The 72089-nt window shown below is 33.3% G+C and overlaps 3 protein-coding genes and 1 long non-coding RNA gene across 12 annotated transcripts; all 4 read right to left on the minus strand.

Moving 5' to 3' along the window:
* Positions 1–1213: 1213 nt before the first annotated feature.
* Positions 1214–22598, minus strand: unk (RING finger protein unk). 7 transcript variants are annotated; one of them, XM_087412316.1, is made up of 12 exons: positions 22216–22598; positions 21309–21518; positions 13033–13455; positions 11444–11667; positions 10971–11098; positions 10606–10782; positions 7270–7462; positions 6914–7182; positions 6619–6831; positions 6231–6386; positions 5991–6161; positions 1214–5856 (listed from the first exon to the last, which is right to left on the minus strand). In XM_087412316.1, exons 1-12 carry the CDS (start codon positions 22272–22274, stop codon positions 5701–5703), a joined length of 2379 nt encoding a protein of 792 aa, XP_087268442.1. In that variant the 5' UTR covers positions 22275–22598; the 3' UTR covers positions 1214–5700. The 7 variants fall into 7 exon arrangements, with proteins under 7 accessions (XP_087268442.1, XP_011069188.1, XP_011069187.1 ...); XM_011070886.2 differs by having other exon boundaries at positions 10971–11101; XM_011070885.2 differs by having other exon boundaries at positions 10971–11113.
* Positions 22599–26143: 3545 nt separating this feature from the next.
* LOC105155019 (uncharacterized) lies at positions 26144–34705 on the minus strand. 3 transcript variants are annotated; one of them, XR_847268.2, is made up of 4 exons: positions 34177–34705; positions 29006–29199; positions 27991–28143; positions 26144–27627 (listed from the first exon to the last, which is right to left on the minus strand). It is a non-coding gene; the product is annotated as an uncharacterized LOC105155019 (long non-coding RNA). The 3 variants fall into 3 exon arrangements; XR_015547111.1 differs by having other exon boundaries at positions 26144–27926; XR_015547112.1 differs by having other exon boundaries at positions 26144–28143; positions 28257–29199.
* A 15205-nt stretch (positions 34706–49910) lies between these two features.
* On the minus strand, positions 49911–60794 carry LOC147907669 (uncharacterized). Its single transcript, XM_087412408.1, has one exon. It carries the CDS (start codon positions 60591–60593, stop codon positions 58620–58622), a length of 1974 nt encoding a protein of 657 aa, XP_087268534.1. The 5' UTR covers positions 60594–60794; the 3' UTR covers positions 49911–58619.
* Positions 60795–65549: 4755 nt separating this feature from the next.
* On the minus strand, positions 65550–66787 carry LOC147907670 (uncharacterized). The gene has a single exon (XM_087412584.1). The coding sequence runs from the start codon at positions 66785–66787 to the stop codon at positions 66323–66325; it is 465 nt and encodes a 154-aa protein (XP_087268710.1). The 3' UTR covers positions 65550–66322.
* Positions 66788–72089: the final 5302 nt, after the last annotated feature.

Below are 72089 nucleotides of genomic sequence, written 5' to 3' on the forward strand. Positions count from 1 at the left end.
GAAACTATTGCGGGCTATGTGGGCGGCCAATTTACGTTTACTTTTCTATCGAGACGAGCGTCTACAAAACTTGAGATTCGAGCTTTTCTAATTTTTATAAGAAAACACTGGCATTCAAATAGGATGCAAATGACTGTTATGTGACTTTCTAGTTAATTTTCATTCCGCTCAAATGTTCCTACGATCACTAAGATACCTTGTTCTAATTATAGTATATAATTCATATACTTTGTTTGTCTGGCAAATCTGAAAATAGTGCGAATAGTTACATACGAGTGATATTAATCACTTTATGGATTCTAAAATTATAAGATGAAAAACGTTCGTTAAACATCTATTAATTAATTAGAAATTGCAATGAATTAAAATTAACCGATGATATTGGCCTTAGTATTATTAACGCATCGTAAAAACAACGTGAAGATTTTCCATCATCATTGTATACATTTGTGGCAGAAGTTATGATTCTATAGAGAACATATTGATAAGTGATGTACAAACGATTTGATCTAATTATAAGCGCGATCACAATTGTACAGCCATTTGTTACCTCGTGTCTTTAACAAATAAGTCTGAATTCATGTCATGTAAGCTCGTATCGGTCATTACTGCACTCTAATAAAAATCAAATATAATTGTAATTAATTATAATAATTGTAATTTATACATACACTGTTAGAAATACTTTCTTTACATATAAATAAAGCTTGGTTATGAACGTAGCTATGAACAAAATTAAAAGTATGAATAATTTAACTGAAAATTAAGTTATAGTAGTTACTTAAATGTAATGAACATGTACATTAAATTTAATGTAATGTCATGAAATTAAATTTAAATTTTGTAATTTAAAAGTACATTAAATTTCATGAAATTTTTAACATTAAATATTAATAAACACTGTTCAGGAACATTTCTAACAGTGTAGGATAATTGAAAATATTATAATATCATGATAATCATAACGTAATTGACCATTCCATAATTGACTAATCAATAACTCAAATAGATACGAAAAAAATTGACCTATAAATCTAGACAATGTTGAGATATCTCAAAGAATCTGTAACATATACATGTATATAATTCAAGGATTATAAACTGTATAATAATCATAATAATGCGAGTCACGGTAGATTGTATTTTTACTGATAATCGATTCTTGCGGGACGATAGGGAATGTCCGAAAGTTTTCGCGGACATTGAGCAAACGTTTTTCCTTTTTTTTTTTTGCAAACAAGAACACACATCTCGCTACGAATAAACGAAGAGATTTTCGTGATTATCTAATGTCAAGGATCAGCCATGCCATTATCAAAATAACAAATGCAGTAATTGTTATATCAAAATTACGAGTGATTAAGGACGACACAGGTCTATAGCAAGTACCTTTAGTTACAAATCGTGATATAAATGTTCAGCAAATTTCCTTTAGATATTACAATTTTTTACGCAATTCATTATTATACAATATTCTAATGATTATGTGTGTTTTTTTTCTCGTCCGAACCGTGATGATAATTTCTCTCCCCGATGCTCTCGAATTCTCGCCTGCCTGTCGCACGTCGTCTCACGCGTAATTTACGCAGAATGCAACGGGCACATCATAATATTTTCAACTAGTGCACAAACAAACGCAATTACAATGTGATTCGACCTCCGTTTGCAACGCAGAGGAGAAATCATTTACACAGGACGGAGCATATAACGTTTTGTAATTGGTATTATTATTGTAACTTGTCAAAAATATAGTGTTTAATTTAATTTTACCCTATTGTTGGTTTTCTTTGTGCAGTCGAAGTAAACACAGTTAAACGCGTTCCAAGTTGGAAAGCTGCATTCGCAAGCATTTCAGGATTTTGAGATTTCAATTTTAAAACGATTTGTTTGAGATTTAACGGACACTGCCTGAAATATCAAAGGTACTTCACACAGACTTGGAATTTTGCTGCTCGATATATATCTTCATTATCGATACGGTATGTTTCTTTATTTCTATAATAATATATGAAAACCAATTGTTATTATTAAATTGATCCAATTAAACGTTTGATTTTTAGGTATGACTGACAATAATCGAACGTATAACGATGATACACGCATATCATCAAAATGCTCCAAAATGTGCGAGATTATTGATGAAACCAACAACGGGGACAGTAGTATATAAATATTCAACTGTATGTTTTCTTTGTTACGATAATATTAGCTAATCATCCACTTTGTTACTCTCCTATTATTCTATTTTGTAGCTAAATTTGTTGCTTTCACAATAATTTATATGTTCTTAATATATTTTATATTTTTAATTATGTCATTTAATTGTTATAGAAGTAAAATAGTACAATATATTGTAATTGTTTGTAATATTCATATAATCCTATTATTCAGGAATATGATTTCCTAAACGTTCCATAAAACGCGATCGTAACTTTCTTCCAGTTATTCAAAAAATGAAAAAGATTTTTTCGCATCTCTCTCTGTATACAAAGAACTGTTATAATCCGAATATGATCCCATTATTTGTAACATTTTGTTAAATATAAATACTGTGGAAGGAAGAATACGATCGCGAAATATTATTGAAAAAGAAATCGCATTCTTTATAAGTATTCGTTTCGACGATTTCAACAATTCGGTTCAAAACTACAATAAACGCGATTATTTATCATGTCAATTATTGTAGATTCATAGATCTCAATGTATCAATTGAAAATTTATCTTCTCAATCATGTGGTGTATGAAAATAGCTATATGAAGCTAGCTATATGAAAATAGACATATTAAAAGTAGTTTATTAATTGTTTGACATCTTATTTTTGTTTAAATAGATAATAAAACTAACGTTTATATACACGTAACAATGCCAAAATATGCCAAATGATACGTGAGGAAAGATATAAGGAAATAAATATATCTCGATATTATAACATTCGCGTACTTATAAAGAATGCGTTTGAATAAACGCAAGAAAAAAATGCATTATTATATCCTTCTCTCTTAGATATTAAATAATTCTTTGAATATGTGGTGTTATGGTATATGCGGCCTTAAGAAAATTAAAATATGCCGTCTACTTATTAGAGGTGAGATTTCTCATAAGACCACGCAACATTATAACAACCGGAAGAGTTAAAAAGAGAAGAAATAAAAGGAGAAAACCTGGATATTGTAGAGAGATCTTAAAAACGACAATGAAAAGAATAAGTTTTCTATCTTTCTAAAATTACTTCTTATATCTTCAATCTAATTAAGAATGTAAAACACATTAAAGAAAAGTTCACCTCAGTAATTTTTACATTTTTATCTCTACGTTATTCTCTCTATTGTAGCATAATTTTTTAAATACTACAATCTTTAGACCATATATACCATAATAGAGAAAATTGTAATTTTTCTTTTTAAATAACATCTATAATATTTTAATATTAATAATCTGCAATAAAAAACTGACGTAATAAAAACATTCATTTATTTTTTGGCCTCACTTTTTGACACTAAACTATGAAAGTAATTGAAAGGGTAAAAAAAAAAACGAAAGCAAAAAAAAAAACAATAACAACTAACGCTGTTGCTAATGTCATAATTCCACAATTAAGTAAATGTCTGCTACAATAATACCCCTTTGTGTTAGATAGTAAAAAAATTCTCGATTATATCTCTCGGAAGATTAATCGTGTGTAAACTAGTAAATGTCTTACAAGTCGTGTAAAAGTATCGTTTAAATGTTTTGTGTGGGATATTAAATTTGAGTTTAATAATAATTTCATAATTCTCGAAATTACATATATGTATATTAAATAAAAGTAGATAGTCTTTAAAATTGATTATTGTAACATTTCATATCTATACGAGGAAAAAATTTGATAATGCTGTCCTATCTATCCTATAATCGTTTATATCTTAGGCAATATGTATGTGTATATATATATATATATATTTCTCATCATGAGTGTATAGTCATTTTTTTATCATAGAGTTTAACAACTACATCATTAAAATGAATATACGCATAGAGCCGGGTACATAAGACGTGCCTGACACACGTCCTAATTAGCATACTTTTAGCATGCCATTGAACTGTAACACGTATGTCACGTTTGACTTGTGTATGCATTATATCTTTATATATATATATTTATTTATTTATATGAGTTATTTTTTGATTAAATTGAAAAATCCTAAGTATCTCTAACATCCTTACATCTATAATTGTAAAAGCCTACAACACGAAATGAGGGTAATTGGTTCAGTAATCTAATTGAATAATTGATTGAAGATTAACTTCTTCGTTACTATCACACACTATTTAATTTAAATGTTTTCTAATAACTCCATCGCAAATACTAGTACACAATTAAGCATATTTAAGATTTAAAAGTAAATTGTGTTACAGAAAGTACGAAACGTGTACAAGCCACGTAACGGAACGAAAGAAAGCAAGCGTATTTTACGTAAAATTGTTAAAATATTCATCATTGTAAACTTCGATCAATATGTCCGAAGTGTAAATGTTTTTCAACAAACTGCATCGATGTATCTAATGAATGAAATGAAAGGCAGAACAAATAGAAAAAGATGAGAAAACAAAATAAGCGGTAGTAACATCGATAGATAAAAAAAAAGAGAAACAAACGATATATATATATATATAATACCTTTTATATAATAAAATTGTTTTAGCGCTATCTAATTATCGGTTGTTTTGTAAACTCCCATATTCTTTATAACTATATGAGAAATCTTTGTTATTATATATATAAAAACCTAGAAATTATATAATATATATATATATATATGTGTACATATGTATGTATATATAATACATATACATATACACACACCTCTTATATAATATGTATATCTTCAATATTAGGTTTTCAACGAAAAATATAAAATTTGTTAATACTTATATTATTACATTCAGTACGAATCAATTGGAAAATCCTATTAAATATATAGATTTAAATATAATAGAAATATCATTTTTTTCTGTGACATACGTTTCACAGCTCAACCATCGAGAAAAAATCCTCCCATTATTTTTTAATGCAAGTGGGAGACTTTTTTTGTTGCGTTTATTAATATTATTAATTTTTCTTTAAACAATTATTATATAGTTTTCGAGGTCCCGAAACTTTGTCCACAACTGCGATTATATTGTTCTCGCGCGCTAAATGTTCTGTAACCCGCATATATTTGCGTTATAAACGCTAAATGTGTATAATTAACACCCTGCTAGATATTTATCTCTTGAATTATGTATAAAATAAAACATCTTTATTTTTTCTTTTTTAGGATCGCTAACGCTGCTTTTCAGAGAGCGTTACATTTAAAAAATTGTGATATTCACTGAATATATATATATATATGTATATATATATATATGTATGTATATCGAGAGAGAAAAATGTCAATGTAATTTAAGATTACACCAATAAAGATTCTAATATTCGTACTCACTTTGGCGATAAATCAATCGTATTTTTGCGGGTACATGCTTACCGCGATAAAAAAAACGTATTTTCAGTTTTGTCACTGTACCAGAGTAAAAATACACAAGTCCTCGCAAAATCGTAATACTACTCACATGATATTCTTTCAGAATTTGCGGCTGCTATCGCCTCTTCATTCTTTTTTCTTTAAGGGACGAGAAGCAGAAATTGTAACAACAACAGGATTCTAAGGAAAGATTTAGATTTAACTTGTTGAGACAACTGGAGTCTGACAGTACGGACACTCGCGCTGATTTGGGGCGCATGTCGAGCAGACCACATAATGATTGCAGGATAGAGTAACTGTACGATTTTGTTCTTCGCAAACCATGCACTTTGTTGCCGTTTCTCTGTACAGCACCTAACAATATAATAATGACAATAAGGTATATATATTCTATTATTTTTATAGCCGTATCAATTCGCTTGAAAGACATTGACTTGTCTTTGACAAGTGCACTTGTTCTGGTTGATGGTGACAACAAGAGCTTTTACCTTTTCCACCTCTTCGAGATCCGAGCGCAATTGCGATTGAATTGATTTCAAGGTCGCTATCGATAATGATCTGAGCTCGCTTATTTTCCTCAGTGAATGGAGATACGGACCGCCATTGGACGCCTTGTTTTCGACTCTGAGTGCTTTCAGTGCCTGCAAAAAATCCCTTCTCTGGAGCACGGCAAATTGGGACTTTAATATCGAGAGAAAAAATTACGCTAAGTTAGGCGAGATATTCACCTCATCTCTTTGTTGTTCGGCAATGGTTGCCTTCCTCTTCGCCTCCTCGCTTTCCATTTGCCACGCCGCGCAAGCCGCGCGTGCTTGATTAATACGCTCGTCCCATGTTGCCAATTGAGCGCGGCTCGAGGACAATTCGTCTCTGAGCCTTTGTACCTACAATACGTACATATATATATGTATATACATACATGTATACATACATATATACATATATATACATATACTACGTACATTATATATATATATATATATATAATCGATACATCACTCTCTCTCTCTCTCTCTCTCTCTCTCTCTCTCTCTCTCTCTCTCTCTCTCTCTCTCTCTCTCTTTCATTTTCAATAGTATACCCGAGAGAAATTCTTTAAGATCGTGCAATTCTAACCTCGGACAACGATCCTGTGTTACTTGGACTAATGGAAAATGTATTGACCAATGGAGATGCCGGTAGAGTGGGTTGCGTACGCGACGGTGACATTCCTTGGCTCGCAAAATCGAATAAACTACTATTGAATCCACTAAGCTTAGAAGCCGAGCTGCTAAGTTGCGAAATGTGATTGCTAAATGGATCTGATATTTGATTCATAAATGGCAATGTCTGAAAGTAATCCGAATAAAACATCAAGTTAGTAAAACAACTCGATTTTTCTCATCGACAAACAGAAATAAAATCAGCTTACGGATTCCATGGAATCTTGATGAGAGAATCTCGATCCGGTGAGAAAACCAGCCTGTAATTGTTGAAGTGGGCTCGACGTCGATGGCGAAAAATTGGTGAGAACTGAACGTTCAGTCATGCCCGGTATATTGACTGGGGCTGAGCTACCGAGTAGACCGGAGCTAGCTAGGCCTGCCGATATTGAATTGCCAATCGGTGAATTTGTATCCCTATGAATTGAGTCGACTAAATTTAATGGATCGTCTAAATGTAACTCGTCTAATGCATTTCCTGAGAAAAAAAAATCAAATTGTGTTAGTTATTGTATAACATGTAAACATAAATAATAAATAAACATGAATAATATCATATACTTACCTACTACAGATTCCACAGTATCGTTTGAGTAGAACGAATTTGAAAGTGGTGAAACAGTGGTTGCTAATGAGTGACTGCCTAATGTTCCGTTCAAATTGTACGCAATATAGAGACTATGTTTTTGTTGGGCCTTTTCAGCTTTAGTTAATAACGGATCGCTGTCGATGGCGACCATTTGCTTTCGAATTTCATTCTATCGAAATCAACATCAAGAACATAAATATCAATTATATCATATAATCCATATATACGATATAAAATTACATATGTACATATATAATTTTAAATTATACGGTCTTTCAAAATTTGCGACTCAAAATATTGTAGCAAGAAAGTTCTCAAAAGTTATTTATAAATTTATATTTTAAGTAGCAGTTTTTAAGATACGAGATAGTACAGATGAGGATTTAAATATAGTTAATTTGTAGATTACGTTTAGACGGCTACTTATTTACGAGTCGTGCGTGTAGTATTAGATTTCATTTACAATAATCTAATATTGATGCATCAGATTGGCTGTCGCAACAAGCTTGCGATCTGTAATATAGACTGTGCGATTATTAGATAAAGCCTTAGTGCGTGGGCACACTATCCTAATACTCACTGATAATTGTGTATAAAGATAATCTATATAATCTATCACATTTAAATTCTATCTCAAAAACTACTGTTTAAAATAAAAATTTACAAATGATTTTTTTACTTAATTTTTCGAGAACTGTCTTATTACAGTATTCCGAGTTGTGAATTTTGGAACATTTTGCTAATAATACAGAAAATAAATTTAGAATCCAAAATAAAAACAAGGTGATATAAATACAATTATTTTATACATCTACAGGGTGTCTCAAACTTTTTGACACACCGCTTGTGAGCAGATAGACAGGCCTAAATTAAATCGAAAAGCTCTCTATCATTTTGCAGTATTCGCCATAATTAACGAGATTTAATTTCTAAAGATTAAAGCTCCCGAGCAATCAAAGAAATATAATTGTATTTCATAAAGAATTGCGAAAGATATTTTAAAGTCTGTCTTATGCGACAATTTCATTCGCTTAAGGCTCCTGAATGATCATATTGAATTGTGATGTCAAAAACGAGGAATAACACATTAATTTTTGCAAATAAAGACAATTTGGATAAAACAAAATAATGAGATCAATTTAAAGTATTTATAAAAATGGATGGAAACTATGCTCATCCTTCTCTGTGACAGTCAGTAAATCGTAAAAAGTGATAAAGGGCACGTGTAAGTAAAAATAGGCTAGCCATGCGTATTGAAGCACTTTATGTGCCTTTTATCATTACGATTATTTACTAACTGTCAGGGGAGATAAGGATAGCTTTCATCTATTTTTGCAATTATTTTAATTAAAATTATCTCATCATTTCGTTTTTATACAAATTGTCTTCATTTACAAATGGCACGTAATAAAATTAATGTGTTCTCGTTTCTGCCTACGATTGTGACATTATGGCTGTGATGACTTCTTAGGAGTCTTAGGAAATAAAATCGATATATAAAACTAGTTTAAGATATCTTTCAGAATTCTTTATAAAATATCTTAAAGATGAAAATCGGAAATAAAGGCTCATAACGGTCGAAGTTGGATCTTTAATGCTTAAATAATTCAATGTGAATTTGAAAATACTATATATACACAAGGTGTCCCGAAAGTTTTTGCCAATCGCTTTTGTGTAGATAGAGTGGACTAAACTGAGTCGAAAAGTCCTTTATCATTTTGCAATTTTCGCAATAGTTAACAAGATATTAATTACTGAAAATTACCAAATATTGATTTTGAATAATTTTTTACTCAAATACTATCAACTTAATAGAAAAGCTGCAAGACATAAAAATTATTTATTTTCTTCTAATAAGGAAGAGAATTTTTAATCAGAGAATTTTTTTCTCGAGAGAACTTTTCGACTCAGTTTAGTCCGCTCTACACAAAAGCGATTGACAAAAACACCCTCTGTGTGTGTGTGTGTGTGTGTGTGTATTTGTGTACACGCACATTTACCATATTTGAACTGTGCGCTGAATTATTTTTTTCGCGACTTAAAAACACAATTAAACTATTGAAATATCACAATTAAATTTTGATGCTGAATAGGTATCTGTTAAAGAGATCTTAAGGTTCCTGAGTACTCAGCCAAGAACTTTGCGTTGACAGTGGCGACACAGAATCAGACGGCCTGATGAAATTGATACTCTCGGCGCGTCGAAAGCGAGCATATGTACATGGGCTCGTACTTGTGTGCGTTACAGCGCCTCGCCGTGATAAATAGCTAAACTTATAGGCATGAAAAATAACGTGTTGACGTCGAAATTTTTTCTTGCATGCCATTTTGTTATTAAGTATAATATATATAAAACTGTGACTTGTCTCATACTTATCAAAATCGTAAAAATCAATGGAGACTCAAGTTATCCTGGAATTTTATACGTAAAAGTATATTTTTCACTACTTTCAACAGCTGTCAAATCGTGTGTTTCCTGCTGAAAAAGCCTTTACTTTACGTGCCTTTATGATTATTTATTGACTGTAAGGGAAGATAAGGAGAGTCTTCTTCAATTTTCACAACTTTTTTAAAGTGTTCTCATCATTTTGTTTCATTCAATTGCTCTTTATTTACAAATGGCACGCAAGAAAAATCAACGTGTTATTTCACACTTATGATATCACGATTCCAACATGGCCGCTGCGACTATTCAGGAGCCTTAATACGTTGAAAATCTGTAAATAAATTTATTTATTGCAAAAAATATTACCTCGGGATCTCGAACCCGGATCTCTAGCATTCTGTACGAGCGTCCTAAGCCTTTAGACTACTAAGACCTTAATAATATTCTTCATAATAATTAGTATATATATGAAAACAATGATCTTTCTTTCAGGCAATGTAATATAAATAATAAGAATCTTATTAGACCGTACATGTGATAACACAACCGATAGAAAATAAGAATCTTAAAGATATTCCTTAAAGAACTTTTAAAGATATCGTAAAGTTGTTTCAATTTTAGACGTTTTGTTCATTGGGTAACTGAAAAAAATGCAAAAAATGCAAAAATTATAAAAAATTACAAAATGGTAGAGAACTTTTCGACTCAGTTTAGTCCATCCTAGCTGCCGACAAACGGTGTCCAAAAAGTTCGAGAGACCCCGTATATGTACACTTTATTATAATTTATTAATTGCACCTAAATTTTATTTACGCTCATGCGAAACCTTAACGGTCCTTTGTCTCTTATTCTAAATTCATTCTCAAAAGTATCATCATATCGTTCTGCGACCTACATGTCCAAAATGTCCAAAAAACAAAACTTACAACTTGTATAAGGGAATTAGGGTTGTAAAGTATGCTCGTAAGTTTCTGCTGCGCGGCATTTATGCCGGAATTGGTATTATTGGAATTGTGTAGTTGAGCGCCTGGCGCCTTACTGTGCGAGCTGTTGCTACCCAGACTGCTGGTGCTGGCGGATTCCGAGACTTCGCCGCTTCCATTCTGCAAGTTAGTCAAGCAATGATATATTTCAACGCATGAAAATTTGTGATAAAAAAAATTAAATAATATAAATTAAATTCTTTCAATTTGACAAGCAAATTCACTATTTTACTCCAATTTTTTTTTATCTAGTCCTATGTGAGTCCTTGAAAGCAAACTACGATGATGTGTAGAGAATCGAGACTCACGCTACTGTCACTAAGTGGCTTGTCCTTGTCATGCGAGCGCTTGTCAGGAGGAAGAGCATTGCTGAGTATGTCGGCCAGATTCGCTCCACAATCTATAGGTACCGCCATATCCCTCGCCAGGCTCATTTCTTCTGTTGGCAACACTGCTTCCATCAACACACCATACCAACGTCCCAATATATCAATTTTGAGAAACAATTTTGACGGCTAAGATTTAGCATTTATCAAGTCGACTCTCTACGTGTATTCCAAACGTAATTCAAAAGGAAAGGACTCGCGAGCGAACGACCGTGGTATTAGTACCACGATATTATTACCCGCCGCGTCGAGGAGAGAACGGATCATTTTGCGACCGTGTCGCAGACAGTCGCGGAACAGCCAGGTAGACGCGTATGTAAACTCTACATATCTATCGCCATATATGCACAATATTATTGAACTCACAAAATATATAATAAGACTGTTTTACGTACGATTGATGAGTGTACACTCACGGTCAACATGCGCGAAGGCGCAGAAGACGCCGCGCGGACAGTAACCAGCCTGCTGCACGTCGTTACACTTGGTGGATTTGTAGATCTCAGGATGGAACTGCTGTTCCGTGCGAGTATGACAGTACGTACACGCGTCTCCCTGTTCGCAGTTGCCCGGCTCGCCCCATTCCTCGCCGTGTTTCACATTCGGGCATGGCGTTGAGCTGCAATCATCGTTAACATTTATGGGATATGTTACAGGATAATGGGATTATTTACAGGAAATCTTGTGTAAAAAAAAGTAAACTTTTTGAAAATTTCTGAAATTTTTTTTCCAGATATTACTCAAAATTCCAGGCAAGATTAAACAAATTTTTAATGCAACTTTGAAATAAATTGGAATGCGAGTAACGTAAATCATATATTATAAATTAGTAGAGATTCCAGACTATTGACGAATTCGATTGGACACAAGTAATGTGCAGCGATAAATGTTAAAGTTGTCGTACACAAATTAAAGATGTAGTCAATATAAGTATAAAAACTGATTAAGCTTCGGAGTAGTCGCCGCGGCCATATTGGATAATGACGTTATAAGTAAGAAATGACGCGTTAAAATTTCTTGCATATATCATTTGTAAACAAAGAAAATTTAAAACAAAGTAATAAGATCACTTTAAAACATCATTGAAAAATCATAGTCAAAGCTTAAACTATGACATTCTCAATATATTTTATTGTTTTGTGAGTACTATAAAATATATACTCTACAATACGAAATATATATTTGCATTCAGTAGTGCATTCGATCGAATTCGTTATATGTATTTATATATTGTATCATTTTACACAATTGGAGCCATGAAACTTTATAATAGGATAGAGAAGACTCATTATAATATACGCTGAGAGAAAATGTACTAAATTTTAGTAAATAATTCGAATAGTACCAGTTAAATATTTATTAAAAGTAAACATATATTTATTTTCTGTAAATAAATGTTATATTAGTACTATTCAAATAATTACTTATTAAAATTTACATTTTTCTCTCAGTGAGTATCAGTGAGCTACTCTTTTCTGCAGAATATTATTTTCTACTGCTTCACCCTAATTTTTTAAATAAAAACTCGCGAGACACGAGAATGTATGCGAGTGTGTATACCAATATACCAATATACCATGCTCGTTATTGTTACCGATTGTCGACATTTATCATCATGAAAAAATGATTAAAGAAAATAATAAGCGTGTTCAAGCTGACAAAGCAGCTAGCCTGCTCGCCGAACAATGTTTTGAACATGATTGGTTCTTACTTATCAGAAGATTCAATCGATTTAATCACTCGGCTGCAAGTAAGCACTTTCGTCCAACTTGAACATAGCCAATGTTTTCAGAAAGATAGAATTTAAATTTAAAAGTAAATTTAAAATTCTAAAAACTTGAGTAACAATAAAGTTCTATGAAAATTCTACATTTTATATCGAAGGATAAAAAAAATTTTCTAAAAATTCCAGGTAAACATCATAATTTAGGCGTTATTCGACTTGGCGTCGTCCGTGTCAACTGGTTTCGATATCGATACTTACCGATACTTATATTTCCGTGGGCTGCGTCGTTTGTCCTTGCTGTTGTGATACTGCGGACAGGCGTAGCCTTGCCGGCATAGCCGCGGTGGTCTCTTGCACGGCTCGGTCTTGTAGTTGCTTAGCACGTAGTTCGTGTCCTGCCACTTTGGATCCTCGTTCATCAAGTTACGCTCTTTGTCGAGTATGTTAGGCCCATTCGATGAGGAGTTTGGGTCTGAGTCCGGATTCTCCAGCGCCTGAATCTCCTTGATGTCATACACGGGCGGGCGCAGGTCATGATTTCCGTGCGCAAAAGCGCAATGCGGGCCATTCTTCACGCAAAATCCACGCGTGTCGGTATCGTGGACGCACATGCATGTCTTGTAGTAGCGTAGATGATAACGTCTCTCTGTGTCGCCCGCGGTACGATGCAGAAACGGACATCTGTTTAGCAAGACAACATTTTTACGTCTTCGATTAAGGGGATCCTAAAGTCGTCTGTATTACCGACTAAACCATATAATTTTTAACCGTATAACAATTACTTTTTTTCTCTCTTACTCTGATTTGAAAATCCTTTTCCAGGATTAAAGCATACGCATTAATAAGTGTCTGTGAGGTGGAATCTATGCTGAGAACGACTAAAAATTTCGAAATTGAAATCTTCTTTACTTTTTACAATTAGTTCAATATGGCACTCCAGAGCCGTCTCAACATTTGCTTCATAAAAAGCTGTGCAATCTATACTTTCGAAATAGTAGTCTACAGACTATTAGTTTGCATGAAGAAACAGCATGGAGTTCTTATAATTGGACTTGAACGTCTAATTAAAACATAATTGTTATACGAAAATTTATGTGATGTGTGGCGTGAGTGAGATATTAATGTAGTGATGTCAATATCATGTAAATCGTCTGTGTGTAAGTATCTATATATCTAATCATCTTTAGGATCCTCTTAAACTTTAAAAAAACATTACACTTTTTTTTGCGCTCTTCTCTTTTTTTCTTCCAATCATTAATAGTCACACTCACAATCCTCAGTGATATTAAATTTAATGTGTGCTCTAGACTTTCGGTATATTCCATTTTTTTTTCTCTTATTCTCATCGCGGACTTACAAATATCATTTCAAAATGTAACTATACATGTATATGTCAAAAGAAAATAACACAAACAATTTCCTAAAGTTAAAAAAATTATTTTTAAAAAATCAGAAAATATAGTTAAAAATAATTAAAAAGTACAACATATCCGAATAAGGTTTAGATACATGTGATCCTTTGTTATGTCATCGTACCAAGTACAAGAAGGAAAATCGATAAGAGTAGGCTTCCTTTGTTCGTCAACTCGTAACGTTGGGAATTTTGGGGAAGAAATTCACACAATTTGAGAATTGCTCAATGGACAATTGCTCAATGAAAAATCAATGAAAAATCATCTTACGTGGAATACCGAGCAATAAAAGTTCACAGTTATAAAAATAATTCTCGGCCAATTTAAAGGATATCGATGAACCATCATTTAAATCTCATGCGACGATATTTCCGTAAAATATGCGTAAAATCGAAGATATAGAAAAACGTAATACGATTTTTCCGTAATATTCTTGCAAAATTGTTACTACACTGAAAAAAAATTTGTTCAATTAACTAAACACATTTAGTTGTTTGCAGATTTGGTTAATTCAACAAATTTTATTTAATCGAATTCAACTGCAGTCTGCTTAACAAATTGTTCAATGTTAACTAACTTGTGTATGACGCTTACACAAAGAAACGTAAGAGACTAGAGAAATTAATTGTTGTGTAAGTATACATATGTGAAATTTATTCGATTTCAACAAATGAAAATCGAGCTATTTCGTTCCTTGTAATTTAAAAAATCGATCGTGACTTGTAATTGGCAATGTTGATTGTGAATGTCCACCTGTTTATGCAGTTTGAATGCGTATTTCGGAGCGCGCGCGCATGTAAGCATTTACTATCATGGAAACAAAGTTGCAAAACAAAGCGTGGATACAAAGCGTTAAACATGTATGTTAATTTAAAAGTTAAATAAAGTGCGGAATTAACTACGCAATGTTACAGTGTCATCATTGTTTCCGGGCAAAAGGCACGCCGGTATGTATAATCGATAGTGCAAACTACCGATAGACGTGTTCTCCATTTTGAAATCGAAGAAATCCCAAAGGAATTCTGATGACAAAGAAAGAAGTTATTCTAAGAATTCGCGCCATGACCGAGAACACCAGATTGCATTCTCGCCGAGAAAGATTTATTGTCATGGGATTATCGAGTATTATTATTATTATTATTATTATTATTATTATTATTATTATCAGGAAGGAATTTGTGTGTCGGAAACATTGTTTTGGCCAAAAATGTTCACGTCTTTTACCGAGGCAGAACCGCGCATTATCTGTATGTAAGTTACGTTATGTGTCAACGACCAATAAAAACGAGGAGATGACGAAGCACGTGTCTTTGTTTCTTCTTTTCTTCCTCTTCTTTTTTTCTTTTTATTTTGTGTTTTGTGCACTTCTTTACACCTGAGTTTTCTATTGATACTCACAGACTTTTGCTTGTTGTATTGATTATAATTGTAATGTTTACTATGAGAGGATCTCATCTCAAATCGTTCAATAAACAGCTATTCTTGTTCTTGTATTGTTGCTGTATTTATTCGTTTATGTGCTTTTATGTTTATGTCCTACATTTGCATAAATATTTTTAACGCTTGAGAGCGGATGCTACTCCAGAATCTCTAAATAAGAGTCCTAAACATTGAGACTAGTTTTGTAATGAAATGGTGTTTGTAAGTCTGAGAGAGGTACTAGTAAGTATTGATATATTACTAAAGTAAATTTTAATGTATTGTTATTATAAAATTTTAGAAAACATGAAAGAGAATAAAAAAAATCTACATTTAAAATTGTTTCGTGATTTATTGTATCTCTTCTGTTTAATTTAACTTGACTTTTGCAGTGATTCTAATTGATTCCGCCATGTTACTACGAAGCTTGATTAAGCGCGAATTCGGTGAATGATCAGATTCTTATCTAGGGACTTCATGTTACTCTAGAATGCGTGATAAATGAAATTATTGATCTATCCGTTTTCTCTCTAGTCTCCGATTTATAAACAAACTGCTCGCGCCGTAGATTGTAAGAGAATAAGTCTGTTACTTGAATCTCACAAAATTTTTGCATTCGAAATGAGGTGAATATACATGAGGCCCAGATCACGCATACATTCTTTTTAAAATAAAAGGAAGTAATTTTTCTGAAAAATCCTAAAAGTTTTGATAAAGTACACTCTTATCGAATGGTGATATTTTCAATTTCCAATCCCTCGACCGGAAACGGAACTATTCTATAAAATCTTCTAAATGTAACATGTAGGTATTTTTTATATAGGTATATTACAGATTCGAATTACATGCAAATAGATAAGAAACACTTTTCATATCGAATTCAATTGGACGCATTCAATATGCACTGCACACATTAAAGCCATCGTACGCTGAAAAAAATTGTTTGAGTAAATTTTAATTTAATCGACTTTATTTCTTTCATTGGAAAATGTATACATATTTAAGTAAAATATAATACACATCAGTAAAATCTATTTAAAATAGGAAATGTAAAATATATTGTGATCTTTCCATTTGAAAATATAAAATACAAAATGCTGTTTAGACATCCATTTGAAATAGAAAATTGCCATTTTTTTGAAGAGTTTTTTTTTAAATAAAAACAATTTTTTAAATATTCATATTCTTATATTATCTATTTTTAAATTTTATCTCGTATTCGAATTCTTATTTTTAATATTTTTTATCATGATAAATTTTTACAAAAAATTTACATAGTTTTTGAAAAAGGCTGACACCACAATGCAGACGTAATTGACACAGACATGGGCTCTTATGATCCTAACAGCTACCACGCGATGAGTGATGTCAAATGAGCGTATAAATTGTTCAGAAAAGTTGTATGCTTATTAGATATCGCGCGTCATGTGCGACGTTAATCGTGCTAATCTGCTAGAATTATTAGTGCCAACTTATAAACGTATTTCAAATAGAAAATAGGCAATAAAAATCATTTAAATAGAAATGTAAAAGTTTTCGAAAAAATTTTAAATACAAAATATAAAATAAGGCATTTTCCATTTTGTATTTTCATTTAAAATGCATCTTTTTCAAATAATGTCCATGCACAAATTGACGTAAAGATATGTATTTGATAATATAAAAACCGATTAAAACTGTGAAATCCTCAAAACATTTTATAATGTTGTTAAGTGAAATATGATTTTATAATTCGAAATATTCTCATTACACTTTTATATTCACTTAAATTAAATCAGTGTACAATGGCTTTAAGTAATGCACAGAAAAAGACTTTACCATAATATTTTCATATATGTGTAAACAAAAATATTACAATCTTGCTTCAAAAATTTTAGTTTTGATATAATTGTATTGTAAGATTTTTTTATTGAGAACAAGTCTTAAAGGGGAGGAGGGGAGGGGGAGAGAGAAAGAAGTAGAAAATTGAAAAAATTGAAATTTTTTTTTCAATCAATAGTATGTAACAAATCAATAATATGTAACATATAGAACAAAATGTCGAAGTTGCAGAAGTGAATTCGAAAATTAAGGCAACTACAGTTAGTGCTTTTAATGACGGCGGCCTTTTTTCTGTGCCGAGCGGTACCCGCAGGTATAAACACGCGTCGATAGCACGAAAGAGGCCAGAACTGCTCGACAAGAGCAACAGGCGACTTTATTACTACATTTGAGGAAGAAGGATTGATGTATGGACTTGGCATTGCAGATTAAAACAGCTGTAAGTTTCAAAAAATGTTATTTTTCTGTATCGAAAACTTTAAACGCGTTTTTCTCGAAACGGCAATTTTCGAGCGACATGGAATGTAACTCAAACAATTTTTAAACAACGAATTTCTTCTCATGTACACATATTCTTTAACAGCAAACCTGTTTTTACATAAATATTTTTGAAATAAACAATTACTTTTTTTAGTACCATTTGTCTTAAAATGCACCTTTTTTTTGTCACTATTTTTTCATTTTTACCCTTTTTTAATTTCAAAAGGTTCATGCTAAGCGTATATTCATTAACTAATACATTTTGAATTTTTGATTTCAGATAAAAATAGCAGTTCCTATACTCCATGGCACAGAGCATCTTTTTTTTTTCTAATGGAATTGGACATACATTTTTATAATATTAATATTTAAATATATATTTTATAAAAATAAAAATTTTTATTTTAAATTTTCAATTAAATACTAAAGTATACTAAAAGTTTCAAAAAGATTTATTCAATACATTTTTCACAATAATTTCCCGAAAATTGATGAATTTTTAGCTATTTACTTGATCTTGCCCCTTTAAATTGAATACAAAGTAATACTTGCATAAATACAAATTCAATGAAATCAAGACTAAAATTTTGAAAGCAAGATTATAATATATTTGTTTAAATGTGAGCGTATTATGGTTGATTTAAGAATAGTCTTTTTTTTGTGTGCCTCCTACTGAATTCGCTGTAAAATTTTCTTCTGAAAATGCCTATATTGATCTCGAAATGATATTGAAGATAAATAATAAAGTTTATTTCTTCATAATTTATTTTGAAAATAAATGAGTGCATATACGCTGGGTAGTCTGAAACATCCTGTCTATTCGTTGAAGAGAAAGAGAGCGAAAGTACGAGAACAAAAAGTAACACGACTTAAAGGGATATTAAATGAGTTGTCTATTTTAACGATTATTTTTCAAATAAGTATTTTTTAAATTTTATTTATATATATGTATTATATATGCACAGATTAAAAATATCCTTTTCCACAATTGAAGTATAAATGATTATGTAGTCCAAAGTGACTTTATGCAAAAGAATGGAAAAAAGTTGAAAATTACAGTCTGGTTATCCGGCTTCTCGCGTCGATTCGTAACAACATTTGTTTTATATTTTGTACGTACAAAACAATCTTGATTTGGACTATATAAAGGAATTAAACAAACAATGTTGAGTTCTTAAAATTGGGCTTAGATACTTAAAGGATTAATTAGGAAATTTGTGTGTATGTGTAAATTTATATGATGTATGTCAATGATACGTAAATCATATATGTATAAATCCTGCTGAATCGATAAAACAGGCTTTACCTTAAGCCCCTAAGTCCTAAGCCCTAAGCCCATCTCACACACATTACACATTGGAGATTGAGAACTGCGAATTGAAGATTAGAATTCAGTTAATCGAACAGCGAAACGGACTGAAGTTAAGATCTCAACCAATCTCCAATATTTAATGTAACACAGGCTTTGTAGAATTTTAAATTCTGCGCAAATTCATTGCCAGGATGGGGGATTTTCCCTTAAATTTAGATGTTTTTTTTTTGGGAAATTTTTTAGAAGTACAGAAAGAGAGTTAAGAAGAATTTTTTGGAAAGAAAATACAAAGAAATATTGAAATTATGACTAAAATGTCAAGAAAACCGCAATATACGAGAATAACTTTTAACAAATCCAATACGCAACATTGAATCGTATGCTATAACACGTAAACATTTGACATACGTGTAATGTTTTAAAATAATTTCATCCTTTTTAATCAAATGTTAGACAAAGATAAACAACGCTCGCCAGCTTGTGAACGTCAAATAGAACGCACTTCTAGCCGAATCGTAAGCAGAAATTATATTGCAAAATATACAAGGCCTGTTCTTTTTAGCTGAATTTCTTGCACCGCTCATCTTTCTTCCTTTTCTCTTTGTACTGAAGAAGAAAAGAAAAAAATGACAAGTTGACAGGTAAAAAGAACAGATTTAAACTTTCATTCATGTAGGGGAGACCGGGGCTGGTTGTACGGGGTTGATTGTCAAAATACTTGTAACTTAAACAGGATGTGACAGAAAAATCTCTTCTTTTGACTGTAGATTGTTGATATAATATTAATTTGTCGTGTAAAATGATTTGCACCACAAGCATTGTACATATTATTTATAATGATTTAAAAAAATGAAGTTGGCGAGTAAATTTTTCTTATCACCTATTTGTATTGTTGTCTGACAAGTCTTTGGCACTATTAATCGCGATATCCCTGTAGAAAATAACATGTCTTGGAAGATCTGTGCTACAATTAATCATTATCCATTTACTTGAAGTTTGTGAATACAATCTCTTTCATTAAAAATGAGGTATGTGGAATGAGATTGTCAGAAATGAGATAAAGTTAAAACAATTAATTTTAATATCTTCAGAGAATACATTTTTAGAGAATATACTTACAAATATATTATATTTCACATAGATATGTTTTTTTCATTTTTCATATAGAAACTACGGTACAAAAACAAATTACGCATCATTTTAATTGAATTAATATCATAATTACTCTTTATTATTTCTCAAAATATAGAATTGATAATTAAAATAAAAATTGTATTTTTGATATTACTGGTTACTGCCAATCCTTGAACGTGACAATCAATCCAGAACACGGGGTTAATTTCGCAGCTTCATTCAATATTAAATACCTAACTTATTTTATGACGAATTCACGAATAATATTTTTTTAAATACCTAAAGGATAGGCACATGTAATAACGTGCATAATATTTCAAAATCAGGCATCGACCTTTTTTTAAAAATCAAAAACTGTAACAATCGGTTCCCCCTATATACGTAGTCCGCGCGACTGCTGCGACTGAAAGAACGTAGTACACAATTCTGTGGTACGATATGCGCTGTATCTTTTTCCACATTTCGCTCCTGATCCCCGCTGAAGACCCGAACAATTGTTTCTCTTCGAAGGGGATGAAAGAGTCGTCGGAACGTAAACACGTACGCCGTGACAGCAACGCTACGTATACATGTCGTCGCATTACGTTATATTATATATGTGTATATATATGTGTATATATATATGTGTATATGTGTGTGTATATATATGTGTGTGTGTGTGTGTATATAGACGCACCACGTACGTATCGCGCGCAATACTTTGCGATGCGAAAGAAATACTGGCGTTTAACGATACCACCACACAACAGTGACCTTTCATGAAAGTAGAATCGTCGCGTCGTGAATGCACTCTACTGCCATTACGTGTTCTTATCCAAGAATCCACGTACGACGCACGTCGTATCCATTCTTACGCACAGCTAAGCCGAGCAGCACAAACCGAGAATGTGTACTACGTCGCGCGTCGCGATTCGCGATGCGCAATAGAAGAGACAGAGGCAAAGAAAGAAACTTACTCATCTCCGTCGGGACAGATGCCAGTCGTCTCGTCATACTTGGTGCAATAATTATCGGCGCTGTAGTTGAAGGTGCGGTCCCTCTTTCTCACCGGCCTGCGTCTCCGCTGGTTCATAAAGTGCCAGTTGAAGCACGTGAACGGTCGGTGCTGCGTACATTTGCGCTGTATGAAGAGGGGACACTGGTCGACGCGGAACTCCTTCAAGTATCTGGAATGCGAATCCACCGTGCTAGACATTATTTTTCACCCGTACTTGGAGGTTGCCACGCTCCTCTGCCACCACGCTGCCTTCGCCGCCGCCGCCGCCGCCACCGCCGCCGCCACCACCGCCGCGTCTCTATCTCTCTCTCTTTCTTTCTCTCATCGCTCATACATGTATTTTTGCGAATCGTAGGACGCGCGCGTCGCGTAGTCGCGTAGTCGTGTATAGGCCGCGTTCGTTGCTCGCGGCTCTCTCTCTCTCTCTCTCGCTAGCTAGCTAGCTAGCTCGCTCGCTCGCTCGCTCGCTCGCTCACTCACTCACTCTCTCACTCTCACGTTCGCACAGCCCTCTCTCTCACTCTCTTTCTCTATCCCACTCTGTTCCCTCTCTAACCGCACCGTTACCTTCTACTTTTAATCCCTCCCTCCCACCCACCCTCTCTCACAATATGTTTGATTAATTTTCTTCGCACTGCACTTTCGGGATGATCCGCGCACTTCCCGGCATATGAAACGGCCAACTCGTCAGCTCCCTCGCTTACCGCCCTTCTCTCACTCTTCCCCTCGCTATTACTTCTTTCTCACAGGCAGAGTATCGGCGGGCGCGACATGCAGCATCGCGTTCCATCGCTGATCGCGCCGAGTTATCGCACTTGGTCTCACAAAGGTTGCCCGGCGGGGCGGTCCGGCCGGCCGCTACTTACGTGTAATGATTCGCCTTTTCCGCCTGAGCTGTCAACAAAGGTTTCGAGTCGGACTTCATCTTGGATACAACAACGCGAGCCACCGACCAACCGCGCTCGCGCACGAACACACGCACCAACAACACGTACGGCGTACGCCACCGACCAACACGGCGCACCGTCTCGATCACCGTCACCGTCACCGTCGCCGTCGCCGCCACCGTCGTCGTCCTCGTTCTCGTTCTCGTCCTCGTCCTCGTCCTCGTCACCGCCACAATCACCGTTACCGTTCACCGTCGCCACTGCTGCTGCCGCTGTTGCCGCCGCTACCACCACCGTCGTCCTCGTCGTCCTCCTCGTCGTCGTCCTCGCCGTTCGCGGCTCGCTCTTGTCCACCTCGTTCCGTCCTCCCTCCCTCCCTCCCTCCTCCCCTCGCGCCACCCGGCCCAACGCGCGCGAATCCTATTGGACGAGGAATGCGGGCCGCGCAACGAGCACGACGCAATACACGTTGTACGCGGCCTCCGCGAACCAATCGGCGCTTCTCTCTCCCCGGTCACGTGACGCGGCGGCTTTCAAGGTCATTGATGTTTTGATTCGTGCGTAAACAAGCGTCCACGTCGAGTGATCGTCCGCGACGACACGCGGCTTCTAAATTCTTATTTCCTCGCAATAGAGAATCTTCGATTCCTCGCGTTTACACGCCGTTCAACGTTCTTGGAAATTCGCCTTCCGTTCTCGTCGAGAGGAAGATTCCGAAAAATGTCCTGTTTCGGAGAAAAGAGTCAAGTTTTTCATAGCGTTGGTGACCGACTTCCTTCGTTGCGCTACGTCGCTTGACATTTATTAGGGAGTTTTTGTAATACCGTTTATCCAGATATGGTGGATGCTAAGATCAGGTTAGATTATTTTCTTCTTAACAACTATTGTTTCTCTTGACGGTTGACTTATCGAAAGCGAGAATTAAGAAATACGAGGCAAGAAGAATGCTGTGACGTTCATTTCATTTTCGTGGTACACTCCCGTTTCGCGATTTGTCCATTTGTGTCAGTTGAACGAGACGATTCGCTCATTCAAAATATACCAACGACGTACGACAGTAGAATGTGGATATGCCGGGAAAGACCCGCTCTCGATGAGACTCGATAGCTCACAGTAGAGTTTCTCTAATAAGAGTCAAGAGCGGAAGGACGCCATTGCCAGGTAACCAAAAACAGCACAATTCCGCCATGATTGACAGTTCGACACAGTCCGATTTCGCATTCGTGCCTTCTACACCATAGTTCGATTTCTGTTCCTGCACTGGTTGCACTATTTCAAAAAGTGTACACTAAAATGTTTTCAGGAAGTCGATTGTGTTGTATCTCGAAACCCTAGTATTGGGTCATCTAAAAAGCATCCGCGGTTTTTTGTCACTAGATGTGTTGATGATCATATATCTAGTGACAAAGTACCGCGGATACTTTTTAGATGACCCAATATAAATGATAAAAGTGAGCTCTCACTTGGGGATTGATTCTGTATCTCGAGATGAGGTGAAAATTATAAAAGTGAGCGAATTTATTAAAATGCTGATTATTTCATTGGTCAACACCTAGTAAATTTGCTCGCTCTTGTAATTTTCGCCTTGTTTGAGGTACGCGATGTAAATACTTTGAAGCGTTTTTTAATTGATCAGTTTGTAAAAATCTTTCTTCTAATTGGTCCATCAAATGTTTCAAAGCATTTGTAGCGAGACTTCGACCATAGCCTTGAAGAATCGACCTTTTGATTGGATTTAATTTTCATCATAGTGGAAATGTGACATTTCTCACGTGACATTGCTCGACAAGAAAATTCTATGTCGAATTGTATCAAATGGTATCAAAGCGTGTCGAGATTGATCGAAATTAGTTGAAATTTGTCAAAATCGGTTCTACTTAGACCCGGTTGTTCCACCTCTTGGTAAATTTTGTCTGTTACGTAAATCTGGCAATCCGCATATGTAATTGGGTAATCTTACTACTTACTCAATAGATAAAATTTACCAAAAGATGAAACAACCGAGTCTTAAAGACATAGATTATTGTTTCCAACAATGGACATTATTTTTATGTTTGTATGGAAGAAAATGATAATGAAAATAATAAAATTCGCAAAAGACATTTGAATTAATAAGAAGACAATTACGGGATACTCAAGATACATTTGAAATCCCAGACAATACATTTAAGACAATTATATAGATTAGTATATAAATATATTAAGTATGTATATTAAGTATATATATAATATATAAATATATTAAATATATAAATATATTAAATATATATAAATATGTAAATTATTTAAATAATTAAGATGATGAAATGGCTAATAATTGGTCGAAGCAAATCTTCATATCTTATAATATTTTTGCGTAAATTTTAAAATTTCCAGTTTAAACAAAAATTAATTTATAAAATTTTTTATAAAAAAAGTTTATAAAATTTACTCAAAAATATTATTGGACAAGATCTGTTTAACCTTATAGGTAATTTTATTGTAAGTCTGTTCATGTTGCATGAAATTCTCAAATATTTTTGCACTTAAAATGAAATAAATATATTAGGTGTTGGAATTAATTCGTAGCGTTTTTAATGAAAGAATGTTATTTATTTCACATGAGCATTAAAAAATACATTAATGAAAGTACTTCCCATCACTTGTAAAACGCTACGAATTAATTCCAACACCTAATATATTGGGTCATCTAAAAAGTATCCGCGACTTTGTCACTAGATATATGACCATCAACACACATCTAGTGACAAAAAACCGCGAATACTTTTTAGATGACCCAATATTTAGTTTTGAAAGGAGAGAAAGCGAAGATGCTAAGTACAAAAAGTGCAAGCAACGTGAACAAGTCTTATGTTAATTATTTGAATAATATATTGTTCATAAATATTCCTAAAATGTTGAAATAATTTATATTTTGTTATAAATTATACATATACACGTGTGTGTGCTTACGTGCGTCACAACAAATGTTATGTATCACTTTCGTTATGTATTGCTTGCATTTCGCATTCAATCTATGATTTTCACTCTAAGCATAGAGATATCGTATTTTCACTATGCTCATCAAGCCAATCGCGCATTTTTTCACGTGAGGTGAAAGTGCTAGAAGTGAAAATATTCGACGATGATATGCAATCGATCTCTGTTCCCAAAATGGCGCCAGCGACGGTTTTTTATTTCAGTGCAACAGAACTCAGTATACGAATTTACTGTACTGGCTGCACTAGAGGTCTGTTTTCTGGTTAAACTAGTATACACTTTTGGAACTTGAAATGAGATAGGTATAGGTTTTGTAGCGGATACAATGCGTGAAGGTATTGGAGGAAACTCGGATTTGTAAAATAACAATGTTTATTTAATAATATAATATTTATCGCAATTGTGTACGTCGAGTCCGACTTGGCTCGTGTGTCGTCAAGCGCGAAGAAGGGTAGCCATCTAGATGGGTAATTCGGCATGGTGTTTTGTGTGAGCGCGCCATCTGATCGCAGAGTATGTGAGTCTAAGCGAGTATAAAAGTATGGTTGAAGTATGACTGAAGGATTGTGTGTGTGTGCGTGAGTGCGTGCGTGTGCGTGTGTATGTGTGTGTGTAAGTGTAACGTGTCTCCACAGTTTGATATTTGTGAAAGTGAGAAAAAGAGTGTTAGTGCAGTTTAATACAAGAACAGAAAACAGATCACAGGGAATCGATTCTCTAACTTTTATTATGGTGAAAATGTGAGCCATCTCACATCACGTGATTCCCTAACTTTCATCATCGTGCAATTGCGAGCAATCTCAGGGAAATTCGTTCCGCAAGAAATTTCTTGTGAGATTTGAGAAAGAAAGGCTGAGAAATAAAGCGAGAGGCATCACAGCCGATTGAATCGACTGAATTGACTAATCTTTTAAGGTTAAATATATAATTTTGCACAGTCTAAAGACAAAAATAAAATCAAATGGCAATATACATGGTAGCAATTTTGTTACTGGATGAAAACGATAAAGAGGTTTGAACCACATATAAGAATTACACGAAGAATGCTTAGAGATATTCATTTTCAACAGAATTGACTTTGTAAATAATGGTAGGAAATCGTTTAGATCCAGTTCCATAACTCACGGTTTACTTTTAACCACTTTTAATCGAAGTTCGATTTATTCGTCATCTGTTTTCAATTCCAGAATTGAAAAAAAATTAGGAATAAATTGAACTTTATGGCCGTGGTCCGATTTATGCTGACAACGCTCATGAGCATCATTTGTCTTCGTTTAACATTTGACAAACAACAAGGATGAAATTATTTTTAAACGTTGTGAGTGTGAATTAGACCACAGGTGTGATCTACAATTATGTTTCACTTTACATTTTCACGTTTTTCCCCACACCGGCAAATCTAATGATTTCACTTTGTATTTTCATTTCGTCGTTACAGAATCACGCGGACACTCACATGAGATGAAAGTGCGAAAAGTGAGTAATCTCATTCAAATTACAGGGGGTCGATTCGTATCTTCAAACAAAGTGAAAATTACAAAAGCGAGCAAATTTACTAAGTGTTGACTATTAATGAAATAATCAGTGTTCTAGTAAATTCGCTCACTTTTATAATTTTCACCGGTTACACGACAATTTTCATTAAAAAAGAGGGGATAATGTTAGTAGCAACAAAAACCCTTGAGGCACCATAGTTTTATTTTCTACTGATTGGTAACATTTATAAGTAATAATCCATTATTTTGCGCCGATCGTGGCCAATCGAGTGTAAAAGTAGTGTAATACAGTGTGATAATTCATGAACTGTTCGTGAACGGCTGTCATCGCGGAAGTTTTGTGTTTTGACATTTATATCAAGACATTTATGTATATCAAGAGGTTAATAACGTCTTCGAGATTACTCAGATAAGTTTCATTAAATATTTTCATTACAAAACCTTTCTTACTTATTTCATAAAAAATTGATACTTTGTGAAATAAATTTCTTGTTAATTCTATGAATGAATTATCAAAAAACAACTTATCTGAAAAAACAAGATTAATTAATAAATATTTTAATATTTGTTTATGTTAATAAATATTTTAATAGTTGTCGTTTCATAAATGGCAGTTTTAATAAATATTGTAATAGTTGTTTCGTAAAAATTGAGAGGTGCAGTCTAACATAACATAAAATCGATAAAAAATGATAAATATGTTGTAAATGGAAGATACATAAGCTATGAGAAGAAAACAACAAAACTCACGAAAAAACTGTAATTCCTTGATTTAACTTCCATAAATTTTACATTTTATTTCTCATGACTTTTATGTTTTATTTTACATATATATATTTATAATTGTTTTCTTTTGATCTTGTTATATATACTGCATCTCTCATGTCTTTATTTTTGTGAAAAGTTTGCAAGATACCTGTTAAAGATTCTTCGTATATAAGTTTGTTACAATTAATGCAACACATATAAAGGACTGGACATGTATTTGAAATACTTTTATTTGAAAAATGGTATTTTCGTAATATAGTTATTGAATACATGAAAGTATTTTGTATTTTTAATATTTCAAAGAGCACATAAAAATATTTTGTATTTTGTGTTTCAAATACTAAGATTGACAATCAAGCTTATTAGCTTATTATCAAGCTGAACAATAAAATATAAAAAAAATTTCTATCTTTCCATTTTGAATGCTTTTATATGCTTCGCTGAAATCTAAAATACAATTATATTACAAATATTATGACAAATTGATTGCCATTGCTAATGGCATCCTTACTGCTGTTAATGATTATCCACTGATTCAGATTATGCTTCCTTCCACATCTCTTTTCCTTTTCCTTTCTTCTTTTTCCTCTCTTTCCTTTTAATTTTCCTTCCTTTTCAATGCACAATTTGACACCATTGATAATGTTAGGCCAAAAATCAATAACTGAAAATAAAATATATAACACAAAGTATTGATTTTTTATGAAATAGTAAAAAAAAAGGTTTTGTAAAATACTTAATGAAACTTATCTGAGTAATCTCAAAGGCGTTATTAACCTTTTGATACACATAACTGTCAAAACACGAAACCTCCGCGATGACAGCCGTTTACGAACAATTCATGAATTATCACACTGTATTACACTACTTTTACACTCGATCGGCCACGATCGGCACAAACTAATGGATTATTATTTATAAATGTTACCAATCCGTAGAAAATAAATATGGTGCCTCAAGGGTTTTTATTACCAACATTAACCTCTCTTTTTTTATGAAAATTGTCGTGTAACCTTTTCTCATTTCAAGATACAAGAAGTTTGTTTGCGTCGCACGCTCCAACATGCCCAATACGCTCCAATACGTTCGCGTCACCGGAACCAATATGGCGACTAGATGTTCGCGTCGCGTTAGAGCATACTCTATGAGTATAACTAGTGATTTAATAAATTTTTGATGCTTATTCGTATCTTCGAAACGATCTTAATAATGTTGAATGACATATTAAAATCTATAAATAATTAATCCTTAAAATAAATAAATAAATAAAATAAAATAAATAAAATTAGAAAAATTAAAAAAATAAAGTAAAATAATATTAATACAACAAAATATAATGTAATATAATATTAAAATATAATATATTTATTAATATTATATAATATTACTTTTATATTTATTAAAAATGCATTTATTTTGTATAAAAATGCTTTTCAAATAATCGAAGTAACACAAAATATCCGAAACAAGACACATGTCTGATCCGTTCAAGTAGTCTCACGGATTAGGTTAAGTGATAGGCTTACTTGTCCTAAATCCGTTCATGTCACTGAATATTGGAGCACATGAATGCTGTGGCGTTGCGAGCGTTAATTGTGGCGCTGCGAGCGCTAGTTGCGGCGGTGCGAGCGTTCGTCGCGGCGCTGGAATTGGTTCTTCTTTCCGGTTGTTCCTTCTTTCGCTCTCTCTGGCGTTCTGCGTGCGAACCTCGTGTAAGCCTCTGCGATAGTTAATAAGTTAAGACTCGGTAAGGTTCAGAATCATTTTGTATTCACTGCGAGATCGACATCGATTACTGCTCATGTCTTTCGGTAATTGTTAGCATCGTCGGATAAATACATAAGGTATATTTTCTTAATTTCTTTCTTTCTAGGTTTACACTTTTGGAACTAAAATAGTGATGAAACAGTAATAAAATAATACTTTCATTTAACAATACTTTAATTTTACAATAAAATGTCTTGCCATTGTCAAACTGTTATATACTGGTAATTTTAAACACTCTTTTTGACAATATATTAGGTGTTGGAATTAATTCGTAGCGTTTTACAAGTGATGGGAAGTACTTTCATTAATGTATTTTTTAATGCTCATGTGAAATAAATAACATTCTTTCATTAAAAACGCTACGAATTAATTCCAACACCTAATATTTTAATCATTTTCGATATGTTTTAGTCATGTTCTTTGCGAAGAAGTGTTAAAATTATATTATATATATATGAATATATATAATTATAACAAATAAATTGTTTATATGATAATAAACAATTTTAAGTGGCTAACAAAAATAATCATATATAAAGGGCATACACCACTACGCAAAATCTTGGAAGCGAAATAACAGTTTATTCAAATCAAGAAAAAAAAATATATATAAATGTTTCGGTCTTGATTAGACCATCTTCAGTATAAATTCATAAACAAAACGTGACATTAAATACAATACATTGAATGCATGTTACATGAAACTTTATCCAATTTTTTTACAGATTTGTTAATTATTACTACTTAAAACGCTCGTTTAGATTTTGACGAACCTGAAAATTTGTTCTATCTTAATCGATGTGGTGCTATGTGTCGTTTCTTATTGAAATTAGTTTAACTCGTGGAACGAAGCATAATTTCCAGATTCTGTTTCGCAAACAATTTTTCAATTAAAATTAACGATTACAAAATGAAAAAGTGTTAAATTTCTACTATACTTGCTTCCAAACCACAATTTAAGATACTATTTTTTATAATAATAGGATACTCGAATTCATAAATTCACAAATTTCGATTACTGTATGTGACTCCTATCATGAGCTTCTTGCCTTTATACTTAAACGTCAATAGAGGGAGGGTAACTATTGTGGAGAGCCGACGACGTGATATTGAGTGTAAGAAAATATATTGTGTATACTCTTTACATATATGATTATTTTTAAAATTATATGATTGATAAAGTTAGAATGTCACTTTCAACGCTTTCCTACTACATAATATCTGTACATAATACCTTTTATATATTTTTAATTCGAAACCTTTATAATAATATAAGGGCTTATCTATTTATAATTTTGATTCATCTAAAATAATTTCATCACTTTATTAATCAAAGCTTTCACTATAAAGAAGCATTTATATTAGCCGTAACCGCATTTATATGCCATATGCAATCTGTAAAAATTGATCAATTACCTTCGAGTATTCCCTTCTTACCGCCGAATGAGAGGGGAATACTTCACTGTGATTAATCAATTTGCTTCATGAAGCATACCACCACATTTTTCTGCCAGATTCTTTTATTTTCGTGAAAACGTGTCGAATGAATATATTTTTATCAAATTTCGTTTTATCAAGTTTCGCCTGTATTTCAAATAATTATCACAATAAATAAATAAATACAAATTTCTTATCAATAAAAAATTTGTTGCATGCGATTTTACTTCATTTAACTCTGATTATTTTTATTTTTATTTTCTGTTATATTTATACAAACGTTTCTTTATTAACTTTTCTTTATATAGCTTTTGGCCCGACCGGGTTTACACCAATTTGGGTTAGAAAATGCTTCGCTATTGATTACACGCTCTACTAATAGGAGAGCACGAAACATCATTACTTCAACCCAGGTTAATGCAAACTCGACAGGGTCGAAAATGTTATATGATTGCTCAATATATTATACCAATTTAATTATTGTACTATTAAATTATTATTATTATTTATTATTATTATTTAATTATTATATTATTCGTTATTATTTGTGATAATTTCATGAAATTTTCAGATAGCTGTTGTACATACTTGTGGCATATGTAAAATGATCATAGAAAAGAGCATTTTGACTCATGGATGTATGGAAGCATAATAATCGATTATTCGTTGATAATTTTTTAATAATAATTTTTTTGAAATTCATTTTCCATCAAAGCCAATCTCCATAGTGAACTACAATCTAATGCGCAACGAATTAAAAATATCCAAAATATCACCAACACTCTCAGACGGAACAGTTAAGATAATATCATCAACGTGTCAATAATAAAATATCAGTCGACAAGGCAGCATTCCGATAGCCATTTTTTCAAAGTCCTGCATAACCATATTTGCAACAACGAGTGACAAGGGTGAACCCATAAGGGTCCCAAATTTGCTTGTATATTTTTTTATTAAAGATAAAAACCGTAGAATTTAAAATCATCCGAAAGACAATCAAAAATTCAAAGGAATTTTAGTTTTCTTGGATATAGCATCCCACCTTCCAATAATATTATCAGATGCCAAATCTATAGGTATATTAGTAAATAAAGATACCACATCCAAGGAAACCAACATAGAATCTGATTCCAGTTTAACATCTTTAAGTTTATTAATTAAGTCAAAGCTATTTTTTTATAAAACTAGTAGTTTCTGGTATAGAATCTTTAATGATGTTATGCAGAAACAATGATAGATTATATAATGGGCTATTTAAAGATGAAATAATGATTCTCAGAGAATAGTTTTGTTTATGAATCTTCGTTAAACCATATGCTCTAGAGATCCCATCAATCATACGCAACTTTCGATACGTCAAATCATCTATTAAATCTTTTCCTTTCCACCTACTAAACATGTTACGTAAATCGTAAGTTTTTTTGTAGGATTTTTAGTTATCATCTCATATGTATTATTGTCTGAAAGTATATAATTCTATTTTGAATATGTAATCTAGTTTATTTTGAGCAACAGTAACATTATCTTTATCTGCTTTAACATTTCAGGATGATTTTTAACAAATATTTTTGTTATCTTAAACCAATCAAATAATAATTTATCATTCAAATCAGTCCTAGGAAAATCATTCTGAAACTTCTCCAGAATTGAAACAGTATTATTTCTAACGAAATTTATTATATTATTCTGACGACCAATAATATTATTTTCAATATTCTTAATGAACTCAATTAATATTCTATCAATATTATGTTTAGTAATAGGAAGGCCAAAGCCTTCCCCTAACTGAAGCAGATACTGGAATGTCAATATTGCTCAAATTGAGGAACCATGTTATTTAAAAAATCTAGAGGAGCATCTCCAAAGTTCAGCCGAAATATGTATTTTTTTCATAACCTATAAAGACTTGTCATTAATGACATTATTAGATATAATTTTATTTAGCAATTCCTTATTAGAAGCATAAATATAAGAAATTGGATTAATATTTGCTCTTTTATTTTTCAAGTCTTTTTCCTTTAATCATAGAATTTTCTTAACTTTTCTCCTTGTATGAAAAAAGTTAAAACAATTAATATTGTCTAAAAATATTTAAAAAATTTACAAACTATGGAGACTGGCAAAACATTATGGATTTTAAATGAAAAATCAAAGATGCTCATTCTAATACAATGTAAGTGACGATATGAGTCCTTCAATTCCAATTGCAAAATTGCTTTTACATTATTTACTTGTATTCTCTGAAGTCTTCTGTAAGAATGTGTTACATCTAATGTTGTTGTTGAGATTTTCTCCGTTTTTGAGTCAATGTATTTAAACAATTTACTCGGGCATCGGAGATTAAGTTGTGCGGTTAAGGATGTGATTCACTGGGAAGATTCATATATGTATATGTACTTGTATGTAACCGATTAGAGATTTAGAGATTCCGTCGATAGATTCGATTCAATATTTTCGTTTATTGAAATAAGTAAATGCTATAAGTAAAACAATGAAAAAGAAAAATGAGGAGTCTGATGGAGCGCGAGGATAGTTCTCATCTTGATTGTATAACTGTAACTGTAGCTGTAACTGTAACTAAGTAACTAACTGACTGATTGTCTGAATAACCGACCGACTGATTGGCTGGGTAACTGATGAATTGACCGAAAAAAAAGAACTTTCTGTCTTTGACAGCTTCTTTTATATTCTGAAAATGAGTGTGAGAGTGTTCTTTCAGAACCAATCGACACTCCTCAAAATTTGGTAGAACCTATACTCGCGCTTTCCTTGAGATAAGACAGCAAGGCTCCGCGTAAGCCCTATTCCCCACTCTACAAGTTTATTCTTAATAAGTAAGTAGTTAAGTTTTAACAATTTGTAATAATAAAAATTCGATTTTCCTTAATATCCTTTATGCGAGGCGAATTCATATGTTTAACTACATTCATATGTTTAAAATTAATTTAACTTTATTAAAAAAAGAAAAAGGGAAAAAAAAGATATTCGTTCTCGCATTCAGGAAGATTTCTATTTACTGCTAATTACTTAATCGTTAAACGCTAATATAATATACATTATTATTAATGTACGCTTTTATATTTGTTATTTTATAGAAGCTTCTTTGAGAAAGATCGTGTGATATTCTTAGACATTCTTTAGAATAATCTGTAGATAATTTGTATGACGCATAAAAGTATATAATCTACCTGTTAGTTTGAATGTTTAAATAAAGAAACTGAATATACCCTCTTATAAAAGAGGAAAAGAATTTTCGGTTTTGAAATAAAGATAAAATAGGGAAATATTAATCTAGCGATAAGATAAAAAGTAAAGTGTAAAGTATATATCTATGAAGAATATCTATAAAGAATAAGAGGATTTATCGGAATGTAACACCTCCCTCTTTAAGTCATGCGTGATGCACTTAATGTGCGCCACGCATGATTATATATAAAATAATAGTAAATATACGTGTATATAGAGTATGCCAATTATAGAAAGAAATGCTTACAATTGTGGATATATTCTGGCGTTTACTTGTTCAATAGAGATCTCGGTACTTCCTTCTCGATTCGTGATGTTCTTGGACAGATTTGGATTTTCTTCTGATGTGCTTAAATTGTCTGCTGCTTCCTCTTGAGATGCTTCCCTCCTCTTGTGTTTTTGGGAGAGATGTATGATTAAATTTGTAACTGAGTCCCAAAGAGCCCCGACCAGATGTAATGATCAGCCATAGATTGTATGTATACCGTATCCATGTATTATAGTGTTTGTGCGGCCGAGTCGCCGGGCGCCCATGTGACATTCTGGCTCAGGAGCGTCTCTGTAATTTAAACGTGCGGAGGTCGTATCTTACATTATTAAAGAATATTTCTTCTTGCAAAATAATTTTTATTTCCTTAAAAAAATTAAATACTAAATTTTCTAAAACATTTTGTCATAATAATTCTTGTCTCTCAGAAACTATTCAATAATTGTTAGAAATTTACATCGAGAAATTTCTAGAATAACTAACACATTTTGTGTTAGTCCCAAAGGGCCCCGACCAGATGTAATGATCAGCCATAGATTGTATGTATACCGTATCCATGTATTATAGTGTCTATAATTAGTTTCACGGTTCTGATGCAGAAATAGATTCCGATTATTCCAGCACTTGCATTGCCGAAGGAAATAAAATTTCCCCAGATCTTTTTCCATGTATTCTCTGTAATTTTCTGAATTGAATTCTCATCTAAAAGATGCGAAAGAGAGATTCCTTGGGAAACTATGGGTTCGCCTTTAGCTCCTCGTGCCACAGTATTTAGAATTCCGTTTTTTTCGGCTGGAAACATTATATGATCCCGCAGGTTTTCGAGATCCTTGTCACTATATATGCCGCTTACTGCTAGCGATCCAGGATTTGTATAATGCCATATAGGTTTTGTCATGGGTTTCATAATTGTCGGAGATAAAGAGCGTTCGGGAGTTGGTGTCATACGATACCATCATTTAAGAAGAACATTGGAGATATGACACGATTGCAGGAGATTTGCGTGCCTGTTTTAATTAATATGTGCGTTCGTGGGGATAAAAAGTATGTCTCTTACCTTTCTGAACTGGCAGTTCTGAGTAACATGTTGAATTTTGATACCTGGCGGGCGGGCGGGCGGGCGGGCGGGCGGGCGTGCGTGCGTGCGTGCGTGCGTGCGTGCGTGCGTGCGTGCGTGCGTGCGTGCGTGCGTGCGTGCGTGCGTGCGTGCGTGCGTGCGTGCGTGCGTGCGTGCGTGCGTGCGAGAGAGAGAGAGAGAGAGAGAGAAAGAGAGAGAATGCGATCGCATATGCATGCGTGTTTAGCGATCGTCTGATCGTAACGAGGGTCGCCCGTACGGTCTGCGTCGGACAGTAAGAAACGCCGCTCCTTCTCTACGCGTCCTGTCATTCGTTAATTATTTCTTATTATAATTTAAAAACTACTCTTTTGACAAAATTTTGACAAAGGAAAAATCGTCTTAAAATTAAGTCAGGAATATGACATTTCAAGGATAATATATTCAATTTAATCACCCTGTATAAATATATATATATATAAAGATTTGGATTGTTACATGGCACAATTCAAATCTTCTCCGTCTCATTCCTTTTCTAAATGAATATGAGGCACCTTTAATTTATTAGGATGAATAATTTTTTGTTTACCTTTAAGGAGTTTTATATTATTATTAGGTAATACCATGTGAGGCTCGGAGTTGATTACCGAATTTGCCCTTCTTGGATTCACATAATAAGAAAACTTTATCGTTGATTTGAAAATTTTGGAAGATATAATATTTTCTTGTGTTAATTTTTGTATATTATGTATTATATATCCGTCATGAGCTGTTAAGTAAGAGTCAGATGTTTTTAATTCTTCTATATTATTAACGATTTCACTGGTCGGAAGCCTAGCTAATTTACCAAATACTAACTCATATGGGGCGTATTTGGTAGCCTCGTATGTGCTTGTATGAAAAGGTGGCGTATCGTACTAATTTATCCCATTCTGTGAATCTGTCTACAAATTGCTTGAAAAATTCTACTAAAACTAAGTGAGACCGTTCTAAAGCTTCATTAGCATGTGGGTAGAAAGCGGTCGTTTTGAATTGTTTAATTTTAAATTTTTTGCAAATCTTTTCATCATGTTGCTCGTAAAATTACTGCCTCTGTCCGTTAGTATTGATTTAGGAGCTCCGAACGTACAGATAAAAAATTCTAGGAAGGCGTCAGCAACACTTATGACTGTAGAGGATTTTAAAGGGTTGGCGAGGGAGAATTCGTTAAATGGTCTTGGATAGTTAATATATAGGAATTTTGTTGAGAGGTTATTAGTAATGGGCCGACTATGTCCATTGATACTTTTTCGAATGCAGAATATGGAGTGTCTGTTATCAACATAGGTTGTTTTGTTTTAATGCGAACCAATTTTTTTATTTGGCATTGTAGACAACGATTAATGTAATCTTATATGTCGGATTTCAAATTATTCCAATAGAAGTTTTGTCTAATGCGACTGTATGTTTTAATTATGCCCTTGGGGATGCTGGAGTGTCCTGTTTTATCATTAAATTTTAAAAACACCTTTCTCGTAACTGTGTTTATAGATTGAAAAATCCTTCTCCACAATTAAAGTATCGACAACAACGCAAATCGCCAGCTACATTTGAATACGAAAAACGAAAGAAAATTAAAGACTTACAGTTTTGTTATCGGCTTCTGTAGTCAACACAATATGTGTTGCATATAAGAGTTTCAGATCTTGCACGTTCATGAAAAGTAGCTAGCGAATTGCGGAAAACCTAAACGAACAATCCCATGCTTTTAGAAATGCGGTAGGAGTTTTAGTATAAGAGAAAGGGGCATCCGAAAATTTCGTTTGTATATTACGAGTGAAATTGACGTGAAGCCATGAAACTGAGCAGTATTTTAGTTTCGTGATATTCCGACAGCGGCGCTGTCATGAAAAGTGCGTCGCTGAGCCATAGAAATGATCTGAATTATTGATCTACTCAGGCCCATATCAATAAACATGCCCTGGTCAAAGTTTTTTCTTTTGAGAGGAAAAATAATAAAATAAATATGATATTAGTTATTTCAATTTTATTGAAATAATTTCTTCCTAAACAAGAAACATACTATATTATTTACATATGAATACAAATGAAAATAATTATTTTAATTACACTGTTCTGTCTTTTACATACATTTTATTTAGTAAATTATTGATGCATATATATAAAATAACATATATATATATATATATATTATATATAATAGTACAAATACACACCCGTGTGCGTATGTATGCGTGTGCGCGCGTGTGTGTGCGTGTACATATATACAACACATGTCTAAACTTTATTTACTGAATTATTTACACATGCATATATCAAGGTTCGGAACGCGATGTGTGTTTCGGTTGAGCTTCCTTTCTGCTCGGATGTCGGAACGAGCAAGCGGCAATCTCGTAGTAGACGTAGCATATAAATGAAATTTTTGAATACTCTTTGCTCTTATACTAAAGCTCGTAACTCGTTTCTGCAAGCATAGTATTGTTCTTTGAGGTTTTCTGTAAATCGCCAGCTACTTATGCAAGGTCTGAAATTATTGTATATAGCACATTTTTCACTCGACTCGGATGTCGAGTCTTAGTAAGAAGCGCCATTCCTCCTATCGGTCGCGCGCAAACGAAGTAATATCGCTATGCAACTATAGAAATGGATTGAACCATTGTAAATAAACCAGCAATATATTATCAGCCGGAAACGCCATAATAATATATTTTTGTATATATAGAAATATATGTCAGAATCGTTGTTTAGAGAAGAAATCGTGCATCCTTACTGCATCGACGATGATGCCAGAAACGATAGAAATCACATTCTTGAATTGCAGAACGAATTATTGAAACAGAAGTACGGCAGAGTAAGACAGAGAAAAAACAAAAAAGGATAGAAACTCCGATTGTAATCGGTGAGACTCCGCAGACTCCTGCCGAGCTGGGCTCGTCGAACGAAACAGCGAGTCTATCCTTCAGAGTCTCTCTCTTTCTCTCTCTCTCTCCCCTCCCTTCCTCCCCCTCTCTCCTCTCTCCTCTCCTCTCTTCTCCTCTCCTCTCCTCTCCTCTCCTCTCCTCTCCTCTCCTCTCCTCTCTTCCCCCCCATCTCTCTACGGTCGCTTGTTTCTAGCGACCGAAAATGCTTTCTGGAAAATTTCGGCCGCTCAATGTGTACAATTAAGAGGAGAAGGAACATTATAAATAACATATAAGTTTTAATAAATTAATCCTATATCCCTCCAATTTATGTATAATAGCAAAAATAATTTCAAAACACGATAATTTACGGGATATTGATATTTTTATGATTTTCTATGAGCGTTATATACCACGTTCATAGAAATGATTTGCAAGACCTCGGTGTGATCTCACGCGTAAGATGCGAGATCTGAATGTTAGAGATCTCATGATCAATTCCCTTTTTCTTTTTTCATAATTTTTTTTTTAAATAAGACATTGTTAACAAACATATTACAGGCTAAATATATTTTTATTTAATTATTGAAATTATATATGTATTTCTAAACGTTTTAATTTATCTTTAGAAAAAATTCAAAAAAAATCATGTTTCTGTAATAATGTTACGTCGATCAGTACTTTCTGTGAAATGTTTTTTTTTATAATTCTCATCCGAGTGAAAATTCTGATAATCAATCAAATCGCAAAAGTGTGATTAATATAATTATAAGGATGATTAATATAATTATAAGGATGATGTCAATATAATTTTATAATTAACAAATCAAAAAGCCTTTATATGTGTCTTTATATGCAATATACAAATAATTTTTTATTTATCTATTAAAGTGATTCGGTATTCTTCCTATAATTATTGGAATATATGTTAAATTTTGGGTCGACTTTTGAAGCATCGCCTTCTTTCCCCCCGCCGCCGCCGCTCAATGCTCGACGGCTGAGCTGCACCGGATCGCGCGCGGATGTGTATTTCAGGAGCGTTGCACTAAGAAATATGCTCCGTACCTTCTAGCAAATTATCAATCCTTTACTTTCCTTAGTCTTCTGTGATGTCTTCTTTATTCAATATGCCTTCTTTATTCACATGTTAAATAAAGAAGAAGACGGAGTTATTGAAGTTGAGTCATTCCAGTTTAAAATTACGCATCTCGTTCTGTTTCGACTCTTATTAGTCTTAAATTGATATTATCAGTATTCTATATTAAAAGATATTACATTTTGTGGCACATAAGCGTGGTCGGTAGCTCTTTGAAAGAAAACCGAATGTATCAATGTAATGTATAAAAATAATAAAGTAAATATTTTAAAAGTATATAATATTTAAAAAATTCACGTGGTTATCAATTTAAAAAACAAGATACAAAAAGAGCATAAAGAACCACAACACAGGTTATAATTTGTGATATTTACTTATTATTATATTAATTAAAACATTAAACGTTTCGGCCACAATCTGGCCATCTTCAGTAATACAATAGTCTTCATAAACCGCAAAAATACATTTAGTTGAAATTAAATTCAACATTCCGTTGTTATAATAAAAATAACATGTTCTTTTTAGTGTGAAGATGCTTCGTACAAAATGTTATAACGCCCATAGTCATATCAAGAAGTGTAGAACAAGAATTTCCAGATTCTGATTAAATTAAAATTATATGTCATTAATTTCTCCTAGTCGAATATAAAGAAATATAATCGTTACCTGTTTTACAGCCAAAAAACTGAGCGAAGAATATCAAGTGACAATTTTTCACAATAAGACTTTTTCCGTGACATTATGTGTTGTTGTTTGTTATATCGCGTATTATACCACTATTTATACGCCTGGGTCAAACAAATTAGAAATTTCTTCTAGAGTTATTATTGAAAAGAAAGAGAAATCCTACTTAAGAAAAGGAAAATAAATATCTGGCAGACTTTCCGTGTCACTTTGTTTATTGATATCTCTTATTTGTCTTTTTATGTGTATCATTTCGGAAATTCTTCTTTTTATTAAAGATTGTTCCTTGTCTAAAACTTTTGTATTTTCCCAATCTAACTCATGCATCTCGTTCAAACGGTGACGTGAAACCACTGAAACTTCGGAAGATGATTTTTTAAAATCCGCTTTATGTTCTTTTATCCGAGTCTTTAATTTTCTTTTTGTTTGGCCTACATACGACGATTCACAATTTAAACAATCGATTTTGTAGACAACTCCATATTGATCATCCCTGGACAAAGAATCTTTCCCCGTCTTAATAAATGCATTCATTTTATTCATGGGTTTATACACTATGTTAAAATCATGAACATACTTAATAACATAGCGGGTTCTTTCGAAGACAGGAAATAAATTATGACATTATGTGGAACAAAGAAATAGATAGAATTAGCAAAAAAATTTTTTATTTGCGGGCCAAGCACATCCGCCAGGAAGTCAATAGCATCAATTATAATATTAAACAAATTGTGTTGCCTGAGATGGATGGGGGTACTTCAGTTGCACCTTTCAGACTTGAGAATGTTCTAACGAAAGTTACGAATTCGGAAAAAATTCATTCAACACACAACATTAATATTGCTCCGGACGGTTTTAATGAAATATTTAATATATGTAACACTAATGAAAAATGGCTGAAAAATCTTAGCAACATTATGATACCTGAAAAAGCAAAAATTGTATTACAACTAGGCCAACATTTCAATTTACCGAACAATATGGTTAACAAGAACAACATTACACAAGAATTTATAAAGCACGTAGAATACAGTCTTTTTAAAGCCGACGACGAAACGCGAAATTATGTCAGAAATGAATCCATCCGAATCATGAAATCAATTAAGAAATGTGATATTAAATCTTTTGAGAACGTTGTTTTGCAAGAAGGTGTAAGGGAGGTCAAACGATTCATCTCAGAAAATCCGGAATTATTGATTACTAGAGCGGACAAAGGAAATACCACTGTAATTATGTGTCGGAATAGTTACAAAGAAAAAATGTTTGAGAATCTCAACGATCGCTACTACGTACGAATTAATGAAAAAAGATCCTACAAATAAAATAACTGCGGAAATTGTGAATTTACTGAAATTTTGGAAGAATAAAGGTTATATCGATTCAAGTTTATACAAAAAATTGTATGTTTCGGATGGTGAACTGCCGAGAGCTTATGGACTGCCAAAGATCCATAAAGAAGGTCACCCTCTAAGATTAATCGTTAGTTGCATTAACAGCGCTTTTTATCCACTGGCGACCTTCCTAAAAGACATTATTGACAAGAATAACATAACAAATTTCAATCACGTAAAAAATAGTCTAGATTTGGTACATAAACTTAACGGCAAGGTAATCGATAATGATTTCAGTATTGTATCCTGTGATGTAGTCTCTATGTACACGAACATTCCGACTGAATTAGTTGTAAAAAGTATTGAGTGTAGATGGGAACTCATTGGATGCAGGACTTCGATTCCTTTGCAAGAGTTCATCAGGGCAATCACAATCATTATTGATTCTACATTTTTCATCTTTGACAAAAAAATTTTTAAACAAATTTTTGGCTTGCCTATGGGTTCTCCTTTGTCTCCGATACTGGCAAATATTGTTTTACAAGATTTAGAACACGAAATTATTACCAAGAATAACATTAAGGCATCGTTTTATTTTCGTTACGTGGATGACATTGTATTAGCTGTACATAAGGAAAAGGTTGAGGAAATTCTAGAATTATTTAATTCATATCACGAAAGGCTAAAATTCACCGTTGACCGTGGCGATAAAAATGGCATAAATTTCCTAGATGTTAAATTAATTGAACAAGAAGGAAATATCATCTTTGATATGTACAAAAAACCTACCAATTCTGGGAGGTATTTAAATTATTATTCCAATCATCCGTTAACACACAAAAGGGGAGTTATTATTGGGCAATTGGACAGAATTCTATTTTTGTCCCATCCTAAATTTCAGGAAAAAAACATCACGGAACTAATTCGCATTCTTTTAAGTAACGGTTATCCCTTAAAGTTTATATTTGCAACAATAAAAAATAGAATTAAGACATTACAAAATAGATGTAAAAAATGTAATAAAGAAATTGATTCTAATGTTAATTCAAAGAAATTTCTTGTGGTACCATATTTGAGCAAAGTATCGGAAAAGTTCAAAAGGCTCTCACATGTTCATGATTTTAACATAGCGTATAAACCCATGAATAAAATGAATGCATTTATTAAGACGGGGAAAGATTCTTTGTCCAGGGATGACCAATGTGGAGTTGTTTACAAAATCGATTGTTTAAATTGTGAATCGTCGTATGTAGGCCAAACAAAAAGAAAATTAAAGACTCGGATAAAAAAATATAAAGCGGATTTAAAAAAATCACCTTCCGAAGTTTCAGTGGTTTCACGTCACCGTTTGAACGAGATGCATGAGTTAGATTGGGAAAACACAAAAGTTTTAGACAAGGAACAATCTTTAATAAAAAGAAGAATTTCCGAAATGATACACATAAAAAGACAAATAAGAGGTATCAATAAACAAAGTGACACGGAAAGTCTGCCAGATATTTATTTTCCTTTTCTTAAGTAGGATTTCTCTTTCTTTTCAATAATAACTCTAGAAGAAATTTCTAATTTGTTTGACCCAGGCGTATAAATAGTGGTATAATACGCGATATAACAAACAACAACACATAATGTCACGGAAAAAGTCTTATTGTGAAAAATTGTCACTTGATATTCTTCGCTCAGTTTTTTGGCTGTAAAACAGGTAACGATTATATTTCTTTATATTCGACTAGGAGAAATTAATGACATATAATTTTAATTTAATCAGAATCTGGAAATTCTTGTTCTACACTTCTTGATATGACTATGGGCGTTATAACATTTTGTACGAAGCATCTTCACACTAAAAAGAACATGTTATTTTTATTATAACAACGGAATGTTGAATTTAATTTCAACTAAATGTATTTTTGCGGTTTATGAAGACTATTGTATTACTGAAGATGGCCAGATTGTGGCCGAAACGTTTAATGTTTTAATTAATATAATAATAAGTAAATATCACAAATTATAACCTGTGTTGTGGTTCTTTATGCTCTTTTTGTATCTTGTTATATAATATTTAGTAAAATGTATATACTTATTAATATGATGTTCAATCACTATTATTAAGAAAATAACAATTATGTAAGAAGAAAAATATTTTTATGATAATTTTCATGCTAAAATGTTGTCATGATAATTTTCATGTTGGAAGGTATGACAGCAGCATATTTCTTATACTGTGACGCTCCTGAGATGCACGTCCGCGCGCGATCTAGCGGTTCAACCGTCGACTGTTGAGCGGTTGTAAAGGAAAAATAGGCAGCACTTCAGAAATTGGTTCGAAATGTGTAACTAGTTCTGAGCACACTGAAGTATACATATAATTTCTATAATTTTATAAAAATATATTTGGAGTAATATGTTCATTAATAACTTATTTGTTTAAAAAAAAATTAAGAAAAAAAGGAAAAAGCAGGATTGAACATAGGATCCTCAACATTCGCACCTAACGCCCGAGACCACGCTGAGTTTTTGCAGACCGCCTCTATGAACGTGGTACATAAAATACACGGAAAATCGTAAACTATATCTCGTTAATATCACGTTTTGAAATCATTTTTGCTATTATATATTAATGAGAAAGGTATATGATTAACTCTTTCACTTATAATATTGTGTGAGACTCGTGGTAAAGAAATTGGGACAAACATAAGTATCATTGATGAGAGCCGTGGTACGTCTATCGGGCCAAACATAAACAATATGTTCCAGACTGTTAATTATGGCACGCGCCATCGTAACTTAAATCGTAGGGCAAAGGATTAATATAATTTAATAAAAATTATGTATTGTCTAGAATGTCTCTTTCCTCCTTATGATACACGCCAAGCGGCCGAGATCGTCGAGAAAATATTTTCGGTCGCTAGAAACAAGCGACCACAGAGAGAAGGACAGAGACAGACTCATTGTTTTGCTAGACGAACCCAGTTCGGCGTGTCCGCGTGGAGATTCACCGATTACAATCGGAGCTTCTATCCGTTTTTGTTTTGTGAAACCAAGTCAGCGGTTTGTGGTCGGTAACCAAAATAAATTTATTACCATAATGATAAGGTCGAAAATGTCCTACTGCGTAAACTATTGCCAATAATTCTTTTTCGATTGTGGAATAATTCTTTTCAGCGTCGTTTAATACGCGAGAAGCGTAACTTATGGGTCGATCTCTTCCTATTGGTCCTTGACTTAAGATAGCACCTAGGACTGTTCCTGACGCATCCATTGTTACGACGAAAGAAAAATCGGGATATTGCAAGACCGGTTCTTTATATAATATATTTTTCAATGTGGTGAAAGAATCTTGTTTTTTCTGATTTCATTTAAATTCGACTCCGTTTTTTAATACATTTGTCAGGGGTTTCGCAATGTTAGAAAAACCTTCTATAAACCTGCGATAATAACCTGCTAATCCGAGAAATTGTTTTATTTTTCTGATTGTGTATACAGAGAATTTCTGCTTCTATTTTCTTCGGGTCGGGATGTACTCCGTTTTCGTTTATCACGTGTCCCAAGTAGGTCACTTCTTTTCAAAGAAATTCACATTTTTCCGGTTGCAGTTTCAGGTTTGCTTCACGCAATTCGTTTATTAATTTTTTTTTGAAATTTAATTTCGTATTCTCTTAATGAACTTGCATATAAAACGATGTCTAAATAGACGAATATTTCCATTTCTTGCTTTTCCATCAGTATCCTGTCCATTAACCTTTGAAATGTGACCGGAGCATTTTTTAGGCCAAATGGCATTCGGTCGAACTCGTAATGACCATGAGGAGTTGAAAAGGCTGTTTTATGGTTGTCATCCGGGTGCATCTTCATCTGGTGAAAACCAGAAGCTAGGTCAAAAACTGAAAAGTATTTGGCACCTCCTAATTGGTCGAGAATATCTGTTATATTGGGAAGTGGATATGCGTCGCCGATGGTTTTTTTCATTTAGCGAGCGGAAGTCTAACACCATCCTCCACCGTTGTTGCCGTTCGATCTTTTTTGAGACAATCCAAACTGGAGTGTTATATGGAGATTTTGATAGTTTTATAATATCTTGGTCTAATAAATCTTTTACTTGACGATCGATTTTTTCTTTATGCGTTGGGGGGTATCGGTACTGTCTTGTGTGTATCGGAACGTTATCATTCGTATAAATGTGATGTTGCAGAACATTAGTGAATCCGAGAGACTCTCCTGGCAAATAAAAGCAATCTGCATTTTGTTCTATTGACTTTTCAACAGCCATACGCTCTTCATTGTTTAAATGATCGAGTTTGATAAGTTTCATTATTTTATTATACCGAAAAATTTTGTTTGTTTCTGTGCAAGATATTCCATTTGATTCTGAGCTCGAAAAAATTGTATTGAGTTTTGAGGTTGGTCCAGATTTTAAATTTGAATTTAAGTTAGAGTTAGTATTAGAATTTGAATTTGATATTAAATTTGGATCTGAATTAGGAATAGAGTTTGATTTCGAAATTGAGATTGATTTTGATCCTAATTTTGATGTTGAGTTTGTATTTGAATTAGAATTACAATTTGTATTTGAATCGCTTTTTGAATTAGAATGAGAATTCGAATTTGAATTTATATTAGAATTAGAGTTAGAATTTGAGATTGATTTTGAATCTAATTTTGATGTTGAATTTGTGTTTGAATTAGAATTACAATTTGTATTTGAATCGATTTTTGAATTAGAATGAGAATTCGAATTTGAATTTATATTAGAATTAGAGTTAGAATTTGAGATTGATTTTGAATCTAATTTTGATGTTGAATTTGTGTTTGAATTAGAATTGTAATTTGTATTTGAATCGATTTTTGAATTAGAATCAGAATTTGAATTTGAATTAGAGTTAGAATTTGAGATTGATTTTGATTCTAATTTTGATGTTGAATTTGTGCTTGAATTAGAATTGCAATTTGTATTTGAATTGATTTTTGAATTAGAATTCAAAGTTGAATTAGAATTAGAGTTAGATTTAAGATTAGTTAATTCATTGAATTCGAATATTTGTACAGTGAGCACAAATACGTCGTAATCTTCTTCGGTCGTATTTATTACACGTAAGTGCCTTTCCATCTCGTACGGTCACCAGCGCATTACCTAAGTAAACGCCTTCGGCTAAATTTAGTTTAGGGACATATCCTTCTTTTAATTCTGGATTAGCGATTTGAATGTATAATTGTGAATTTGCCCTTGCAGGAATAGTTAGAATTTCCTTAGGTTCGAATGGTATCCTAATATCCATTCCAGGTGATTTGTCTTGTAATTTACATTGGTTTTGCATTGATTAAAGAAATCGGAGTCTATTATTCCGTCCTGTGGTATAAGAAATTCGTCTTCCACTATATGAAACGCGATTGGACGTTCTAAGATGTCTACCTGTCCTAGCCCTAAGGTGGACACATGGTGCGCCGTAATTCCTGTTAATTTCAGAATCTCGTTCCTATTTACTTGGACATTAGATTTTAGGAAAATTCCTTTTTTGATGATGTTCGGCTCCGAACCTCTGTCTATTAGGAATTCTAAAGGACCGTTCAAATCTCTGCTTTCTAGTCTGACTATTGGTACTTCTTCCGTGCGCGTTAGATTTATTGTTCGATATCCGTATCGAATACCGTCGTTATCGCTCGAGCGGGGCGTATATTTGTATTTCTCGGAATCGCCCCTGTCTTCGCGAATTTCCCAGTTTCCCTGCGCTTAGCTACTACCTGATTGTTAAATGCTCGCTTGCGGCATTCTTCAATAGCATGTCCCACCTTTTTGCAATATCTGCACATAATTTGAGACGCATTACCAGGATTTTGTGGTCCTCCCAGGGGTGGTGGTATTCGCGTATTGTTGTAATTTAGATTATTCGATGCGAAGTTCGTTTGGTTTGAGTTTACATTAGATAAAAAATTTCGTCTAGGATCTTGATTGCTGCTGATAAGTCTACAACGGTCGGCGGTATGCCCGATTTTATGGCAGTATTGGCACGGTATTGCTTCGGCATTTACCCGACGCACAGGCGCATTACCTGCGTGTTTGTTATCGCTGGACGTTTTTTCTCCAAGCACTACTTGTCTTATCGTTTTCACAGTCTCGAGTTCTCTTTCGGTGTTTATAGCGCGGCTCTCCAATTCCTTGAATGTTCCTTATTTTGATATTACTATTTTCGGATTTAAATTACGTAGGAAACACATTCTTAAATGCTCGTCCACGGATCTCTTAAAATCGTGACTAATTTCGATTGCTGTTTTTGGGCGTCTATTATACGTTTTCCTATTTGGCGGACACGCATAACTTGATACTTTTTCGTCTCTCTTCTGACATATATAAGCGAGTCGAGTTTGCGCCTCGTAAACCGTTTCTCTAGGGTCATACTTGCTACGTAAAAATTCTAAACCCTGTAAGGAATTAAGTACTCTCCCGAGTATGGATCCATGAGCATCATCCTTTAATTTTTACATATTGCGCGCACTAAGATAATTTCTTGTGAAGACGCAATCATGCTGAGCGCTTCTTCACATCCTTCCACGAAATGAGTAAACGCGATATTATCTCCGTCAAAACTAGGTACAACTTCTCTGATTGAACGCGTCTCTGATTGAAAAGTAAATGAAATTAAGGCCGGTAGATGGTGTCGTTGGAGTACCTTGTGATTATTCTAAATGTTGCTGCTGTTCTTGTAATTGACGAATGAGACGTTCTTGTTGTTGTAGTCTTCGTTGTAGATCGACGATATCGACTTCGTTTGTCATGGCGGTATTGTTTATAACGAAATTTTTTTCCTGGCGGAGTATGCACTACCTTGCTCATAGATAAAACTTTTGCACAGCTTAGTCACTTGCGATTTCTTTTCCGCACAACCTAACAGAGCGTATTCCACCGTTGTCACTAAATTTTTGTTACGTCTAATGTTGTTGTTGAGATTTTCTCCATTTTTGAGTCAATGTATTTAAACAATTTACTCGGAGATCGGAGATTAAGTTGTGCGGTTAAGGATGCGGTTCACTGGGAAGATTCATATATGTATTATGTACTTGTATGTAACCGATTAGAGATTTAGAGATTCCGTCGATAGATTCGATTCAATATTTTCGTTTATTGAAATAAGTAAATGCTATAAGAAATAAGTAAAATAATAAAAAAGAAAAGTGAGGTTCTGATGGAGCGCGAGGATAGTTCTCACCTTGATTGTATAACTGTAACTGTAACTGTAACTAAATAACTAACTGACTGACTGTCTGAATAACCGATCGACTGACTGGCTGGGTGACTGATGAATTGACCGAAAAAAAAAACTGTTTCTGTCTTTGACAGCTCCTTTTATATTCTGAAAATGAGTGTGGGAGTGTCCTTTCAGAACCAATCGACACTCCTCAAAATTTGGTAGAACCTATACTCGCGCTTTCCTTAAGATAAGGCAGCAAGGCTCCGCGTAAGCCCTACTCCCCACTCTATAAGTTTATTCTTAATAAATAATAGTTGAGTTTTAACAATTTATGGTAATAAAAATTCGGTTTTCCTTAATATCCTTTATGCGAGGCGAATCCACTACATTCATATGTTTAAAATTAATTTAACTTTATTAGAAAAAGAAAAAGGGAAAAAAAAGATATTCATTCTCGCATTCAGGAAGATTTTTATTTTATTGCTAATTACTTAATCGTTAAACGCTAATATAATATATATTATTATTAATATATATTATTATTAATGTTAATGTACGCTTTTATATTTGTTATTTTATAGGAGGGCTTCTTTGAGAGAAAGATCGTGTGATATTCTTAGACATTCTTTAGAATAATCTGTAGATAATTTGTATGACGCATAAAAGTATATAACGTGATCTATCTGTTAGTTTGAATGTTTAAATAAAGAAACTGAATACGAGTATATTCTCTTATAAAAGAGAAAAGGAATTTTCGGTTTCGAAATAAAGATAAAATATATTCATTCAGGGAAATATTAACTTAATGATAAGATAAAAAGTAAAGTATAAATCGTATATCTATGAAGAATATCTATAAAGAATAAGAGGATTTTATCGGGATGTAACAAATGACTATTGTACAAAGCTAAACTTCTAATATTAGTGTATCTTTTTAGATATGGAGGAACTAAATTAGAATTAATGCAAGATTTCAAAAATCTGATACGTGTTCTAATATTAACGCTCAATTTAATCAGATTACAAAACTCTTTTAAAAATTGACAAGTTTCAAAACCAAATTCATACCGAATATAAGAAAAAGAGAAATTAAAATATTTCTGATAATAACGCATTATTTCGCTCACGTATATAAAATTAAAAAATATTGAAAAGGCTCTGTACTTATAACAAAGGTAGTATACAAGAAGGGCAAAGAGCCAATAACATATAAAAGAATTTTAATTTAAATAAGCAAAATTAATACAAAACAAATATAATAAACAAACGTTTCAACTCCAATCGAGTCATTTTCAATGTAATCTTAAAATATATAAACATCATTCTAAATTAAATTGTCATAAAAGAGGTGTAATTTATGGAGTTGTGAACAAGGTTTTTTGTTTGTGTCATCCGAAATTCCATCGAAATAATTTGATTGACGCTATTAAGATTTTTTTTACAGAATGGGTATCCGTTACGTTTTATTTTTTCGACTATTCATAATAGAATTAAATATCACATTAACAAGATTAATAATTTGAATAAGAATAAGGATGACACTGAGAGATTTTTTACGATTCCATATGTCAATACGATATCCGAAAGATTTATACCTATTGTTAATTGTAAATTGGCTTTTACTATTTCTAACACATTAAGAAGTTTCATAAAGAGAGGAAAGGATGATTTGGAATACGTTCAGAATCAAAATGTAGTTTACAAAATATCTTGCGAGGATTGTGATGTCAGTTATGTTGGCCAAACTAAAAGACAATTAAAGACCAGATTGCATGAACCTGTTTCTGATATCAATATAAGTTCAAAATCTCCATCAGTGATTTTCAACCATCGTATTGAGGAGAATCATAACTTTAAATGGAATAAAGTGGATATATTAGATGTAGAGCCTTTATATAATAAAAGGTTGATATCTGAAATGGTCCATATTAAAAAACAGAAACATGGAATAAATAGACAAAATGTTACGGAATCTTTGCCGGAATTGTATTCTGACATTGTACATTCTCTTTCTCCTTCCTGATATCTTCTCTCCTTTTTCCTCCCTATTTTGCCGTTTTTCGTTTTCGATAATGTTTTTCTTCTTGACATTTCGTTATTTGACATCTACATGCGTTTTTTTCTCGTTGTGCGTTATTGGACTCTTAACATATTTACTAAGGTACATTATCATATTATTAATTTTTATGTAATTAATATTAATTCTTTTTGTTCACGGTTACTTTTTACTTTTCCAGAATTTTCTTATGACTTTGTTATTAATTCTTGATAAAAATGACTCGCAGCGTACTACACAGAATGAATAATTTGATATTAAGGAATTGTAATAATATTGTAAGATCATGTACATATTTTTAATTTAGAACGATGTTTATATATTTTAAGATCACGTTGAAAATGATTGGAGTTGAAACGTTTGTTTATTATATTTGTTTTGTATTAATTTTGCTTAAATTAAAATTCTTTTTATACGTTATTGGCTCTTTGCTCTTCTTGTATACTACCTTAGATTTTCTATCTAACCAGACCGTGGTCTATAAGATTCCCTGTGATGATTGTGAGGCGAGCTATGTTGGTCAGACAAAAAGAAAATTAAGTACGAGATTACACGAACATATCTCTGATATTAAAAAGAATACTACTTCTCCTACTGTTATAATTGATCATCATATCAATTTCGACCATAATTTTAAATGGAAGTGAAAATTTGGTTTGCGAATATTCGTTAATAAAAAATTAGTATCTGAAATAATTCACATCAAAAGACAGAAACAAGGTCTTAATAAAAAGAATGATACTGAATCGTTACTTACTAATCGGAAACTTACTCACAGATTATTCAATCTCTTTCTTCTTCTTAACAACATTCTTCCTCTTTTTACATTCCCGCACTTTCTCTTCCCTCTACTTTATTTTCTCCCTTTTATATTCCTCTTTCTTTCTAGTTCCACTTCAATCTTCTTGTCTTGATATGTGGAATATGTTTTAATATATTGTCTCTCTGAGTATCTTAGAGTAATGATTATAATTTCTATCTTATCGCATTGCCTAACAATGGACGACGTTTATATTATATTGACACTCAATAAAAGTAATATTTATTCTCATTTGATTTAGCTGTTACTAAATTAAATATATATAATTTATGACTGTTCATCATACAATTGCAATTCATTTTAATGACTTTAATGTACATTTCGCATAATATTAGATTACTTTTTTATTTTTATTTGTATTCCTTGCTTCTTAGCTTGTATTTTTCTTATTAGATTTGATTACTTATTCCGATTATAATTTTGTATTACATTTGTAGTTTTTAACAGAAACAAGTTATGTTTATCTATAATCTATATACACAATCAAGAGGAATACATGGTTTTCGATTACAACATTCCTGTAACATTTATTCTAAATTGAGCGAGTTTGATTATCAATGATGCGATCGAGAGCGAACTTTGATTTTTGTATGTTCTTAACTATGTAATATTTCCACCATTTTTGTTTACATTGATAACAATCAATGTAAACAATCCAACAGGTATTGAAACGTTTGTTTTGTTTTGTTTGTTACCGGCAAATTAAAGTTAATATTTTAACTAAATGACATGTTTTATTTATTAACGGTTTAAAAATTTTTATTTTTTAACGATTGTTTTAGGCTCGTAGCCCTTTATCTTTCTGTTTTTTATACATATCTTCTGTTGTGCTGATTTTTGTAGAAATGATATCGTTTACACTCGCGAATTATTTAAATTTTTTAAATTCATATATAGTATATATTTTTTGGAAGATACATTCTTTTTGAACACAAATGTATAAATTCTACAGAGTATGTATTGTGAAGATCTATCGCGAAAGTTTTAAATTGACTTTCATGATTTAATCATTAAATCTATGATGTATTGCTCTGTAGACACATCTGTTGTCACATATATGCATCAAGATTTATAATTAATATTGATACTTATATGAATGTATAATATAAAAAATATATGAGGTATTACTTTTTTGCAAGTCATGTGCTAATATCTAATATACTTATAACATAATCAATTTTCGATTTACGATCTTAATTGCAATCGTCTTATGGAAGATCTTTATAGTTTCTTACTCTATTATTTTTGTGCGAGTCGTTATTCAAATGCAATTCTGATAAAATCTAATTTTTGCAAAGAGATACGTATTGTAATAAGATATTTAACAAGTCAGTTTTATATCTATTATTAATTTGATGGCAATTACAAGCGAATTCTATCATATATGATCGTACTTGTACAATATTAATTGTAATTTATATTTTTTTGAAAAAATATAAAATCATGAATTAAATTATCGATTAATATATGCAAGGCGCATAATTATTTCGAAAATTTAGCTATTATGTAACTGCCTGCAAGTTAGATAAATAAGTGTCAGATAAATCCGCTTTAATTTTTAATTAAAACATGATCCTGTTTGAGACTCGAGATTCGTGAAGAAAACATGCGAAAAATATTGAATAGTTGCAAAAAGCAGATTTTTCGCTTATAAAACGATAGATATTGATTGTATGGAAAAAAATTCGGTATAAAAAATGTAGGTATTCGAAATAACTACAAAATAAAACGTGGAACATTAAAATCGATCTATTAGTTCAGTAGAAAAAAATTTAAAAATACCGAAAAAGGCCTTTTTTTCACTCGCTCTGTTCATTGAGATTTAAACGCAAATTCTCGTAAAATGTAGCCCTCGTAATGACGAACAAATCTAGCCTCGAACAAGCTCGAAAATGTTCATTAATTTTTAAAAAGCTATTTGTTCACTAAAAACCTGTATGCGGAAAACTTAATTTCTTCATCTTTGAGCAGTCGCATAGCAATTTACAGGGATTTTGCTTCTTCAAGAGTTACACTATCACGTACGCTTAATAAAACGATTTTTTTTGCAGTTATACTGTTATAAAACGATTTTAAAAAGTGGGTATCTATTTCCATATAAAAAAATGGAAATAATCTCGTTAATATGTATCATATCAAATAGCCATGTGAAGCATTCAAAAGCTGACATTTTTCTACGAATTTAAAAAAAAAATTAGAAAACTAAGAACATAAAAAACCACAGCTTAGGTTGTCGGTTGTGATAATCAAACTTATGTACATCAATGAAAAATTTTTTAAGCGTTTATCAATAAAACATATCAATCAATAAACAATTAAACGTTTCGGCCACAATCTGGTCATCTTCAGTAATTAAAAATCTTCTTAAGACGCAAATTTACATTTAGTTGAGTTAAATACAACAGTCGGTTGTTAAAATAAAATAAAAGTGTTCTTATTTGTATGAAGATGCATCGTACGGTAATCTTACAACGCCAGTTTTCATATCCGGACAATGTAGAACAAGAATTTCCAGATTCTAATCAGAACAAAATTGTATATCGTTAATCTCTTATACTCGAAACATAAAGCGTAGACGCGTTACCTGTTTTACAGCTAAAAAACTAAGCGGTGGATCTCAAATATCACTTTTGCACACTTAAAATTTAGTCGTGACATTGTGTGTTGTTACTAGTCATAACATGTATTTTACCACTATTTATATACCGAGTCAAAACTCTCGAAAGTTCCAGAACAATTATTGAAAGAAAAGGAGAACCTACCTAAGAAAAGGAAGATAAATATCAGGCAAACCTTCCGTGTCACTTTGCTTATTGATACCTCTTGTTTGTTTTTTTATATGTATCATTTCCGAAATTCTTCTTTTAATCAAAGATTGTTCTGTGTCTAAAATTTCTATATTCTCCCAATCTAAGTCATGCATCCCGCTAAGACGATGACGCGAAACAACAGAGATCTCAGAAGACGGTTTTCTTACATCCGCTTTATGTTCCCTTATCCGAGTTTTTAACTTTCGTTTTGTTTAGCCCACGTATGATGATCCGCAGTTTTGACAGTTTATTTTGTAGACTAATCCGCTTTTTTCATACTTGGAAAGAGAATCTTTTCCCGTCTTAATAAATTTTTTCATTGTATTCATAAGTTTATAGGCTATATTAAACCCATGAATATGTGAAAGTTTTTTGAACTTTTCAGATACACCACCAAGATATGGTATCGTGAAAAATTTTTTTGAAATAAAATTCGAATTGTTTTCTACATGTTTTATTGGGAAATCGCTTTAACGATACGCTATCGCCGACCACAGATGGCGCTTCTACCACCGGCACGTTCATCTTCCGCGTGCTTGATTCGACAAGGAACAGTTCAAGCATTCCCTGCGTCGCGATCCCTCCTCAACACGTTTCTCTTCCAAGTTAATTTTATTCGCTAATGTTTTAATTCTGTTGTTTATGGTGGAGAAAAATTTCAACGGATAACCGTTACACAAGAATACATTAATTAGTTCAACAATGTTTTTTTTCATGGAATTTAGGATGAGACAAAAATATAATTCTATCAAGTTGACCGATGATAACACCTCTTTTATTAATGGATGATTTGAAAAAAAGTTTAAATATCTTCCCGAATTAGTAGGTTTTTTATAGATATCAAAGATTATTTTTCCTTCTTGTTTCATTAATTTAACGTCTAAGAAATTTATACCATTTTCGTTATCATAATCAACAGTAAATTTTAGTCTTTCGTGATATGTGTTGAACAATTCCAGAAATTCATCAACGCTCTCTTTATGCGCGTCTACGCTTTATGTTTCGAGTATAAGAGATTAACGATATACAATTTTGTTCTGATTAGAATCTGGAAATTCTTGTTCTACATTGTCCGGATATGAAAACTGGCGTTGTAAGATTACCGTACGATGCATCTTCACACAAATAAAAACACTTTTATTTTATTTTAACAACCGACTGTTGTATTTAACTCATCTAAATGTAAATTTGCGTCTTAAGAAGATTTTTAATTACTGAAGATAGCCAGATTGTGGCCGAAATTTAATTGTTTATTGATTGATATGTTGTATTGATAAACTCTTAAAAAAATTTTTCATTGATGTAAGTTTGATTATCACAACCGACAACCTGCTGTGGTTTTTTATGTTCTTTTCTAATTTTTAAAATTATAACCTTTTATTTAAGATATATTTAAAAAAAAAAGATTACGTTCCCATTATTAGGAGCCGAGATAACAATTTTTTTTTTCAAAAAATCACTGTAGCTCTAGTTTTTAAGATTAAGCATTCCGTCTGGCACCAATTTGTCAAGGAAGAATTGAATTTGCTATTAAAAAAATCTTGAATTGTAACCATGAAATTTTTGGTTTAGAAAATTTTTTCTTTTTTGAATTTTTATTTTTTCGGTTTATTATTGAAAAATCACATTTGACATAACTGTTAAAGATATAACACTAACTTTCGCAAATATAAAAGTAAATTAGTGTTACATGAAAAATATTTTGCAACTATATTCAACAGTTAAACTAACATTTTTTTTATTTATTATTTCTTATTATTTATTATTATTATTTTATTGGACACTTTTTAGCATGGTAAATAAAGAAACATAGCTAATGTGACTTAAATTTGTTAATCAGACATGCACTCCATACTTAAACGTAATTTTTTAATAATAAACCGAAAAAATAAAAATTCAAGAAACAAAAAACTAAAAATTTCATAATTACTTTGCGAAATATTTGGTTAAGTTATTTGTTTATATCTTGTCGAGCTACTCCAGATTTTAAAAAAATCAGGTTTCCAAGTCAATTTATTGCTGAGAAAATATAAATTTAACAAATTTTAATACGAAATCAAATATGCGCGAATCGCTGAGCGGACCAATCTTTTCCACTCAACTGCGCGTCGGCTTCTCTCCAGGTTTGTTTTGTTTAAAACTTTTTTTTTTAACAAATGATGTTTAAAACATGTTTTAAACATCAGATTAAATTAAACATGCTTTTTTTTAAACAATTTAAAACAAATGTTTAAAACATTATTTTTTAAAAATGTGTTTTTAATCAAAAACGTATGAAAAGAAGAGCATAAAAAAATCACCGCACAAGATATTATTTGTGATATTTAATTATCATTACATTAATAAAACATTAAACATTTCGGTCACAATCTGACCATTTTCATTAAATTCACAATATTCTTAAAACGCAGAATTACATATAGCTGACATTAAATTCAACCGTCGTATGATATAATTATATATAAACATGTTCTTTCGTCATGTGAAGGTGCCTCGTACAATAATGTTATACCGCCAATTATCATATCATAATTGAAATATGTAGAACAAGAATTTCCAGATTCTAATTTAACAAATTAACCTATCATTAATATCTTTTAATCGAAATGTATGAGAATAGAATCGTTACTTGTTTTACAGCAAAAAATTATGAATCTCAAGTACATCCTTTACACAGATGGAAATTTGTCGTGACATTGTGTGTTATTATTTATCACATCATATGTGTTACCACTATTTAAAGAGTGTCTCAAAATGATCTGACATTTGTTACGTCGCAATGTTGTTATTGAGATGTTTTTCTCCGTTTTTGAGTCAATGTATTTAAACAATTTACTCGGGGACCGGAGATTAAGTTGTGTAGTTAAGGATGCGATTCACTAGGAAGTATTGGATAATTTAAAGGAAGGGTAACCTTGAATCCGGTGCCAAAAAGATCGCGAAGTTTATAAGCGAATCTACGTGGATCGTGCTTTGGAATGGTTTTGTAACTAGGAAACGTGAGGTTGACCTCCAATTTATTTAGAGTATAGACAGGTTCGCGGGGTGAGTCTACCGGTTTGTCTTGGTCTAGCAATTGCGCAAGTTTTTGGAAATAGGGGAAAGGATCTTGATTCGAAATAAGGGCCGATTTAACTTGGAACCTCAATCTCTTTTCCCTTTGTCTTCGTCCGGCTTTGGTAGGCATGGAAGTAATGCAAAAAAAAAGAATTATAATGTTCCGGAGAACTGTCGTAAACGGGGGCCACGCTATTGGCAGCGACAGTCGTAACAGCTCTCTGGATACGAGGAAATTATGAATTCTCCGAGGAAGTGCCGACAACGGGGGCCACGCTATTGGCAGCGACAGTCGCAACGACTCCTCGGATATTCATATATATGTGTATATTTGTATGAAGAATTAGAGATCAGAGATTTAGACGTTCCGTCGATAGATTCGATTTGATATTATCGTTTATTAAAAGAAAGATAAATGTGAAAACGAGGTTCTGATGAAGCGCGAGGATAGTTCTCACCTTGACTGTAACTGACTGACTGGCTGAGTGATCGAAGCAGTGCGAGTCTGAAAGTGAGTCTAAGTCTAAGCCTAAGTCTAAGAGTCTGAGTTTGAGAGTTTGAGTATAAGAGTTTGTGAATAAAAATGTATATTTCTGTCTTCGACAGCTCCCTTTATATACTGAAAATGAGTATGGGAGTGTCCTTTCAGAACCAATCGACACTTCTCAAAATTTGGTAGAACCTATACTCGCGCTTCCTTTGAGATAAGGCAGCAAGGCTCCGCGTAAGCCCTTCTCCCCACTCTACAAGTTTATTCTTAATAAGTAATAGTTGAATTTTAACAATTTGTTATAAAAATTCGGTTTTCCTTAATATCCTTTATGCGAGGCGAATTCACTACATTCATATATTTAAGATTAATTTAACTTTATTAGAAAAAGAAAAAGGGAAAAAAAGAAAAAGATATTCGTTCTCGCATTCAGGAAGATTTCTATTTTACTGCTAATTACTTAATCGTTAAACGCTAATATAATATACGTTATTATTATATAATGTTAATGTATAATACGCTTTTATATTTGTTATTTTATAGGAGGGCTTCTTTGAGAAAGATCGTGTGATATTCTTAGACATTCTTTCTAGAATATTCTATAGATAATTTTTATGACGCCTAAAAGTACATAACGTGATCTATCTGTTAGAGTTTGAATGTTCAAATAAAGAAACTGACTATAAAAGAGAAACGGAATTTCCAGTTTCGAAATAAGGAAAATAGGGAAATCTAGCGATAAGATAAAGTAAAGTATAAATTGTATACCTATGACGAATATATTATTCTATAAAGAATAAGGGGATTTTATTGGTATGTAACACCTCCCTCTTTAAGTCATGCGTGATGCACTTAATGTGCGCCACGCATGATTATATATAAAATAACATTAAATATACATGTGTATATAGAATATGCCGATTATAGAAAGAAGTGCTTACAACTGTGGATATATTCTAGCGTTTTCTTGTTCAATAGAGATCTTGGTACTTCCTTCTTGATTCATGATGTTCTTGGGCAGACTCGAATTTTTTCCTGATGTAGTTAATTTTTCTGCTGCTTCCTCTTGAGGTGTTTCCCTCTTCTTGGGTTTTTGGGAGAGATGTATAATTAGATTTGTAACTGAGTCCCAAAGGGCCCCGATCAGATGTAATGACCAGCCATAAATTGTATGTATAGCGTATCCATGTATTATGGTGTCTATAATTAGTTTCACGGTTCTGATGCAGAAATAGATTCCAATTATTCCAGCACTTGCGTTGCCGAAGGAAATAAAATTTCCCCAGATTTTTTTCCATGTATTTTCTGTAATTTTCTGGATTGAACTCTCATCTAAAAGATACGAAAGAGAGATTCCTTGGGAAACTATGGGTTCGCCTTTAGCTCCTCGTGCCATAGTATTTAGGATTCCATTTTTTTCGGCTGGGAACATTATGTGATCCCGCAGGTTTTCGAGATCCTTGTCGCTATATATGCCGCTTGCTGCTAACGATCTAGGATTTGTATAATGCCATGTAGGTTTTGTCATGGGTTTCATGATTGTCGGAGGTAAAGAACGTTCAGGAGTTGATGTCATACGATACCATCCATCATTTAAAAAGAACATTGGAGGTATGACACGATTGCAGGAGATTTGCGTGCCTGTTTTGATTAATATGTGCGTTCGTGGGGATAAAAAGTACCTTTCGTTACCTTTCTGAACTGGCAGTTCTGAGTAACATTCTTTAACATGTTGAATTTTGACATCTACTGGAGTGCATTTAATGATATGCACTACTTCTCCAGAAACGACGGTCATGAATCCGGGTCCTTTCATAATCTGGTATGCGAATTCGTCTGGTGAGTTTATAGCGAGACTAAGTGAGCCTTTTAAAATTTGTTGCTCCAGGTTACAACGTTGTTTGATGACATCTCTATACAGAGTATTCATCTGAGAGCGTACGTGTTTTTCCACATATACAAATTTAGAGTTGATGTAGGTGAATATGTCTAGATTTTCGGCAGATATTCGGTGTTTTCTAGTAAAAGATTCTCCCTTTTTAGTTTCGAGAATTAACAGTTTTGGGTGTTCTGTTTTTATTAATGTATAGCCACATAGGAGTTCTTCTTCTGTCCTGGCGAGTGCAAATGTTACATCTTGCGTTGACAGTGAATATATGGTTTGCGGATTCTCGTAGAAAGTGTCAAGCATTCTATTAGCATATCCTTCGTAAAGAACATCATAATGATTAAATTGACAATGGTCCATTGGTAAGGTTTTCCAGAAGGTATGTCCTCCGTCAATATCCATACAAGTGGTATCAGTATATGGACAGATTGTGCCCGATCTTAGACGAACTTGATTTGTTTCCAGGTTTATAGTAGTTTGGTAAGAAGTTAGTGTGATGGTCGTTGTTCCTTGTACAATGACGTTATCCCAAGTGCCATATGGATCAGAATATTGCGCGCCTGAACATCGTCCGTCTGAGCTCGCAGATCCCGCGAAAGTAGTTGGTCGTGTTGTAGTCTGGTTTATTTTCAAACCATATATGAAATTATTGGTATTAATGGAAAATACTCCAGTTAAATGCATCTTCCTACATCCGTCTGCAGTTATTTCCAGGATGTACTCTGCTTGTGCATTCGTTACTGTTGAAATGTGAGAGTGCATCCCACAATAATATATAAATCGATTAATAGACACCTTGCATTGAATTACATCTATGGACTCGAATTTTGATAATTGAAGTAATTGGATATATGTTTTTTCAATTTGCGGTTGAGTTAGAGGAATATTGCAGCTTTCAACATCTAGGAGAGATAAAGTTGTGACATTTAGATGTGGTGATCCGCAATCATATCCGACGATTCCGTTAGCTTGAGGGATGTAGAGAGTCCATGAACACGGCAGATAAGATAATAGATTCGGCATCCTTTCGCTTTTTCCTAAAAATACATTTTTTTTTTTGAGAAAAAAAAAAGAAAAGAAACAATTATACACGAAGTTGTTTGCAAGATATAATACATAAGTACAAAATATAATACTTATTATAATATAATACTAATCGCGCGCGTACTTATATAATTTGTTTTAGATATGTATATACGTATATATATAAATATATATATATATATATAAAGACTTGGATTGTTACGCGGCACAATTCAAATCTTCTCCGTCTCATTCCTTTTCTAAATGAATATGAGACGTCTTTAATTTATTAGGATGAACAATTTTTTGTTTTCCTTTTACAAAGAGTTTTATATTACCATTAGGTAATATATCCAATATCGTGTGAGGTCCGGAGTATTGATTACCGAGTTTGCCTTTCTTGGGTTCACATAATAAAAAGACTTCGTCATTGACTTGGAAATGTTGAGGATTGATCTTTTGATCATAATACCTCTTGGACTTTATTTTGGAAGTTATAATATTTTCTCGCGCTAATTTTTGTATATTATGTATATCCGTCATGAGTTGTGTTAAGTAAGTATCAGATGTTTTTAATTCCTCTATATTATTAATGATTTCGTTGGACGGAAGCCTAGCTAATTTACCAAATACTAATTCATATGGGGTGTATCCGGTAGCCTCGTGTGTGCTTGTATTGTATGAAAAGGTAGCGTATCGTACTAATTTATCCCATTCTGTGAATCTATCTACAAATTGCTTCAAAAATTCTACCAAAACTAAGTGAGACCGTTCTAAAGCTCCATTAGCTTGTGGGTAGAAAGCGGTCGTTTTAAATTGTTTAATTTTAAATTTTTTTGCAAATCTTTTCATCATGTTGCTCGTAAAATTACTGCCTCTGTCCGTTAGTATTGCTTTAGGAGCTCCGAACGTACAAATAAAAAATTCTAGGAAGGCGTCAGCAACACTCATGGCTGTAGCGGATTTTAAAGGGATGGCGAGGGAGAATTTCGTTAAATGATCTTGGATTAATATATAGGAATTTTGTTGAGAGGTTGTTGGTAAGGGGCCGACTATGTCCATTGATACTTTTTCGAATGCAGAATATGAAGTGTCTGTTATCAGCATAGGTTGTTTTGTTTTAATGCGAACCAATTTTTTTATTTGGCATTGTAGACAACGATTAATATAATCTTGTATGTCGGATTTCAAATTATTCCAATAGAAGTTTTGTCTAATGCGATTGTATGTTTTAGTTATGCCCTTATGGCCACCAACTACTGAGGAATGTGATTCCTCTATAATAGAGTTTCGTCTTTCTATTTCTGGTATTTGCACTAATCCATGGCAGATGACTAGCTTAATTGGAAATCCTATTAATGACTTGCGAATATAATCAAAAATTGTGCTCCATTTAAAATCATCGATTTCTGTTGTTTTTGCTACGCTTAATACCTTTATTGGAGTATTATTTAATGTTTCGTGAAGTGAAATTAATAATTGATCCAACGTTTCCTTTGTTACTTTATCGTTTATTTTATTTTTGCAAATCAAAATAAAATGAGTTTTATTTCCCCTTTTAATAAGTGTTACTCTCCCTATCTGACCCTTAGGCATTTGTGGAATTAATTTTTGTTCTTGGAGACTTTTGGATCCATTATCGCAAGGTTTGCCGTCTGCGCTCATAAAATATAAATAATTTTCTTTGTGCATAAATATTTGATCTCGACTATTTATAATACTATGTATTTGTGATCGTGTTACGATTTGTGGATCGTTAAGATCTTTGGTTTTATCCGGATCAAATTTATTGAAATTTTTATCGATATCGACTTCATCGTCGTCGTTGTCATCGTCATTATTATTGTCGTCGTTGTCGGTATCACTGTTACTAATATTGTCTTCATTGTCATTAATGTCATCGTTGTTATTGTTACAAATTTCACTGTTTTTAATCATCTCACGGTTATGACTAATACTGTCCTCGTCGTCCGTATTATTAGTAAATGAATCGTGATTTTTATTATTTTCGTTACGGTCGTCCAAGTCTTTTGTCAGGTCGTCTATGATCTGTAATAAATTGGGTGGAATGGTTGACGTTGTGTCTATAATATTTGGACCGGTTCTTGGTGCAGGATTTATATTTTTTTCCTTAGGAGAAGGGGAGGGAGGGGAGGGATTTGTATCATTCAGATTTTTCACAATCTGAATCTCGTCCTTTGGTTCTTGGTGTACCTCTGCTTCTATAATATGTTGTGTGAAGGGTGGTTCTTGTAATTCTTTTCGGGTGAATGGTACACTTTCCCCTTCTGTTGAGACTGCTTTACGGGTTTGTATTGTTGGTTTACATTCCTCTATCATTGATCCTCTTCGGGGTGATGACGGGAGAGGTCGTGGATTTGTGTTTCTAGTATGGGCTTCTTCATCTTCCGAGCATTCTTCGATTTCATCGAATGCTGGTTGTATCACATATATTTGTATAGGATTTCTTGATAATGCGTCAGCGTTCACGTTTGTTTTTCCGGCTTTGTAAATGATTTCGTAGTCGTACTCGGCTAATTTAATTTTCCAACGTGCTAGTCGCGAAGTAGGATCCTTTGCTTTGTGAAGCCATGTCAGCGGTTTATGGTCAGTAACTAAAATAAATTTATTACCATAAAGATAAGGTCGAAAATGTCCCACTGCATAGACTATTGCCAATAATTCCTTTTCGATTGTGGAATAGTTCTTTTCAGCGTCGTTTAATACACGAGAAGCGTAACTTATGGGTCGATCTTTTCCTATTGGTCCTTGACTTAGGATAGCGCCTATGGCTGTTCCTGACGCATCCGTTGTTACGACGAAAGGTTTAGAAAAATCGGGATATTGCAACACCGGTTCTTGGCATAATGTATTTTTTAATGTGGTGAAGGAATCTTGTTCTTTTTGATTCCATTTAAATTCCGTTCCGTTTTTTAATAAATTTGTCAGGGGTTTCGCAATGTTAGAAAAACCCTCTATGAATCTGCGATAATAACTTGCTAATCCGAGAAATTGTTTTATGTTCTTTTGATTTTTAGGTACAGGGAAATTTTTTACTGCTTCTATTTTCTTCGGGTCGGGATGTACTCCGTTTTTATTTATCACATGTCCTAAGTAGGTGACTTCTTTTCGGAGAAATTCGCATTTTTCTGGTTGCAGTCTTAGGTTTGCTTTATGCAATTTATTTATTAATTTTTGGAATTTAATTTCGTGTTCTCTTAAGGAACTTGCATATAAAACAATGTCGTCTAAATAGACAAATATTTCCCTTGCATTCCAGTTAGTATTCTGTCCATTAGCCTTTGAAATGTGGCCGGAGCATTTTTTAGGCCAAATGGCATTCGGTCGAACTCATAATGGCCATGAGGAGTTGAAAAGGCTGTTTTATGGCTGTCGTCCGGGTGCATTTTAATCTGGTGAAAGCCAGAAGCTAGGTCAAAAACCGAAAAATATTTAGCACCTCCTAATTGGTCGAGAATATCTTATGTTAGGAAGTGGATATGCGTCACCGATGGTTTTTTCGTTTAGTGAGCGGAAGTCTAATACCATCCTCCACCGTTTGTTACCGTTTGAATCGGTCTTTTTTGAGACAATCCAGACTGGAGTGTTGTATGGAGATTCTGATGGTTTTATAATATCTTGGTCTAGTAAATCTTTTACTTGACGGTCGATTTCTTCTTTATGCGTAGGGGGGAATCGATACTGTCTTGTGTGTATCGGAACGTTATCATTTGTATGAATATGATGTTGCAGAACGTTAGTGAATCCGAGAGACTCTCCTGGCAGATAAAAGCAATCTGCATTTCGTTCTATTGACTTTTCAACAGCCATACGCTCTTCATTGTTTAAGTGATCGAGTTTGATTAGTTCCATTATTTTATTATACCGAAAAATTTTGTTTGTTTCTACACAAGATTTTCCATTTGATTCTGAGATTCTCGAAAAAATTGTATTGAGTTTTGAGATTGATCCAGGTTTTAAATTTGAATTTAAATTAGAGTTAGCATTAGAATTTCGACTTGAATTTGAATTTGATATTGAATTTGAATCTAGATCTGAATTACGAATAGAGTTTGATTTTGATCCTAATTTTGATGTTAAATTTGGATTTGAATTTGAATTGCAATTTTTATTTGAATTGATTTTTGAATTAGAATCAGAATTAGAATTAGAATTAGAGTTAGAATTTGAGATTGGTTTTGATTCTAATTTTGATGTTGAGTTTGTATTTGAATTAGAATTGCAATTTTTATTTGAATTGATTTTTGAATTAGAGTTAGATTTTGAATTAGAATTAGAGTTAGAATTTGAGATTGATTTTGATTCTAATTTTGATGTTGAGTTTGAATTAGAATTAGATTTAAGATTAGTTAATTCATTGAATTCGAATATTCGTATAGTGGGCACAAGTACATCATAATCTTCTTCGATCGTATTTATTACCTATAAATGTGTCTTTCCATCTCGTACGGTCATCAGCGCATTACCTAAGTAAACACCTTCGGCCAAATTTAGTTTAGGAACATATCCTTCTTTTAATTCTGGATTAGCAACTTGAATGTATAATTGTGAATTTGTCCTTGCAGGAATAGTTAGAATTTCCTTAGGTTCGAATGGTATCCTAATATCATCCCATTCCAGATGATTTGTCTTATAATTTACGTTGGCCTTGCATTGATTAAAGAAATCGGAGCCTATTATTCCGTCCTGTGGTATAGGAAATTCGTCTTCCACTAAATAAAATGCGACTGGACGTCCTAAGATGTCTACCTGTCCTAGCCCTAAGGTGGACACATAGTGCGCCGTAATTCCCGTTAATTTCAGAATCTCGTTCCTATTTACTTGGACATTAGATTTTAAGGATCCCTTTTTGATGATGTTCGGCCCTGAACCACTGTCTATTAGGAATTTTAAAGAACCGTTCATATCTCTGCTTTTTAGTCTGACTGTTGGTACTTCTTCCGTGCGCGTTAGATTTATTGTTCGATATCCGTATCGAATGCCGTCGTTATCGCTCGAGCGGGGCGTATGTTTGTATTTCCCGGAATCGCCCCTGTCTTCGCGGGAATTTCTCCGTTTCCCTGCGCTTGGCTACTACGAACCTGATTGTTAAATGCTCGCTTGCGGCACTCTTCAATTGCGTGTCCCACTTTTTTGCAGTATCTGCACATAATTTGAGACGTATTACCAGGATTTTGTAGTCCTCTCAGGGGTGGTGGTGTTCGCGTATTGTCGTAATTTCGATTATTCGATGCGAAGTTCATTCGGCTTAGGTTTACGTTAGAAAAAAAATTTCGTCTAGATTGATTGCTGCTGATAAGCCTACAACGGTCGGCTGTATGCCCGATTTTATGGCAGTATTGGCACATCATTGTTTCGGCATTTACCCGACGCACAGGCGCATTACCTGCGTGTTTGTTATCGCTGGACCTTTTTTCTCCAAGCACTACTTGTCTTATCGTTTTTACAGTCTCGAGTTCTCTTTCGGCGTCTATAGCGCGGCTCTCCAATTCCTCGAATGTTCCTTCTTTTGATATTACTATTTCCGGATTTAAACCACGTAGAAAACATATTCTTAAATGCTCGTCCACGGATCTTTTAAAATCATGACTAATTTCATTCGATTGCCATTTTTGGGCGTCTATTATACGCTTTCCTATTTCGCGGACACGATTCGCATAACTTGATACCTTTTCGTCTCCCTTCTGACATATGTAAGCGAGTCGAGCTTACGCCTCGTAAACTGTTTCTCTAGGACCATATTTACTACGTAAAAATTCGACTAAACCCTGTAAGGAATTAAATACTCTCCCGAGTATGGATCTATGAGCATCCCCCTTTAATTTGTTACGTATTGCGCGCACTAAGATAATTTCTTGTGAAGGCGCAATCATGCTGAGCGCTTCTTCACATCCTTCCACGAAATGAGTAAACGCAATATTATCTCCGTCAAAATTAGGTACAGCTTCCAACGCGTCTCTGATTGAAAAGTACATGAAATTAAGGTCGGCAGATGGTGTCGTTGGAATACCTTGTGACTGTTCTGAATGTTGCTGCTGTTCTTGTAACTGGCGAATGAGACGTTCTTGTTGCTGCAGTCTTCGTTGTAAATTGACGATATCGACTTCGTTTGCCATGGCGGTATTGTTTGTTACGGGATTTTTTCTTGGCGGAGTATGCACTACCTTGTTCATAGATAATACTTTTGCACAGTTTAATCACTTGAGATTTCTTTTCCACACAACTTAACAGAGCGTATCCCACCGCTGTCACCAAATTTTTGTTACGTCGCAATGTTGTTATTGAGATGTTTTTCTCCGTTTTTGAGTCAATGTATTTAAACAATTTACTCGGGGACCGGAGATTAAGTTGTGTAGTTAAGGATGCGATTCACTAGGAAGTATTGGATAATTTAAAGGAAGGGTAACCTTGAATCCGGTGCCAAAAAGATCGCGAAGTTTATAAGCGAATCTACGTGGATCGTGCTTTGGAATGGTTTTGTAACTAGGAAACGTGAGGTTGACCTCCAATTTATTTAGAGTATAGACAGGTTCGCGGGGTGAGTCTACCGGTTTGTCTTGGTCTAGCAATTGCGCAAGTTTTTGGAAATAGGGGAAAGGATCTTGATTCGAAATAAGGGCCGATTTAACTTGGAACCTCAATCTCTTTTCCCTTTGTCTTCGTCCGGCTTTGGTAGGCATGGAAGTAATGCAAAAAAAAAGAATTATAATGTTCCGGAGAACTGTCGTAAACGGGGGCCACGCTATTGGCAGCGACAGTCGTAACAGCTCTCTGGATACGAGGAAATTATGAATTCTCCGAGGAAGTGCCGACAACGGGGGCCACGCTATTGGCAGCGACAGTCGCAACGACTCCTCGGATATTCATATATATGTGTATATTTGTATGAAGAATTAGAGATCAGAGATTTAGACGTTCCGTCGATAGATTCGATTTGATATTATCGTTTATTAAAAGAAAGATAAATGTGAAAACGAGGTTCTGATGAAGCGCGAGGATAGTTCTCACCTTGACTGTAACTGACTGACTGGCTGAGTGATCGAAGCAGTGCGAGTCTGAAAGTGAGTCTAAGTCTAAGCCTAAGTCTAAGAGTCTGAGTTTGAGAGTTTGAGTATAAGAGTTTGTGAATAAAAATGTATATTTCTGTCTTCGACAGCTCCCTTTATATACTGAAAATGAGTATGGGAGTGTCCTTTCAGAACCAATCGACACTTCTCAAAATTTGGTAGAACCTATACTCGCGCTTCCTTTGAGATAAGGCAGCAAGGCTCCGCGTAAGCCCTACTCCCCACTCTACAAGTTTATTCTTAATAAGTAATAGTTGAATTTTAACAATTTGTTATAAAAATTCGGTTTTCCTTAATATCCTTTATGCGAGGCGAATTCACTACATTCATATATTTAAGATTAATTTAACTTTATTAGAAAAAGAAAAAGGGAAAAAAAGAAAAAGATATTCGTTCTCGCATTCAGGAAGATTTCTATTTTACTGCTAATTACTTAATCGTTAAACGCTAATATAATATACGTTATTATTATATAATGTTAATGTATAATACGCTTTTATATTTGTTATTTTATAGGAGGGCTTCTTTGAGAAAGATCGTGTGATATTCTTAGACATTCTTTCTAGAATATTCTATAGATAATTTTTATGACGCCTAAAAGTACATAACGTGATCTATCTGTTAGAGTTTGAATGTTCAAATAAAGAAACTGACTATAAAAGAGAAACGGAATTTCCAGTTTCGAAATAAGGAAAATAGGGAAATCTAGCGATAAGATAAAGTAAAGTATAAATTGTATACCTATGACGAATATATTATTCTATAAAGAATAAGGGGATTTTATTGGTATGTAACACATTTTAAATTGCGAGCCATTTTTTTTGCAGCGAACGTAACGTACTAACCTTTAACAACTGGCATCAGGAAGTATTGAGGTTTAGTCATGGAGAATTACACGATCGAGCAATGCATAGAAATTGTGAAAATCCATTACAGACGAAGTTTATGCAGTTATTATTGCAGACGAAGTTTCATGGTCGTGTTATTTCGCGCCGCGGCGATGTGAATTGACCACCAAGATCGTGCGATTTGACGTCATTGGATTTCTTTCTTTGGGGTTTTCTGAAAGGAAAAGTGTATGCCAATGATCCACAGACCATTCCGGAGTTGAAGGAAGAAATTAGACGTACCATTAATGAAATTAGTCCGCAATTATGCCAAAATGTCATTGAAAATTTTGTCAAAAGAATGAACGTTTGCAAACAGAGTCGAGGCGGCCATTTATCGGATATTGTGTTCCACATATAACCTCCATGTTTGTACTTTATATTAAACTAAAAACATGTGTACTTTTCAAATAAATAATATGTTTTATTAATACATTAAAATGTCAAGTCATTTTGAGACACCCTTTATATATGTAAGTCAAAAATTTTTAGAAAGTTTTAGAATTATTTATATAATAAATATATAAATATATAATAAATATATAAATATGTACTTATATGAGTATATAAGATGATATATTATTTATATAATATATAAATATGTTTTTTGTTATATGAATACATATATAAATAGTGGTAACATATATGCCAAATAATAATACACAATGTCACATCAAATTTACATCTGTGTAAAGGATGTACTTGAGATTCATCATTTTTTGGTGTAAAAGGTAACGATTCTATTCTCATACATTTCGATTAAAAGATTAATGATAGGTTAATTTGTTAAATTAGAATCTGGAAATTTTTGTTCTACATATTTCGTGATATGATAATTGGCGGTGTAACATTATTGTACAAAGCATCTTCACATAGAAATGAACACGTTTATATAATTACAACATACGACGGTTGAATTTAATGTCAACTAGATGTAACTCTGCGTTTTAAGAATATTGAATTTACTGAGGATGGCCAGATTGTGGCCGAAACATCTAATGTTTTAATTAATGTAATGATAATTAAATATCACAAACTATAACTTGTGTGGTGGTTTTTAATGCTCTTCTTTTCATATGTTTTTAATTTATAAACCATGTTTGTTTTTATGTTGTATTGTGTTTTTAATATTATTTAGTAGAAGAGAAGGTGATACTCCAGTTACATTTTACACGATAATTTGGTTTACTTGGTTAATAATGAATATTTAAATTTAAAACTTGACAATTACATTCATTAAAATGTTGTTGAATCGATTCTGAATTCAAAATTACGAAATATTTATTACTTAGGACACTGTTACGTCCTTACAGACGCCACGATTTTTTTTCTCTTCGCCGCGACTATGGTTGGCGTCTACAAGACCCGAGCGGCGCCTTCTGATAACGGACTGACAGAATTGAAAAAGGGACCGGACAGGCGCCGCGAAAACTCGTAAATGTCAATCAACCTGGAAAGAATAATAACCTTAATATAGACCCGAAAAGAGACAAGATTGCAAAGACATTATAAATGTACCGAAGTCACGCAATAGTAAAAATCTAGGCTTTATCATCCGAGACTGACTAACAATTTTATCTTAGAAAACAGGCGCCATGTCGCACTTAAAAAAAGCGTAAACGCATAGAATAACTTCCAACAGGAGCATTATCTGAAACCAAACTCGCAACTGACAATGGTAGCATGGTAACCATCTGCTTATCTAGCCATATTTTCCGCGAGAATAACAGAATCCGTCTCGGAGCAATCTTGGCTCTTTAAGGAAAACCATAAATCACTTTCTCTTCTTCTCAAAACTACTCTATGTACTTTAAATCAACTATGATAAAACGTTATAAAAATCGTAAATCTCACGTGACATTACAACTAACTTTAGCATCCTAGACAAAGGGCTCAACACCCTTTTTTCGGGATATAAATAGAGGTCCCGCGGAAGCACAGAGCGTCAGTACCAAATTTTGAAGCACCCGGTTCGTGTCAGTACCAAATTTTGAAGCACCCGGTTCACGTCAGTACAGAATTTTAAACCATTCAGTCCACGTCAGTAGAGTTCGCGCTTAGTTACTTATTGTCTCGCACAGTCCGATAATCATTATAACCCGCGCTAATCACGCCAGTTCGCGATTCCGTCTGAGTGTGAACTTGTAATCAAATCGCAACTGAAGTTAGCCATACGCCACGGCGACTGCGTTTCAGACGCTCTTCGCTGACAACGGATCTTCTTGGCCACTCGCCTAGAACCTACCCGATATCTTGGGGACAGCTATTAAGTAAATCATAATTATTTACAGTCCACCCCCGCGTTTCCCATGGAAAAACACATTATACACACACACACACACACACACACACGCACGCACGCACGCACGCACGCACGCATTCATCCATAAGATAGTATATATTTTTTCTATAGATAATATATATTTTTTATGTAAAAAGAAGTTATAATGTACAAAACCCTTTGTTTATTATTTTATTAATAAATGTAACTTAAGGTATTCCTCTGTCTTTTATTAACATCACCTCTCGCATTCACTTCCCTCGAATACCTGAGATCGCACGAGGTCCAGTCCCGGGTCAAAGGGATTAAGTTCCTTGACCGAAAAAGTAGAACTGACGTTCGCACTGTCCAGTGGAACAGGTGTCATAGCGTCCCTTCGGACGTTGACCCACATTCCGGGACTTAAAAGGTGCGTACGATTCACAGATGTTCGTCTCCGCGCGTATACCTGTGAGATTGAGTCTGACCGTCCTTCCATATCCTCTCCATTCTCCCTCATTGTCTCCTTGACCAAATTTTCCAAGGGTTTGGACGTAACAGACCAAATGAATTTTTTGGGACTCGTCCGGGATTGTAAGTGCGATCTTATGAGACGGGAATGAATACGATAAATTCTGGCAATAAATCTGAAGTGGAAAGCTTTTATAAAACGGTTATAGAAAATCTGAAAAAATAAATTAAAGTCGAGTACACAAAACACATTACACACTTCCAACCCCCTCAAATCCTCCGAATTTGAATCTGAAGCAGCGGGTTTTTCTTTGAATGAATCAGAGATTTCAAATAATTCTAAGACCCTTGTGTTGACGGTTTCGCCGACTCAGAGGATATTATCGCTTAACCCGCGCGCGAATTCGGTAGTATAACGTCTGAAAATAAACATAGAACAATTGTAGCTATCTCTAAATCGAGGGGACCTGACGAAACCATGACGCACCAAAATTTATTTGCTACCTTAAAATATGCCTTAAAATATGCTGTCGAGGCCGTACCTTTCTTCGACGGCAAAACATCCCTTTAAACTATTTTATCGAAGGATGCGAAGAAGCAAACTCCATGCTACCGGATGAAGCTGAATCAATTTACAAAAATTATAAGGACAAGAATTATGGGTGAAGCGCGCCGCACTATACAAGATCAGGACTTTAACAATGTGGCACAATTAACTAAATATTTAAAACAAGTTTATGGCGCCTTAAAAAATATATACCAATTGCAAGGCGAATTAGGCCGTATTTAT

Source organism: Acromyrmex echinatior, chromosome 13, assembly GCF_024713525.1.
Source record: "Acromyrmex echinatior isolate Ae372 chromosome 13, ASM2471352v2, whole genome shotgun sequence".
NCBI lineage: Eukaryota > Metazoa > Arthropoda > Insecta > Hymenoptera > Formicidae > Acromyrmex > Acromyrmex echinatior.

What these genes read in the sequence shown, in the direction of transcription:
- unk (XM_011070885.2), bottom strand. Translation starts at nt 22,274, where the DNA reads ATGAAGTCCGACTCGAAACCTTTGTTGACAGCTCAGGCGGAAAAGGCG. An exon ending in ATCTGTCCCGACGGAGATGA is followed by an intron (nt 13,456 to 21,308) that starts GTAAGTTTCTTT and finishes CTTGCTAAACAG; the next exon opens with ATGTCCGTTTCTGCATCGTA. An exon ending in ACACAGGATCGTTGTCCGAG is followed by an intron (nt 6,387 to 6,618) that starts GTTAGAATTGCA and finishes TACGTATTGTAG; the next exon opens with GTACAAAGGCTCAGAGACGA.
- LOC147907670 (XM_087412584.1), bottom strand. Translation starts at nt 66,787, where the DNA reads ATGAACAAGGTAGTGCATACTCCGCCAAGAAAAAATCCCGTAACAAAC.
- LOC147907669 (XM_087412408.1), bottom strand. Translation starts at nt 60,593, where the DNA reads ATGCCGAATCTATTATCTTATCTGCCGTGTTCATGGACTCTCTACATC.